We start from the raw sequence: 68,962 nt of genomic DNA on the forward strand, positions 1-68,962 counted from the left end.
GTAATATCTTCAACAGCTTTGAATCGTTAAATTCTCTAAAGCTTTCACTCTAATCTATTGTAATACACCAACATACAATATATAGATATCTTTTAAAAAATTAATATACTATTTGAACTTTTGGTAGAGTAACATAGACATAAATGATAAAATAATCAAAGAATTTTTCTTAGGATAAAAATATTGTTACTATCCGATGGAGAGTATTCAGTTGCTCCGTTGGTATAAATTTGTAATATCAGGAGGTTTACCTCATAGTAGCACTCTCTTGTATTTGTCTTACATAAGAAAGCCTAGCTAGATTTTGATGTATAATTTATGAGGTCAGATATATTTAACCAAAACATGAAAATAAAGTCTCTTATCCAGATTCACCATTCATGATCCATATCAAAGACAATGAAGCACAAATTTATTATCCATCCCTAAAAATACTAATAGTATATCATTACATATATAATCTGGACACTGTCAAAATGACATTAGAATTTTTGACCACCAGTGGAATAATAATAATAGTATTGAGATGCGTTAGTAGTATATTACTGTGCCAAATTTTCTCTAATTTTTTCTTGGGTTAAGGTCTATTGTAACCCTATAATATTGGTCATAAACTTTTTAAACTCTTATAATTTACTCGTATTTAGAATAACCCATACATTTTTAAAAATATAACATATAAACCTCTCCCGCCAAATCTGAGTTAATAGATATTAGAGTCTGCTTACATGATACGTGGCATGTTGACTCAAAATAAATCATTAATATAATGACACATGTAATTTAAGTTAAAAAAATGATAATATATTGATTTGAAAACATAGATCAGCTGCCTAATCAACCCTGTGAAGGCGAGCTAGGAGACGCCAATCTTTATGGTGGAGTGCTCCTATGACTTCCACTTTTTCTGTATTATCGCCAACGTCAAGAGCCATGCTACCCTCGCTTGCCCATCTACTCCACCTCTTAGTACCACGCACCCTTTCTTTCTATGTTTTGCTGTCGAGAAGACAATGCACTCACTGTCAAGCAAGGGACGGTAGGAGAGACGAAGAACCAGAACTTGAATAAGAGGACTACTAATGGCGACAACTGAAACATCAACAAAGGTGGGGAATGATAGCTAGGGGAGAACAGAGTAGCTGCAGCCACCGTTGTTGTTGTTGCTGCTAAGGTCTATGATAATGACATGCCATTGTTGTTTGTGTCGAAGTCCAACCAGGGAGGGGGCATGTGGTTCAGTCCTATATGAGAAGCAACCAACAAGAATAAGGATGAGAAAGCTTACGATGATGATAATGAGGAGATAGAGAACGTGAAACGAGAGGATAAGTTCCATGGGCTCCTTATGGCCTCTCGCGCTTGATTTGCTAGTTGCATTTACGGAGGAGTCCTTCGTCGGCCGACACTGAAGTTCAAGGCTGGTGGCATCCTTGTGACAGTGATGTCATAAGCAGCCCTGTTCTCGAAAGAGTGGAGTTACTGAAGCTATGTGGTGGCTCTCAAGTTGAAAGCACCATCGATAGGATTCTTCGCCCCTCTTCGCGCCTCGATTGATTTGGTGACTGTGCTAGATGTGAGCCAAGGCATGATAGGGGAGAAGCTCCGGATGCTAAAGCACGCAATGCGGCTAGTGGTCTCCTCTTTGGGTCCGAGGGATCGGATCGTGGCCTTCTCGATCGTTGCAGGTGCTAAGAGGCTCTTTCCTATATGACAGATGTCGAGGCAAGGCTAGTGCGCCACTCGCCAGATCGTGAAAATGCTCGTTTTAAAAAAAATTGATTAGGTAGCCGATCTACGTTTTTAAAACCATTTATTATTATTTTTTAAAACTTAAATTATATATATCATTATATTAATGATTTATTACGAGACAACATACCACGTAAGCTGATTCTAACGTCTATTAACTCAAACTTGACTAGAGGAGCTTATATGTTATGTTTTTAAAAATATAGGGATTATTTTAGACACGAGTAGACTATAAGGACTTAAGAGATTTATAGCCAAAACTACATGAGCTAAAATTGACCTTAACCCTTTATTATGAGTTAGCATACAACTTAAGGTTTATACGACGGAAATCACATGCGTTAAAATTAACCTAACCCTTCCTTCTTAGTTTTACTAGATCTATAACAAGAACAAATTTTCAAATATCTATATTGTAAATTGTTGTGATTCAAGGGGGCGTTAATCAACGACAGGAAAAAAAGTATTCTTTGTCGGGCTATTTAAGCCATTTTCTAACTCAGATGCCCGGACACTTGCATGCCCTAATTATCGTCTCCGCGCCCTCGATTTCTCTCGCAGTCTATCTTTCCCTTCTTTTTTTTTCTCTGAGCAGCGGAAACAAAAGCCCTGATTAATGTCAGGTTCCTACGGCTACGGCGGACCCGACGATCGCGCGCCGCCTCCCCGCGGCGGCGGATATGGCCGAGGCCGCGGCGGCTACTGTGGAAACCCCGGGAATCGAGGTTTCCGATTCTTCCTCTTTTTGTCCCTTCGAAGTTGTCGTTGATTTTTCGTCTCCTTGCTCTAGGTTTAGGCTTTAACCTGTCGTTTCTTGTAGGTGGCGGCGGTGGGTACGGGGATGGTGGGCACCAAGGTGGCGATCGTGGTAACCGTGGAGGTGGCGGAGGGCGCCGAGGTGGTGGCCGCGGCGGCGGTTTTGGACGGGAGGGGGATTGGCGATGCCCCAACCCCAGGTCCTCTTATTACCCCTCCAGGGTTTTACTCTTCCACCTGGATTATGATTATAGTCTGTCTATATTCTTTCCGGGCAATCAAGTAGTGTTATTGGTGCAGTTGTGGAAACCTGAACTTTGCAAGAAGAACCGAGTGTAACAAGTGTGGTGCTCCATGCCCTGGTGGTGCTGCTGGTGGTGGGGGAGACTCCAGTGACAATAACAGAGGTGGTGGTGATTATAATGGTGGTCGTGGTGGTTATAATATCGGTGGAGGGGGATATGGTGGCAACCGAGCCGGATATGGTGGGAATCTTGGTGGAAGGAGTAGTGGTTATGGGGGAAGAGGTGGTGATTATGGTGGAAGAGGTGGATCTTACAATATCAATAATCACGAAAGAGAGGATGGTGGTTATGGTCAAGTTTCTCCAACGCCTCCATCTGCATATGGTGGTCCTATTGGAAATTATCCTCCTGCTCCAGGGACCTATGGTTCAAATGATGCTTATGGTGTTGATTCTATTCCACGTCCTAGTACCTATGGTGATCCCAATTCTTACCCTCCTTCATATGGTGCTCCCCCTCCAAATACATATGGCAGTGAAGGTCATGTGGCTCGCAGTGGTCCACCATCTGGCTATAGTGCTCCACCGTCTGGATATGGTGGTGGATATGGTGACCGCACGAACCCTGTCCACGACATTGGTGTTCCACCTCGCCATAGTGGTGGTGCCTTTGGTGCTCCTCCTGTTGCAGTTAAACAGTGTGATGAGAATTGTGGAGAATCCTGTGATAACACGAGGATTTACATCTCAAACTTGCCTCCTGATGTGACGACTGAAGATCTGCATGACCTTTTTGGAGGGATTGGACAGGTATCCATCTCTTTCTTCTCTTCAGAGTAATTAATTGTAGCATGTAAGAGGAGAATGTTGCTTCCTTTGGGAATAAAATATTGTTGCACTTGTAGTAGTAAACTTTTTAGGATTATATATTCATCATGGATGGGTGAAAAAGAGAACAGAAAAAAGAACAGTGCCTTTTCTTTGACATGGTGTTTGTCATGGTTATAGACAAATAGGATCGATGAAGCATTGTCATCTGGTTGAAGTATAGATGATATTTGGTGATTAATTACATGCATGATGTGTTTTGGCAATAGAAAAACTATATGTGGTAATATTTGATTTTTTTTCTTTTTGAAAATATCCGATCTTCTTATTAAGTCTTAAACAACATCCTATCTAGCTGAATTGGAAGATGCATCGTTTTGTAGCATTCTACTTTATGCATAGAACTAATGTTATGATCATTGAGAACTTTAAGCGTTCATCCTAGAACTTGTTGAATTAGTATGATTGTCAGCAAAATTATCTTAAAAAGGAGCTTTTCAATTTTCTGAGAACTCAAGGCCAAGAATCAATCAATTGTTTTTATTATGGTTCCATAATATCCTTCATATTTATGTGACCCTGGGTCTTAGTGTGATGCTTCATCATGCCATATGCTGGTAGTTGCACTCTTTTTAATGTCTCTCTTGTTGGGAAGATCGCTATTGTCAATCACGATGAGAATCTTTATTTCATATCAAACTGAAATACATAAACAGCATAGTAATTTGGTATGCATGTGAGAATAGGCAAAGAGAAAGATAGTAAACTTGCCAAAATGACTAGAAAGTTAAAATTACATTTCATACAAACTCATTTTCCTACTTGACTTTTTACAATGGAGGATTGAAAGATAAAGTTTATACCAATGCTGATTTAATTCTAAAGGCCAAACAGCCATGAACTACATCTGTTTTGTTAAATTGAATGATTTAAGTACCATTGCCTTTTACAAGCTCATCTATTGTAATATGGGCTTATGCTTGTTTCCATAATGTTCGCATATATCTTGGTCCATTATCATAATTCATAAGAACAGTGTCAGGCCTAGGATCAGTTATGAATGCTACAGTTAGGTTGGCTGGATCAGTTTAATCGGATAGCAGGATCGCTTGGTAAAAACATATTTAAACTAGAAAAATACTAAATGTAAAATAGCATACTGTCAGTGAAGTATACAATAAAATTTAAGTACATAAAAAATATATTGAAAGTTTCTTATACCTTTATATTTTTGAGGTTATCTAACATTGCAAAAGAAACTTATGAAATTGAAATATAAAATTGAAAAATGGAAAAAAAATGATGAATAATTCATTAAAAGAATACCTATTCTATGCTTATCAATATAAAAACATATTTCGTAAAAAAAATTTTATTACTGTAGTAAATAACTATTATGTATATGTTTTATAAAAGAACAAAAACTTATCTGCTTGCAATTTTATAGATAGTGATTGACCCTATTGTAACTCCAATTATTCTCTAACTCATGCTGGTTAAGTGTGGGTAACGCAAAGACCAATATAAGAAGTTTCTTGAAGATGGCACTTACTAGAATTTAGATTGATTTTGAATTCCTTGATATCTCTTTCTTTGTGAAAGGATTCTTTTTCCTAGTGTTGTCAAAGGTGCTAGGCACTTAAAGGCATCAATGTTCTAAAATATATGAGGCGCTAGGTGCTCTACGTCGTCATAAAGAAACAATCTAGAAAGCAAAGGGGCTGAGGGGTTGCACTATCGTCATAGGGAAGACGGAGGAATGGGGGGCTACTCATCATCGAGAAGAGGGAGAGAGAAAGTGATCAGATGGAGGGGATGTGCCTTCGGGTGAGGAGAGAGAGAGCAATTGATGGGAGGATCTAGAAGAGCTAAGAGAGAGGGAGGGTTGTGTTATCATTCGCGAGAGGGGAGACACCATTGTGTTGGTGGTCGACTACCTTGCCAATCATCAATTGCTTGTTGACACCGTCACACTCTATCGTTCATTGTGGCTTGGGCCTCTGCGCATGCCTAGGCGATGATTGAGTGAAATTGCTCACATAGGATGTAACAGTGGTGCTCGAGCCTTAGCTCGCGTTGCCTGGGTGCCTAGGTGAGCGCTTAGTGATAACACTACTTTTTCTTAAGGGACATATTTCATTCATTTGTTTTCTTTTCCTATATTTTCTCGGTCGTACATGGTGGTGGATAATAAACTCTACAACAATAATGAAAAATAACAAATATGATAGTTGCAACAAGCAAATGTAATAATAATATTATCTCATATTCTGTTTGATTGTCATATTTGAATGTCTTTTTACCCCTCTTTTTGCCTTCCCATCTTTACTTCTCATTGTCCTGCTTCTCATTCTGTCTTCTTCTTCTTCTTCTAAAACTGTCAATTTGGTTATAATTGGTGAAGTTTGGCCAACTTTAGAGTTCGGTTGATTCTGACGAATCGTGTTGATTTTTTGTTATGAGTTTGAGAAATTGGTTCAAATTAAATTGATATTGGTTAATACTAATATGGATTAGATGTATGTAGGAATTGGCTTCTACCACTAAATATGGCATTATTTCTTGCTCGGATCAAGAGGTATAACTACTAAACCCATCATGGGGTTAAAATGGGTTCACTTATGGCTTTTTCTGAAAAGTCTTGTTAATTGTCATTTTGCATTGATCAATGCATTTTTTTTTCTGCAGAAGCTACTAAAATATGAAGGATGAAATCATAGATTATTCTTGAATGTGTTATTGCAATTCTCCCCCCAGTAGCATGGATTTGATTAATATGTTATATTTCATTGGTGTTTGCAGATTTGGGTTCTTAGTTTGCACTATTCTTGATGAAATTGTAGATTGTATATTTATATGGTCTTGTTTAGCATTTTGGAGCATGTCATGTTTGAAAACGTTTGGATCCTATTTTATTTTTTAGTGCTGCATTTTGTTCAAGAAAGTTAACACTTTTACTACTGCTTTACAATGAGCATAATATTGCTCCGTTTCTCACTGTCAGTAAATAATCTTATATGATGGTTATATCCTCACTGTAAATCTGTCATTAGTAAGCATGTTTGTTCCAGCCTGCCTGCTAGTTGTCAATTCTTGAATATAGGTTATTTATTGTAAGCCTTTTTCTTCTTGTGTAAGCAAACATGAGTTAGAATGTTAAATTTTATAGTATCTTACAAATTAAATTCTGTTGGTCCTTTAGAATGCAATATGATTATGATATGTCAAATGCTTGAATGACATTGTTCTGTTTCGTGGTTGTGATCTTTTTCCTCCCTGTAAAGAAGTGGCTTGGTGACTTAGTCATTTACAGGAAGGAAAAATTCTGAATTCTGTATTCTGATTGTTGAAAGATTGTCATTAATTTATCTTAAATCACAAGAAAATTTGTGTTCTTGGTGCTCTATGTTTCAATTGTGTCATTCACCTTGAGGTTAAGTAACTAGGAATTTGACAAGCCTTTGCTTGTAGTCTGCTTTTTTTCATGCATTTATATGTTTAAATTTGTAATGCTGTCTGTGACACTCAGAATTTGCTTTGCTTTGAAAGGTATATTCATGCTTTGCTCCCTTATCACCACCACTTCAATTTGCAATTTTCTTAAAACAAAATGTAGAATAACCTTCATATATGCATTACTCTCTTTATTGTGGTATTGCCCTTGTTTTTTGTTGGGTTTTAATCCCATGGAATCTTCAGAATGCTTTTAGTTTATTGCAGAGACTGCATTATCTTTATCTATTTATCAAAAACTCACATGTCAAGTACCTGAAAGTTTGACAAATCACATATTTACACTTTGAGATAAATTTATTTGGATTTTGAGATATTTGGTGTGGAACATATTATCATTATGATGCTTGTAGATGTTGGGATGGGAAACACAATAGTGCAGTATTAAAACTGAGTGCAACTCACTATCTCTCTCTCTCTCTCTCTCTCCATATATATATATATATATATATATATATATATATATATATATCTTGCGTGTACGCACGTGTAATATTATTATATTTTTTAGGTTGGCAGAATCAAACAAAAACGTGGTTACAAGGACCAATGGCCGTGGAATATCAAGATATACACTGATGAATATGGGAACAATAAAGGGGATGCTGTACTGTCATATGAAGACCCTGCTGCTGCACATTCTGCCGGGGGCTTCTACAACAGTAAGTTCTGTGGTGTTCTAATTATCTTGTTTGTGCGTCCCCTTGAATTTCAAGTATACATTTATGTCAAACTTTTGTTTTAGAGTACGACATGAGGGGATACAAGATCAATGTTGCAATGGCAGAGAAGACTGCACTTAAACCTCCACCTGCATTTGGTCGTGGGTATCATATTTCTTTGACTTAAAATTGCTAGAAATCCTTTCATGTTTGTTATATTGCCTTTGTATTTTCGTCTTATTTACTCAATGTGTCCTCTTGTTTGTTTTTCTTTATGTTTGACTCTTCTGTCATATCTGCTATATCTCAGCAGTTTAATTTAGTGACCATGTCTATATATTTCAATGGCCCTTGTTTTGGTCATGTAAATATTACATTTAGCCCTTGTTTTGATCATGTAAATACTATGTTTAACATGAGTGCCTGAAATTGTTCTTGGTCTCAGGCAGATCTAGTGGATAGCCATATTGGATTTTCATCTTCATGTGAAAGTGTCAAAGGTCTTATTTTCATATTGAGATTTTTTTAATGTGATAGCAGATTGTTGTGTTAGGAAGCAGATACCCGTAGATTGTGAAGAAACCTTGTAGTGCTAGCAAAGACTAATGTGCTGCTATGGAGCAATGTTGTCAAAGGTGTTGGGGATTCCAAGGCACCAAGGTTATCCTGAGTTAAACCAGGCTCTCACCAATGTAAAAATTACAAAATATAAAATTAAGGAATGAAACTGGTGTTCCAGCAGTTTGTGTTTGGGTGTTTATGTATCATAAATTGTGGGGTTTTTATGCCAAAAACCACTGTTTGTATTTTGTAAATGATGCTTGCTAATATCAACTCTTGTCCAGTATTCGCATTGTTAAAATTCGGAATAGTATTTGCATTAACCAGTTGCAAAGACTCGGTATTGGCCATATCAACTGGATGGACCAAAAAATAATTTGAATTCCTATGAAAAGCAAAAAAGAAAAGTAGAAAGTGTTTATGATTGAGTTTATTTTTTGTGTAATATGTAACATGTAAGTTTAAATCAAGCATATACACATTTAATCTACATCAAATTATAATTATGAATTGAAATTAACTTATGTATTAAACTATTTACTATTTGATGTAATTATGGCTTCTTGTTGTTGTGTCATATAGAATATACAAGTTCAATTTGAAAGTGCAAGTTATAGTTTTTAAGTTATAATTTAGAATTTCTAATATATATATATATATATATATATATATATATATATATATATATATATATATATATATATATATGTGATAATGTTAAGTAAGAAAAAATCGTAACTATATACATATACATTCAATTGCTTAATATAATTTACATAATGTCTTTTAAGTTATATTATACCCTTTAAAGTATATAATTTGACATAGTCACATGAAGACAATTATGCAAAAAAAAAAAAAAGGGTTAAGCGAAACGCTCAAGTAGTATTTCTATTTATTTGCTAAAATTTTAAGTGTTTTTGTTGTAAAATATTTTTTACATGCTAGATCAGATGTACGTTTTGTATATTGTATGAGAAGCTGCTAAATATATAAGAGATTTTTCAGCCATCACAAAGTTTTGTTTATTTTACTAAGTATGTCCTTGATACCACCTTATTTCAGCAATCACAAAGTTATATTTGTTTTGAAATAATCTGAGTTGAATACTTGTATGTCCATAACCCCACCTTAATTTACATTCATGCTTTATGGTATTATGTTTTCTGCATATTTTTTACCTTGCCTGCAGCTATTGTATTGCAAAGTCTTTCTAAATGTATATTGTTAGGTTTCTTCATAAATTTTTACATGTAATATCTTTTCCTCTAAATGCCTGACATATATGTAGCTCTAAGTGTGTCTTTTCTTTTTTTCTACTTTTATGCAAGCAGTGGTGGAAGAGGGGGCTATGGTGGTGGAGAGCGACGAAGAGATAATTATCACTATGGTGGGGCATCGGGACCAGATAGGCATCATTATGGTGGTCATCGATCACAACCATACTGAAGGCTTGTGTGTTGAGAATGTCATTTTAGAGTTATTTGTAGTTATTGTCACCTAAGTTGTACTCGAAAATGAAGCATAAGGTAGGTCATTCTAATCCTCTTAATAGGGAACTTCATTTCAAGAATTGGATGGGCTTTAAAATTGTTGATCCTAAAGTTTATTTGTACTGTGTTAATCTTTTTATAGAGGCATGTGGAACTAATCTCCAAACTGCTGCTAGATTTGAAAATTACAGGTGAGTGCTGCTGCTTCATTAAAATGCTACATTCTGTTTATGTCTCTTATGATGATGTACTGATACATTTCTGTGTTGATGAATGGGCTCACATCAGCATGGCAGCAATGTGACCCAAGCTCATTTGCATATGAAATATAGGTCACAGATTTTGATCACTCGAGGATTTCAGATCAGCACACAACACTTGGGTTTCAAACCTTCCTCATCTGGCAATTTTTAGATTTTGTTTCTTGCATCAGATGGCACGTTTTGAAATTGTCTTCGTTTTGCATTCGTAACCTTGTTGGTAGTTCCTTTAATCCTTTTTCCCTTCCATTTCTTGACAATCTCATTACCAGCCATAAGTCTGTAGCTTCATAAACAAACTTTAACACAGAAAATTGCATTGTTTGTAGTTACCATGTCAGAATATGTAGCAGTAGCTCTTGGTGTGAAGGGAACTTTCCATCTTCTAGTCAGCACTGTTGTACTCTAGTTTGCTATCGGCTTCTTGGGCCTCTCTATGATATTTAGTATAAAATGTCTTCTGAGCCTTGATAATAATAGCATTTTCTGACCCCAGTCTTCCTTGATATTAAGTTTAAAATGACATGCAACCACTAGGGGATCATGTACATGGTTCTGAATGCAGATCGTTGTGCATTTATTTACATTTAGCATTCTGAATCTATTATTTATGTGTGATAAATCATGCTATCTATGATATGTTTTAATACATATTTGGGCTCATGTCTGAGGTGAGAGGAAACAGAAGACCATATTTTTTTTATTGTACATGTTCCTGAATTATGGTTTAGATTTGGTTAGAGAACCCTGACTCAATCCTTTTTGAGTGGCACACAATCAGCTGGAAATGTAGTGAACTGGAAAGTAATAGACAGACTGCTGGTATTATTGTCTCAAGTGTCGTGAACTTAGCATTATTTTAGGTCCAGCTTGCTTGACTTGCATCTATGCTAGAAAAAAGTTCTATTAAGAGCATCCGATGTACCTACAAGAGGTGAGTTTTAGCGTTTTTTCATGGTTGTCATGTCTTTTATTATTACTTGTGCATTTAATTATATTTATATATATATATATATATAGTTGTTAGCATACTTGATAGCATTGTTGTATCTGAACTAACGTTCTCTGTTATTTAGAACTTCATTGACCATTCCAGGTTCAGATTTGCAATTGTACGGAGTCATTTTTCAGTATTCAAACTAAAAATGAAAAAAAAAGGTTTTCGGCTCTAAATCATTAACAGGTAGGTATGTCTTAAGCTTTGTCAATAATTTATTGATGACAGTTGTGCACGCAAGAATCATTTAAACATTCGGGTGATTTATGTTATATTATCATGAATTGTTATACCAAAATGGAAGCTGCGGTAGGTAAGCGAGAGGAACCATACTTTTTCATCCCCATGTGAATTGTCTATTTGATATCGACACTTCATTGCCCGATTCTTGGAAACCTGTACATTAGTTCGTTTCACTTTGTTTAAAATAACCGGATATAAATTTCGCAAATTTTATATGCCACCAGAATTCCATATTGTATTTATCTTGTAAAGTCTTTGTGTCTACAAAGACATTGTCGTATCACTTTGGACATCTTAGCGTACTACACTTTGTACCAGACGTGTGCATGTCAGCATCCTAATGTCCGCTTCCCCTATCTTGCATGTACAAATGTTGGGCTCAATGTCTCGGCCGAGTCATATAACAGAAAGAAGACTCATACCATTGGCGGGTACTCTTAGAACTTCAAGGGCCCACGGTGGCCCTACCGAGATAGGCGAACCGTAGCGGCCGTGCAGTACAAATGGAGGATACGAATTCTATGGGCCACAATAAACATAAATATTATCGTTTTACTTCTCTTTCTTCCATAAAAATTGTATTAGATATATTTCCCTTTTTTTCCCTCTTGACTGGTATCGAGTGTGGCCGCGAATCCGTTGCGCCAAGCCACACTAACGGAGACAACGCTAGCTCGATTCCCGTTCTCCCGCAGCCATGGCGATCGCCTCCTTCCACCCGCCGATCCGAATCCTCTCGCCGGCTCCCTCGTTCCCTCGGCCTCCGTCGAAGAGGCTTCGGCCTCTACTCCCCCGTTCCCCAACCCGCCCAAAATCCCAACAGCGGCGGGTATCCCGGAGGCAAGCCAAGCCCCAGCCCTCCGACACCGACCGGTCCCTACTCACCCGGGCCTCGGGCCTCCTCAATCGAATTAGGTACCCGAGTTTGTGGAACGCCTTGCGAACGCTTCGATTCGTGGGTTTCCTCTTTGTTTCTTGGTTCGTCGTGTCGTGAGTTCTGCTTTCTTGGATTAGTAGAACGTATCGAATCGATAGCGTCATTCGTGTAGCTGAGAAATTTTTGATTTGTTCCCCAGAGGCGATGAGATCAGCTTAGAGATACTGAGCATTGCCCTGCCGGCTGTCTTGGCCCTTGCTGCGGACCCCCTCGCTTCGATTGTGGACACCGCCTTCGTGGGACACTTGGGTACTGGATAACTTACCTTCTATGTTTTTTATGTTTTGGGAATGTTAAAAAGAGTTCATCGTTTGATTCTCTGTTAGAAAGCTAGGAACTTTGATGCTGTTGACTTATTAGCTCTTTGGTTTATGTAAGAAGTACTACCAATACGATCTTTAGGGGAACTTCGATGTGGTGTTGCAAATTTACATGTTCGCTACGCCTTGTGTTTCCTCCTCCGGCCATGTAATATTGTATGAAACCTTAACAGGTTCTGTTGAGCTAGCAGCAGTTGGTGTCTCGGTCTCAATATTCAATCTGGTTTCGAAGCTGTTCAATGTTCCTTTGCTCAATGTGACTACATCCTTTGTTGCTGAACAACAGGCACTAGAGTGTAGTCCTGAGAGCAATGATCATGCGATTGAAGCAGGTAGGAATTCTGTTCTTTCAGTTAATCAGCATGTTGATTTCAAGCTTAGGTAAAGTTTATTTACAGGGGGCAAAGTTCCCACTGGAAGATATTTGCAACAAGAGCCGATCAATTATGCTGATGGAGAAAGCAGGAAGTTTCTTCCAGCAGTATCAACATCTCTGGCTTTTGCTGCTGTAGTTGGGATTGCGGAATCAATGGCTTTGATCTTTGGCTTGGGACTGCTAATGGATTTCATGGGTATATCTGTTGTATGTCAAATCATGCTATCATTCATCATAAGTTTCAATAGACATATGATATTCATCACATAGTTGAATTCAACTATCTCATGCATGAACTGAATTGAAACCTTTGGTCATGTTTTCAACTAATGCGTAGCTATGGTCAAGATGGATCATGCATACTAAGTGAAACAAAGCTTATGTTCATTGTCCAGTCTTCTGTTGCAATATAAATTAAATGCCGATATTTGATAACTAGGCTTTTGCCAGACCATACAACATAAACTAATCTGTTGATGCAATTTGACAGTGATTTTTAGACCGTAAAATCTCTTCCAAGTGTGCCAATTTTAGGCTTGCTTGCTCCAGCATAAGATTTTAGGTTCATAAGAGAATTTTGAAATATTGCCTATTACCAAATTTCTAGCCTTCGGAGATTGTCGAAAATTTGAAGCCAAATCCTAAACAGTTATAAAAAGCTAATTATGTTGACAATTATGATTTTATGTACTTGTTGTTCTGTGCTGCAATGTATGTAATAGTTGAATGCTTTCTGGTAGGCTATTGCAGAAAGTAATGCCCATCTTTATGATCAATACAGGATTCACCTATGCGCTTACCAGCTGAGCAATTTCTTACTCTACGTGCATATGGTGCTCCAGCAATTGTACTAGCACTTGCTGCACAAGGCACATTTCGTGGCTTTATGGATACAAAGACACCGCTATATGCTATCGGTAAGTATTTGATTGTATCTTTTCCATTGCAGACTTTTGGCAAGTTGTAATCCTAGTTATTATGAAGTTCAGGAATTTTATATGGTATTTCTATATCTCCTTAGTATACTCCCTTGATTTTTTTTTGGACTTCCTTTAATTATTTTCTAGAGAAAATGTTTTCTTTTATATGAGCCTTGCACTTTTAATTGAAGAAAAATAAAATATAATCAAGTTTGATGCATCAAAGCCGTGAAAAAATGCCTCAAACATTACAAATGTTTTCCAAATTTTGGACATAATGTTTAATGCTAATTGTGGTTGGTGTTCTTATCCAACTGATTAGGTCCTAGTAAGTGCCTGAAAACTCATCTTGAATTGCAAAAAGCAAACAATGCTACATTCGTATGTGTTTGTTTGGTATTAGGAATCTGCTTGTCACAAGCTAATATTCTTTTTATCAAGAAAGCTTAGCTGAATAACCTAACACAGTCTGATCGAAACAATTGACAGTCATATTTTGTCTGTAACTGGTGGGGAACTACAGATAATATTTTTCAAGTTGATCAGTTTTCCTCCATTATTCGTTATTCTTTCATCTGGATTATTTGTGGGTCTGTTGAAAGATCCTAATAATCCTTTAATGTTCATCCTCCAATTTCTATCTGCTGATTACTTTTGTTACAACAAGAAAACAATCAGCCATAGTGACCCAACGACTTGTGATTTTATATATGGATATTTTCTCAATAATGAATCTTTATTTTGGGCAATGCCACTAATGAAACTAAGAGCAGTCAGTTCTCTATTTATTATTTTTAAAAAAATATTCTTAGATTTCCCTCTACCTCTTGTAACACCATACCTCTATAAATATATTAGTATCATAAAAGGAAAAAAGATAAATCATGTATTTGGTATTTTGATGCTAGTTGTTAGAAATTTCCATATGTTGATCCCAAGGATTCGTTATAGCATCACGGAGTAAGTGATTGGATGATGGTTAACATCCATTGTTTCTGTTTGTCTATTGACAAAACAAAATTGACTTGCACTGATTAATTTTCACATCCTAGTCACTATTTAGAGTTAGTAAATAATATCAACATGATCTAAGCAGTGCATGTATCTTATAACCTCTAACCTTCATTATCCCTTGGGAGTGATACAACTAAAATTATCAATTAATACCGCAATACACTTGGGATCTGAGTGGCTAGATTCTTCATTATAATACATATATGATATTATATATTTACACATATTGTCTCTGTCAGGCTCTCACTTAAGATGTGTGTTTTTCTGTAGAAAATTTTTCAAGAAAGTAGATAATTGCAGTCTGCAAGAGTTATGCTTACTAACAATGAATGTAAAACTTCTCTTTGTAATATTAAATTCTGTATAGACTTTGGAAAACTACAAAAATAGCTTTTCAAAATCTCTGAAGCTTATTTTGTTAGGTTATGCCTATCATTGTTGACACTGTCTTCACTACTATTTGCACCACCACCATGACGCCACACCTCCATCTCTCAAGGACATAGTAGAGTGAATTGAGGTGTTGAGCATATGCTAGTTCCTTGAACATGATGCTTATATCTTTCTAATAGTTGTTGGACATGATTTTCTGTCAATATACGTCGTAAATGTTCAATAAATCCATTTTCTCTGCAACTATCTGTATTTTGAAGAAGTTTGGAAGAATCCTAAAATCTTCAATTCAATCTGCTAGCAGATCCAACAAAAGGCTTTCTGTGAATTGATCAATTTCATGAAGTGGTCTTATTAAACTAAGTATGCATTTCAATGTCCATTATCAGAAGAATTCTTTACACATCAGGACACCAGTAGCAGGTGCCTGGAAGCTTAAGAAAAGAGACCTGTTTCAGCTATCATAGTGTTTGCTTAAGAAACTACTTCATTTGAATAAAATTCTGTGCTCTGTTTACAAGGTTGTTGCTTTTCAGAAAGGTTAGTTTCACATATACTGGCACAAAACTAGTCCTCAAGGAATATTGTTGCATTGTGAAACAACATGGAATGAATCATAAGCTATCTAAATTTTTGTGCTAAAATTTTTGTCCTCAAGTAATATAACAGAAAACTTAGTAGTAACTACCAATTTTTGCTTCCATTGTCATGCATCACATTTGATATTCTCTAAAATGGTCACTGTTTCCATTTCATGTTGATAAAAAAAATGCTAAATTTTATGATCAAGCAAAATTTAACTCTCCTCCATTTCAGGTGCTGGAAGCTTACTAAATGCGATATTGGATCCCATTTTAATATTTCTATTTGGTCTAGGTGTAGGCGGTGCTGCAATATCTACCGTAATTTCTGAGTATGTCCTTGCAACCATGTGATTGTTGTAAAAGCAATGTTGTTTACTTAGTTGGACCTTCTGTTTCTTTTCCTGCCTTAATTCAAGTCTAATGTTACAACTCGACTCACTTTTAGGTATATGATTGCTGGTATCCTCCTCTGGAAGCTGAATGAGAAAATAATACTGTCTCCAAATATTAACGGGGAAGGAATGAGTCTATATCTAAAATCTGGTAGGTCATCTTGATGCTTATAAATCTACAGCAAATATGACCATCTAAGATGGACTTTTCTAAGGCTTGTTTGTTTGACAGAAATTATGGATTTGAGAAATTTTGCACAATTCGTAGATGAGAACCTTGTTAGGTGAGAGAATGAGACCTTTCAGAGCCTGCTTGCATAGAATTCATAAACACAATAGGCATCATCTGACTCAAAAACTCAAGCCATTGGTCATGGCTTCATTATTCTTCTCTTCCTTTCTGTCCCTTCATTCCTTCACACTTCAGCAGTTATCTTCCATTTCCTCTTTCTATCTGTTCCAGCATTCCTTGTCTTCCTCCTGCTTTCTTTTCTCCTTTCCTATTCTTTGCAGTCATTTTTCTTCTCTTCTTCCTTGTCAGCACATGCCTAAGGAGGGGCATTGGGAGTGAAGCATCATATGGGGATAATGTAGGCAATAGACCAGAAATTGGACAAGATCTACCCGATCTGGTTTTGATAGAATTCACTGGATCAATATAGTTCATGAAGAACCGGTCGGGTCATCTGTTTTTTCTTTTTTTTTTAATTCCATGTTTGATCTTTAGAAAAATTGGACTTGACGAGTGCCTGGTTCAAAGTTTTGTAGGTCCAAACAGCTGGTTCAGTCTGGAGATGGCAACTATGGTTTAGGTCCTATGAATCATATCATATACATATAATCTGCATCTGCATTAATTTACAATTTCAATTGCTTATAGATGAAAAATATGCAAATAATGTTGTTCTTGACTTCTTGTGCAGTTGGCCTCTTGGTTGGTAGAACTATAGCTGTGCTCATTACAATGACAATATCAACTTCCATGGCAGCACGGGAAGGCCCAGTTGCCATGGCAGGTCACCAGATATGCTTACAAGTTTGGTTGGCGGTCTCTTTGCTCAATGATGCCTTGGCACTTGCTGGTCAGGTTGGATAATATAATCAGTCTGTTCACTGTTAAACATAATTTAAATCATATCACGAATTTTAAACATTATTTCTTGGCCTCTACAGTTTAACTAATTGTGCAAAACCTTTTTACAGGCTTTACTTGCAAGTGAATATACTCGGAAGAACTATGTACAAGCCCGTCTTGTAATATACAGGGTTATACAGGTTGGTTTCATGCTTTGCGCTCGTCACATTTTTGTATAGACACGTGATTACTATGTTTAAAGGTAGCTTTGGGAAACTAAAATGAATTTCTTAGGGTCTTTTATGCTTCTTTTGACTTGCCTATGATCTTTTCACTGTCTGTTAAATCTTTTGCCAGATTGGAGCAGCAACTGGAATTGCATTGGGTGTGTTGTTGTTCTTTGGATTTGAGCCTTTCTCAACTTTATTCACCACTGATTTTGCTGTTCTCCAAATTGCTCAATCTGGCATTCTGGCAAGAATTTTCTTTTCCGTACCCATTGAGTTCAAGACACTGTACTTGTCCTCTGTACTAACTGTTTGAAATTTGCAGTTTGTCACCGTTTCTCAACCGATCAATGCGCTTGCTTTTGTAATCGATGGCCTCTATTATGGTGTCTCCGACTTTTCGTATGCTGCATATTCTATGGTCTGTTCTGTTTCTCATTGAACACGAGTTTGGCTTTCCCTAATATGATAATAACCTATAATGTATACACCACAGATACTCGTGGGGGTAATCTCATCACTGTTCCTACTAATAGCTGCTCCTGTATTTGGACTTGCTGGAGTATGGGCTGGTTTGGTTTTTTTCATGAGTCTGCGAGCAGTTGCTGGGATTTGGAGGTACAACCACCACCCTACTCACTCTCTTCCAAGGTTTTACGTTGCTTATATATTCTCTTTCCAGGTTACAAACCAAAGGTGGACCATGGAAGATACTATTGTCTGATATGGAGATAGGAACCACAAAAGAATGTTGATGGCCATTGATTTAACTGGATGCCGATGTTGGTGATGGAATATACTGCCCTCACAGTTCTACACTTGTACTGCAGCTGTTGTCTTTCAGTAGGCAAGATATTGGATGATCTTAGACATGACTTAGTCAGTAAACAGATACGAGATACAGCATAAGAGAACAAGGAAGAAGATTGGCAAAGACTCAAGGTTAGATTCTAGATGATAATTCATTTCTGAAGATGAACTACTGACACAAAAACTGTCATTCTTCCAAATATGCAGTTGCAAGAACAATAAATTATCCTGCAAAGCATGGAAGAGCTATTAATCCAAAGAACAGGTAGCTACACCATGAATACACCTTCAGACCTGGTTCAAAATTATTCTTTTTTTAAGCTTCTGATTGCATCACATGATTTCCAGTCTAAGTCTAGTATCAGCATAGACATTTGGAGATTAGCCCTTCTCTATGACACATCGGTAAGAGCTAACATGTGAAGGCCTATCTAATGGCATAATGTTGTTGAAATGCAACACCATCCTGGAGGAGCTAATATGTAGGGTGGAAATCTTGCTGATGATAACAAATGATAAACCTTTATGTTTTTAGATTGTTGCTTTTCCAACAGCTTTGATCTTATAGAATAGATTCTAAGGACAGTGTAGTGATTATTGTACTAGCAAGTAGTTTATCCACTTGCAGTATTCTTTTGCAGAGCACAATAGTACCAGTTGTTTCGTAGCACTAAATGGTTGTTGGAAGATGCATATCAGAGGTAAGTCAGATTTCCCTGCATAAATGAAACAAAATGCCTTCCATATTTACATTTATGTTTATAGTATGAGAGCAGGCAGATAAGAATTTAAGGCCAAATGGGTAAGAGAATGTATGGCAAATAATTTGCAATAGCGAAAACCAGCAAGAATTTTTTTTTTTTTTGGTCCTTGAAATCAAAGTTTTATGTATACTCATAGAAATTGCATTGTTGTCCCAATGTTACCTGTCATGGACTTAATTATATTGACTTATTTTTAGAAGTTAGGAGGAATTTGCTTTGCTTATGCAAAATTGTCATTGTGCTATGGTGGGTTAATTACAAATCATTCTTTACGGTTAGCTATCATTAGTATTCCGATCCATATATTTTAAAAAATTATAATGACATCTTTATAGTTGTGAAAGTGAAACATCTAAGTCTATTTACCCTCACGTCGTTGGTTTTATTAATGGAATCACGAAAATAAAAGGTAAAAAAATAATTTTAATATTTTAGTTGGTGGTGCGGATAGTGTCGGTGGTGGAGGATGACGACGTCTTAGGATGGCCACAAGTGATTGTTGTGGATGAGAATAGCATCGACGAGAGATGAGGGTAGATGTAGAGCAAAGAAAGGATCGTTCTGCATTTTCGTCGACACAATTGTCAAGCAACCATTTTGTTGCTCTTCATTTGTATCGACATCGATGTAGTTGTCAAGTGATCTTTTCGTCGCTCTGCACCGACGTCAACATAGTTGTCGAGCGATCCTCACCTGTCGCTTCTATTCTTCTCATCTACAATAGTTATCCGTGATCCCAAGCAGTATCATCATCAATTGAAATTTTAAAATTATCTTTTTTTTTCTTTGTTTTCGTTGATAAAATCTATGATATTATAATAAATGGACTTAAATATTTTATTTTTATAATTATAAAAATATTAATATAATTTTTAAAGTATAAAGATCAAAATATTAAAAGAAACTAACCGGTGGTGGGTAATATGTAGTTAGCTTGCTATGGCCCAACCTCAAACAAAGGAATGAAACAAACTAATCTACTGTATAATATGATTAACCCCTGCAACACTATACAACTACAATAGCTATTTTGCCGTGCTTACTTGACAAACAGTTTCAGAACAGCAGAGACTAGAAAAATATCTCATCTCCTTCTCCCTTTACCTCTGCTTTGCAGAACACGCTCTGTATCTGCCCCTGCTGCTGGGGATCCGTGTAAGAAGTGCTTATTGAACTATCATATCCAGAGCTGAACTCATAGTTTCTTGGGTTCGATGGATTGAAAGGAGACGGGTTTGCCGACCCAGCGGATTTGCCGCTGAAGCTGGAGTTGGTGATGAGCATCTGATTCTGATGGCTGCTCGTCGTCGCCGTCGGTCTTATCGCCATGGCGAAGCTACTGCTGCCTTGTCCACCACTTCCACGGGCCGCGGGGACATCATGGTTGTGCTTGCCCTCGTACGTGGTGATCACCGCCCTGAGATCATGACAAGCCCTCTCCACATGCTTCCTCACCGAGCAACCCACGGTGGTGCACTTGTAGTAGCTCCTGCAGTTCGACGATGACAACAGGTGACATGAGATATATGCATACTCTTCAGGTCATCGATGCATTTGCAGAAGCAATTTGCTCGCCTTGGATTGGGATTCCCCTTCACCACCTTCTGCCCGTACTTCCTCCAGCGATATCCATCGTCGAGGATGTCAATGTCACTCGTGGTCTGAACCACCACCCTGGGCTCCCTCACCGTCCTGCTACCAGCACCTTCTCCTTCTTGCTTCCCCTTCCTGCAAAAACATGGACGGCAGACATGAGTCCATCTCATCCCTCAACTATGGCAGCCAATCGCTTGTTCTTCGACCAACTCCGATAACATCTTACCATCGCTTAGCATCAGGTTCCTCCTCCTCGAATTCATCGACTCCTGACTTGCTCACCTGAGACCCCAAATCGAGATCATCATCGCCGAAGGAGACGGAGGAATTGTCAGGTGTGGCAACCGACTCCAACATCAAAGATCGAGTTGCTTTCGCGCAAGCTAAGTTCCTCGTGGTGAACTGAGGCTTGGGATGGTTGTGCGTGCCTTTGTATACGATTTCGGTAATCTGTCCATCTAAAGATCTCTCGATCTTCTTCTTCGTGGGGCAACTCGGGTACGTGCACTTGTAGTAGCTGCGCGGGTTCTCGCTTCCTTTCACTTGCTTTTGCCCGTACTTCCTCCAGTTGTATCCGTCATCTGACCTCCTCTGCAGAGTCTGAACAGCTTGAGCATGGTGAGCTGAACCAGATGGGTGGCGGCTGTTGCTATCTCTGGGGGCTGTGGATTCAGATTTCGTAGTGGGAGTGGTGGTGCTGTAATGTTGTTGGTGCATCCATGATGGTTGGTGTTCGTCCTGTATGACCACATTAAAGGATTCGTCATCGGGAAGAAATGGCATCAAGACACGAAGGTCTTCTGAACTGCAACCTGTAGGAAAGGAAGAAGAGCAGGAAGGAGCAATTGGTACCGATGGAATTGAGGCGGAAGAAGGGTGAAAACAAGATGCTTGCTTGGTTCCATTTTGGAAAGAGAATTCACCCAAGCACTCGTCTCCATCCCTGATGCCTTGCTGATAACCGAAAGCTTGAGGAGATCGAAACATCTGTCCAAGGGGATGCTTCATATAAGCTTATCATGATTTGGATGGCAATCACAAGTGAGTAACATATGCATAGAATCGCACTAGAATATACTAAATCACAGAAACAGAGAAGACAAATGCTGCTTTTCTCATGTTGTATAGCAGATTCACAGCTGACTCCATGCACTTACACCAGAAGAGAGGAGAACGGGCGAGTCGAGGAGCGCAGCTGGGCTGAACCCCGCCGGAATGGCAAAGTAGGAGGAGGAAGGAGAGATGGGCAGTGACGGCGGAGCGATGAACTTGAACTCGGGAAGGTCAGTTCCATCACCCGCGACACCGTCCGAGAACTCTCGGGCGTCGGCCGCGGCTCCGGAGAGCAGCTCAGTGAAGGAACCGGTCGAGAAGGCGAACGCGTCGGCGTGCCAGGAGCTCGCGGCGGAGGACGCCATGCAGGAGGAAAGAGGAAGGGAGGAGGAATCGGACGGCAGATCGAGGAGAGGTTGTTCGTGTCTCGTTGCTGGTCTAAGAGATTGGGATCGGTTGATCATTGGTGAGTGTGATGATTAAGAAGAATAGGAGACAGGGAGAAGGCTCGAGCACCATAGCACGCGAATGCGGAGGCTTCTTCTGAGAAGAAGAGGGCAGGGGGTGGGAATTTTGACCGTTGACTGGTCAAACTTCGTGGGTTTGACTGGAGGCCAAGTCTGGCCTCACCGTTTCCACTGCTACCCGCCTTGCTTACCCGACCGAAGGTGAAGGGCCCCACATCATGTTTTTGTGGTCTCCAGTTAGTATTCACCAATCAAATTGTTGGGTGGTCAAGGACGGGTATGAACGAATCGCCCCCTTTTTCTCGTTGCATGGCTCTCTGACTTCATTTGTGCTTGTGATGCTATTGCTACATTAAGACCCTCCTCTAGAATCATAACTTGGTGTTGCAAGCTTAAGTTCCTATTATATGATTACTGTATGTTGTTTCTGGCATGTTTAGTTAGAATGGCAGATATGGAGAAATAAAGTTCAATGCCAAAACAGCAGTAAACAGAATCAGAAGTAGAAGATTGTTACTGTTTTTATACTTTCGTCTTACGTCACATCCTGGATTATATATATATATATATATATATATATATATATATATATATATATATATATATATATATATATATCTTTCCACACAAGCCAAATAGATAAACATCACTTTATTCATCATCTATAACCATTTATTACAATTCATTTATTCATCAAATTACAAATAGAAAAGTAAACATAGTAATGTTAACTTCAAGAGTCATCCAAGTGGCTCTACCTAGCGGTAGAGGAAGGTCCGCTCTCCACTGGAATCCAATTTAGTACTAGAGGGAGGCTGCTCTGAAAATAAAAAACAAAGAAAATTCAGCAACGCTGAGTAGGAACCCCAAAAGTCAAATCAAGATGAATACATGATCAAAATTCAATCAATCATCCTATTGGCGTATATCAAGTACCCGAAGGAGCACTCCCCCAACAACGGATGGAGAGGCTTTATCTTACGGGATGAGTTTGTGTTCTCCCAACAGCGGATGGAGGCAAACTCATATCATACTCCCAACAGCGGATGGAGTGGTGTCCCACACCCGCCAAAGTGGGGACACGTTCCTCCCAATAGCGGATGGAGGAACCGTCCAGCCGCCACGTCTGACGGCCAGCTAATCCCCGAAGGGAATCGCCCTACCTGCCCTTGGCAGGGAAATAACATAATCTCACACTAGTCATGTCCATATAGGGATGAAATAACACATTTAAACATTTCTTTCAAATATCATCAATACCAAATAATACAAATTAGCCCTCAATTGACTTGAACTCTAGTTCAATTGATCCAATTGAACTCAATTTACTAGGACCTAACTGAACCGATCTCTAATCCTTATTTAACTGGTCTGGAACCACCCTAGACTAGTATAATTTGGATTAGATTATGTTCAATTTAGGTTAAACTAACTTGAATAAGTAAATCAATTTGGAATCACCCTGAATTGATTTAGACTAATCAAGCCTAGTTTAGTTCAATCAATACTTGGGCTCAAATCCAACAATAATATTGAGCTAGATTAAGCCAGCTCATCTACTAGTCATTTGCATTATATATGACTGGGCATGCATCACACAAAGCTAGCCCAGCCTTGGCCCATGGACTGGTCATGTGCATCGCATGTGACCGCCCATGATGGTTAGGCTGGGTTAGCCTACGGGCCAAGGCCTGATCCGTGGGTTGGGCCTGGCCTACGGGCTGGGCCTGGTCTACTGATTAGGCCTAGCCAATAGGCTGTGGCCTGACCTATGGGTTGGGCCTGGCCTGTGAGCAATTTCAATCCAAATAATATATAATTTTATACCGCAACATATATTCATTAGCAATATAAACAAAAAACATAATAACACATTGAATGATAGACAAGGAGATAAGCTTTAAAACAAGGAAATAACATTCTAATTTAAATGGAAATCATAATACATTAAAAGACATAAACTTTAATATAATGAAATAACCTTCTAAATTCACATAAAAATCATGCTTTCAATACATATAAAATTTCAACATATTCTAGTCAAATTCTAAATCATTCAGAATAGCATATTTTAAATTTCAAATTAATGAATATCACAAAAGATTTTAGATAATATATTTTAATCTAATAATATTTTAATCCAGATAAGATTAAAGATAAACATTAATATCAGGAAATATCAGATAAAACATATAAATTTTTAACATCTTTAAATCTATAATAAAAACTTAATCATGGGTCAACATTATACAAGTGATTACTTTAATGTTAATAATAAAAAAATTAACATTTAAAGAATTGATAAACATTTTTTCAAAGTACAAGCTTTCAACATTCAAAGAATAATAAAATAAAACTAAAACTTTAAAATTTAAGAAAGGCAGGGAAACCTACCTCTTGTCAACAGGGTGTAACTCCTCGTTCTCTTGTTAACAGGGTATAACTCCTCGTTCCTCCCGCTGCCAGGCTCGACTAGGTGAGGAACGAAAGAGAGAAATCCCTCCCTTTAAATAGGAGGAGGTGAGCCTCTATTAAGGGAAATAAATTTTAATTTCCGTATTTATTTAATATAAATTATTTTCATTTAATATACTAACAAATATGATATCATCATATTTGGAATACTTACTAGTTATTTCCTTAATTCATATCAACAAACAAGGAAGTAGATTAAGATTTCCTTAAATTATAATAACAAGTAAGGAAAGAAAATCAATTCCTAACTTAAATATTTGATGTGATTAATCTTATGTGTAAGTATGTTGCTAAAATGAAATCTATAAAATCTGGAGTAATTTTTAGGACTTCACCATTTACTCAAATATATTACATTATCTTATATCTTCGTAATATGTTCCATTGAGTATTTTAATTTTTTACTTTATTGACGCTCATAACATCTATCGTCAAATTATTATTCGGATTCAATAGACTGATCCGCCTATAATCAAGTTAATTGAAATATATTTTTTTCCAAAAGAAACACAAGTTGAATAAATATCAATTATTCAGGAAAAATACATCAATCAAAATGTTGATACCAAACAAATATATTTTATTTTTTTTATTTATCGTAATTAGTTTAAGGTTTCAAGTTGCAAATGATATTCTTATGAAGATAATAAATTATTGAATATCAAAATATTTTTTACTTTATTAAAATAGTTTTTTCTTCATATACTGTTAATCGGGCTAATTACAAATTCTCCACTATAGTATTCCCCACTATAGTTAGAGTATTTTGATTTATGAACTTAAAAAATTATATTTAAATCTCTATTTTTATAAAAGTAAAACATCTTATTTCATTTATCTTCACGTCGTTAGTTTTATCGACAAAAATACGAAAACAATCGGTAAAAAATTATTTTTAACGTTGTCGTTGGAAGCCATAGGTGACTTAAAAAGAGTGACGGTGAGAGATAAGAGATGCTCGATAATTGTATCAGCATCAACATAGTCACCTCTCGTCGTCACTCTTCTCATCCACAATAGTCGCCCATGAACTCTCAACAGCATCATCGTCCACTGAAATGTTAAAAATACCTTTTTACTAAAGAACCCCTAATGCATGAGTAGGTGATTGACCGATGGCTTGCAATGGTGGCATTTGATGACCGGAAGAAAAATGCTTATAAAAGATTTGGATAAAGATAATAAATTCAAGGTGAAAATGAATTTTGGTTCCTAAATATTCCATCTCGTCCAACAATAGCTTTGAGTTTTTTAGATTAATGATCCCTCAGTTAAAAAAGAAATCATAATAAATCATATAATATATGCAAATCTTATATTCTAACAATGTGATATCAGAATAAAAGGAAAGGAAAACTTGAAGTATTTCTTCCTCATATTTTAACAATAACAAAATGAATGGACTAATATAACATTTCTGAGGTAAGCATCCGATAACATATTCACAACGTTTCTAATGCATGTAGAAATCACCTTATGGTTTCCTAATAATAGTTTTCTCTACATCAGTAGTGCAATGAATGAATTCTACAGACTTGGAATCCCTATGAGAAACCTGAAGAGGAACAGAGCATGACCATGGCCATTCATGATCTTCTTCTTGCCTTACGGTGTTCTTAGCTGAACCAGTGGCTGAAGTGGTGGTGTCATGGAATCGTCTTTCTCACCTCCACATGCTGCCTCATCTATGTTGATTCTGACACAATTCGTTGCTGTTCCATTAGAATGAGGTTTACTGTTTGATTTGCCTGTGTGTGGGTTGGAGTGGCTGTGTGCCAAAGAGCTGGATTCCATTAATGGCCCCATTCCACCTTCTCGCGGCAGAGGGTGCACCTTTGAGCTCTCGTCTTCTCCTCCTTTCTGATGGAAGCTGTCCTCCTCGATGTCGTACAAGTTCCCGGTGCGCACCTCCTGCGCCAACGAGCACGACCAGCAAAACAGCCACTGCATGAAGTCCGTCATGGCCGGATAGCCACAGCAGAAAGGATTCGCCGGAAGCTTGAATCTTTTCCTCATCTGAATCCGCCAAAAGCCTCCATAAAGCAGTCCGCAGAAGCAGAGCAGGATGCCGGTGATCCCCGTCATGTATCTGGCAATATCGTCGTCGATGTTGATCGCCGTCACGCTGAACACCAGTAGAGGCGCAACGCAGAGGAGCAGGAACGTGACGATGTGCACGTACATGTTGCCGAATCCGAGCCTCTCCATGTTCCACCCAAACACGCACAACGTGCAGAAGACTGAGAGAGAGGCCACCGTGAGGTCGTCCCAGCAGTCGAAGAGTCCGCCGACCCATTCGGGCTTCGTGATCACCACCCTTTTGTTGCATGTCTTCAGCAGATCGGTGTCCGGTGCAGCAGCCACGGCCATTTGACGCGATTCTACGTCGGTTTCGGACTCCTGCTTCTTTCCCAAGGGACCGTAAACGACGTAGATGCCGGCGGCAACTGGCGCTGCGATTCCAAGGACGATGAAGAGGATCTGCGGCCATGTCGGTCGACTGTCGCTCGAGTAACCCCAGTAGAGTCCGCACAAACCATACTGAGAGAAGCAGGTGGTGTGGAGGAGGAGCACCACGAGCATCATGTGAGCCCACTCGTTGGGCCGCGGGGCTCCGTTCTTGGAGTACACCTTCCGCAGCTCGGCGACGTCGGTCGATGTCCACCTACATAGGAGCACCAAGTGGTGGAACAGCTTGGGGTGTTGGTAGATGCACATGATGGTGAAGAGCGCGTTCACGATCTGGTTGGTGATCTCAGTCCATCGCTTCCTCTGCGAACTCTTGGGTATGGTGTGGTCCAGGAGTCCGGTCATGAAGAGGAAGAGGACGAAGAGGCCTACGGCGACGAAGAAGAGCCAGACCAGCAGAGCCATGTTCATGGGGTGTTTTACCCAGTTCTTGCAGTACATGATCAGGCCTTCCCAGTTGATCCTTCTTACAAATGGCACGCGAAGAGGTCGGCAGCCATGAACAGGAGCACAGTCCGGTGGCGAAGAGCCGCCTCTTTGGCTTCCGATTCTCTTCACGAAGGTGAAAGGAGATGATCTGCCGACAGAGCCGAATCTGAGGAACCAATCTTTGGACGGTTGAGCCTTCAAGAAATCTAGGAACCTTCTCACATGTCGTGTCCGATCGAAGAATTGTTCTTCCTTTTTTCGGATGCAGCAGGAGAGCTTCGTTGTCATACTTCTTTCACTCTTCTCGATTGCTGCTTCGGTGTCCTCTGTACTCTGACGGCTTCCATTCGATTCCATTCCTCAAGCTTTGCAGAGTAATAAGCTATTATCTGTGTGTCAAAGGAATCAAGATATATAAACACCTCAAAAGCTAATAAATGAACTGCGTACAGATCTCTAATATAATTTACCCAACAAAAAAAAGAAAAGGAACTTCTTTAAGTTCAAAGCCGATCATCATTTTGCATAACTCGATATCACTTATGACAATAAGAGTATAAACACTTGAGAGGAAAATATGAGTAAGAATGGATATGCTTAAATAACATTAAAGATGATGAATTTGTCATCTACTCAAGATGGAAGGGAGAGAAATAAGACAACAGAGATAAAGGCTGCTGCCTGCTACCTTCTTGTTTTATGGAGGAGAAGATTCAGCGTTCCCAAGCTCTAATCTCACTCTCTCCCTTGCTCGGCTGGGACACGAAACAAGCAGCTCTTGGAGAAGCAAATAACTGCTGCTCACCTCTTATATATAGATAGATAGATCGAGAGAGGGAGCGAGAGAGAGAGAGTAAACGAAGAGGATGGGAGGGAAAGAGTCAGAGAGGGTCGGCAAGAAGGAGTAGCAGCGTGGACTGCAGTGGGAGAGCGTTGATGCCGGTGCATTAATCCTTTGGTTTACTTGACCGAGGCAAACCTGTCAACGCTGACCTTATCGTATTACTTACTACAAGCTTATTTCTTCGGCCGTGCATGTTGGTGCACGACCGTTGAATCAGGGAGTGTGAGTTGGTGTTGCTGTGCCTTATGATGGTCAAGTTATTGACTTTGAAGCTTTTTTATTTTATTTATTTATTTTTCAGTCATCCAAAGAGGGCTGATTCTTAAAAAAATCCTCCCTTTTTAGATTTTTTTTTAAAAATACCCTTTGTCTTTTTTTTCATAATACATGAAATATTTTTGACTTGACACCCATTCATTTTTTTTCTTTTTTTCTCTCTATTTATTATGAATTAGTCTATAAGGTGAATCGATCCGATTATAGTATTTTTACATTTGTGTTATAGCATTTTTAGTAATATAAAAAATATATTGCTTTTATATAAATTTTATAAACATATTATGTTTATGATATTTTAAATAATATAAAAATATTAGAGTATTTCTAAAAATATTTTAATGTGTATATAAAAATATTGTAACTAATGAAAGAAGATAGGTAGTTTGGAGGTATTAGGTAAAAAAAAAATTATTATTAGATAATTCTGAAAATTAAGACATTTCTTGAAGAAAAAAAAATAAAAAATAATTATTTTTTCCGGAAATTTACCCAGAATAATATCTTGTATTGGCTAGCCTCTCATTTCTTCGCAGGAACCATGACTTTCTAAATGAAACCTGACAAGGATATCTCGCTTTCTTCAACCTCTTCAATGATCTCTTAAGAGATTCATGAAAGATTAATCTTCCACCGGCACACATAGCTGATCGCAGACGTCCCACAACACATTACACAGCTTTATGATCGATGTGATGCTGCCAAATTCTAATAAAACAAGAAAAATCTCAAGTTGCACAGTTCAAGTCGAAGGTGGTGGATGAATAGAGTCATCGTCGCAGACCACCTCTCTTAACTGTATCAATGGTGGAATTGGTGGATTCATCACATCACTGAGAACCAATGCGGCATCTTCTGCAGCTGCGCCATCATTTTCCCCTTCCCTATGCTGCGTCTCAGATGTGGTCATTGCTGTTCCGGAATCATCTTGACAGGGTCGAGGATCCACAGCACTCTCCCCCTCTCCATCCCCACTTTGCATTACCCTCCTCGAGAGGCTGTCATCTTCCACATCGTAGAGGTTCCCGGTGCGCACCTCCTGTGCCAGAGAACACGCCCAGCAGAACAACCACTTGCCGTAGTCCGTAAGCGACGCCGAGCCCAAACAGCATGTGTCGCCGGGGAGTTTGAATCTTTTCCGCATTTGGATCCTCCAAAACCCCCCGTACAGCAGCCCGAACGCGCACAGGACTACTCCGGCGATCCCGATGACATCTCCGATGACGTAGTTGTGGATGTTGAGAGCCGAGATGTTGAAGATCCAGAACGGCGCGACGCAGAGCAGGAGGAAGGTGAAGATGTGGACGTACATGTTACCGAACCCGAGTCTCTCCATGTTCCAACCGAAGACGCAGCAGGTGCAGAAGAAGGAGAGGTAACAGACGGTAATGTCGTCCCTGACGTCGAGAAGTCCTCCAGCCCACTCGGGTTTGCTCGCTGCAGCTCTCGGGCCGTGCTTCCTGCGTTGCTCATCGCAAGCTTTGGGTATCTGAGATTGTGATTCTTCATCCGAATTGGAGCTATATTCCCTTCCAAGAGGACTATACAGTGTGTACAGAGCAGCCAAGACCGGCGCTGCAAGCCCCAAGGCGAAGAAGAAGTCCTCGAGGAACTCCGGTCGGTTCTTCCTGGCGTAGCCCCAGTAGAGACCACACAAGGTGTACTGCGCAAAGCAAGTGATGTGAAGGAGGAGCAGGGCGACCATCATGTGAGCCCACTCGTGAGGTCGATAGGCTCCGTTCTTGCAGTATATCTTTCTGAGCTCGACGATGTCCTCTGAGTTCCACCGGCATAGCATGACGAGGTGGTGAAAGAGCCTGGGGTGCTGGTAGATGCTCATGAGCGTAAAGAGCGCATTGAGGACCTGGTTGTTGATCTCGATCCAGTGGTTTCTCGAGGATTTTGTGGGGAATGCGTTGTTCAGCAATCCGAGGAGGAGGAGGCCCAGCATGGTGGCGGAGACTGCAACGCAGATTAGCCAGATGAGAAGGGCAATGTTCATGGGATTTTTCAGCCAAGCTCTGAAGGTGCCGAAGAAAGAAGACCAGTTGATTCTCCCGAAGAACTGAACATGGAAGCGCCGTTGGATGCCGACGGGAGAAGGGACGGAAAGCGAGATCTCCTCTCTTTGGTTCAGAGTTCGACGGAGAATTCTGAGCGGGGAAGAGAAATTAAGCTTCTTCAACCAATCCAAGAGCCTGCTCCTACCGCTTCTTGGCTCCAGCAGTGTTTCCTGAAGCGATGGGATTTGGATACGGTAGTCCCTGAGCTCAGGAGCATTTGGATCCGAGTTGGATTCTTGTTCACCATCACTGGTACTACAGGAAACCATCCTCCTCTCGGTAACCTACACAAAGAAATCTAAACAAAACCAGTTCTTGCACAATCTCGTCTCGCTGGGGTGAGACTTATCTTTGCACGGAGGAATCCACAATCAATCTTTTCGAGGTTCAACAGAGTTCTTGCAACTCCAGTTCTGATAGAATAAGAATGAAAACTATTACTACTGCAAGATTTTTTGGTCATAAATTTCGGATCAGAGCATCCAGAATAACAAGCTTCATCTATTTCATATCACCAAGTTTATGATTTACCTTTGGAATGGGAGTCGATCGAAGAGAAGTAAAGAATTCAGCTATTTAGCTCATGCAAAGAGGAATGAAGCAGATATATCTTGTGCAAGGAGCCAAAAAAGCAAGACGATCTTCCTGTCGCAGACGGTCGAAGAGCAGAACAAAATAAAGATGAACGAAAGATCGTAGTCTGCCACCTGACGGTCAAACTGCAAAGGGTTCTGCTTTCAGACAGAGGGAAAGTCAAAGTCAACGTGCCTACGGGAGTTACCAAATTGGCCCCACCAGAGGACCAACCTGGAATTGCGGTCCAAACAGGTCTCGCTTGAGAAGAACATCCAACCGTCCAATGACCGCTGCAATCATGAAGCTGTCACCATGTTATTGACTTGGAAACAATCTTACGACTATGACCGATACTAACACATAGTAATAATAATTAGACATAGTAATATTGCATTGCATGCAAGTGCTTATATGCATGAATAGCACTTTGGACATTATATGTTGGGTTAATGGAGTTGTCTTACGCGGATCAGTTTGGAATTTGCATTAGATCTTTTACCGGATATACTACTATTAATAAATTACTTAATTAATCCCCAATGGGACCACCATGGGACCCACGGTGAATGTATGATTCAAATATAAGACCTTCCAATAAATGTAAGAATTCTTATATTTATAATTAATATTTCTTATATATTAGATGATTTTTTTAAACTCTTAAATTTTAATAAATAGATTATTACATTAAAAAAATATTAGATAAGTTTCGTTCCTCAAACGTTGTATCTATACACCACCACCGTGGATGGATTCACCCGACTGAGGAGACGGAGGCACCGAACAGATTTTGGGAACGCTTCTTATTGGTCGATTCCCGCGGTCCCCTGCATAGTGGCTGTCGTGGCACAGGCCGAGTGGATGACAGAATTCTGCGGGGGTTCAAGACATCAGGGCATTCAAGCGGGCCGCCGTTCCCTGCTTGGTGCCTTGTCCCGAACACGGGAATCGCACCCCCGTGGTTGGAATACTTGTATTCACGTTGGATCACCGACAGTGGCAAGTAGCTCTCGGCCGCTCGCCGCCCAACCAAACACAGCTTCGATTTCTGTTTGTCGCATTTCTCGCATTCATTCGCTGGGTCCCCCTCGTCCTTGGATCTCCTCCCACCCAGTCCTTATCAAGAACCCGACCCGGAGAAGCAAGAATTGGTCGGTGGAGCGCCGAGATTGTAATCCCCTTGAAGAAGCTTGTTCTTTCAACTGGTATTTCCCCGATCTGTTTCCTTCTCTTTGATGTTCCACGGAGGGAGATCAACTCTTTTTTTTTTCTTCTTGTCGAATAAGAAATCGATCGAACTTGTACCATCATTTCTTTAGATGCCAGATAAAAATTCGGTCTTGTTGAGTAATTTGCGAAAACAAAAAAGAAAGTAAGTCGCTCGATTCAGTTCGAGATCTTGCTTCCGGTTCCCTTTGATATGGGCGCCTACATAAAACCAAGGGCATCACTAGGTGCTGCGCTTGAATTATGGTATATGAAGTTGTGTTACGCGGATCTTTGCTTTCGGTTGGTTGTTTTGGGGTTTAGTGATGCTTTCGTCGCTGTAATCGAATTCTAAGTGCATTTCAATTGAAATGACTAATTTTGATCCAATCGTTCCAAGTTTTCTCCTTTTCATCACTGGAAAAAGTCGATTAGTTTTGTGTTGTCTAGTAGCCTTAGGGAAATGGAGATTATGTGGTAAAACCATACAGCATAGGATGGCACCTTGTTGCATCTATCCGTTGGTGGCAGATATTTGGAGACCTGAATAACTAAGAACTGGAAGCTAGTTGAAGTTCAGAATAATAGATTAGAAGATTAAAGGGAAAGAAAAACTAAACTAGCAAATATGCGTGGAGATCCCAGATTTAGTTGACTTTTGGATCTAGATAAAGTAAGGAGATGAGTTGTGGCATGTGACTGAACTATCACTTCTTCCAGCTTTAAGGTAGTTTCCGATTCATTTCCTACATATATTTTATGCTACGCTGTCATAAATTAAAGGAAGGGATTTCTTGCTAATTGGAACAAGGCTAAGAGCCTAGGAGTTATAGAAGTACTTCAAGATGTTGCATCTTTCCTTGTATTGTCACCAGTCTACAGGAAATTAAATGTTTCTTGGTAAGGTTTCTGCTTAATTTCCCAAAAAAATTTCTGCTTGTTAGTATTTATATGCCTTCTCTAAGCTTTTTCTATCTTATTTTTATTCAAACCTTAAGATTGTTTATTCAACAAAGGCATCTAGCAATGCTAATCATTAGTCTGTTTGAAATATATCATATTAAATGAGTGTGGATCTTGTGCATGCAGTATCTTAAGCTGAGCCAAGGTGGATCAAGTTCCATAGTTGGGTTTATGTGGCAAGAATTTGCAGAAATTTCTTTATGCAACTTATTTCTCATCAATTAATTAAATCCATTATATGTGGCTTCCTTTTCTCATTTACTTTACCTTTCCTTGGTAGTAACTAACTAGCTCATTCAATTCTTTCTCAAAATGTAGTTTCAATCAGAGACACTTTTTCATGATGTTAAGAGGAGCTCTTCACCTCAAAATTAATGACTAATTACACAAGCATGTGCTAGTACTTGTTGTTTAAGCTGCAACACCATCATTTTTGTCTTTGTACTGCCCAGGCCACTGTAAAGCCTTACACTTCCATGCCTCTCTTGGTTGGCTAATGAACATTTTGACATCTTATTCCATCATACTCATAGTACTTGTGCTTTCATGACTGGAATAATACCTCTTAACTTTCTTAACTTACTATCTTTATTTTCCTTTTTCATAGTCACCACCATTAGTGAGGGGTAGAGGTATAAAGAGGAATTAGGAAGAGGCAAGCATGCATTTGTTAGGATGAAGAGATATATTAGGGCTAGCAAGGAGGGAAACTATGTAGAGGTATAAAGAGGAATTAAGAAGAGACAAGCATGTATTTGTTAGGATGGAGAGATATATGAGGGCTAGCAAGGAGGGAAACTATCTTCTTGTTGGGGATTTTGACCAATCAAGATTGAAAGTATTTTCTGTTAGTCAACACAAGAAATATAGTCAAATAGCCACTTGGTTAAGCTCATGTATCATGTTAGAACATGAGATGAGAACAAATGGTAGTTTCATTTTGTAATTAGATACCACTTTTTGGGTCAAAGATGACTCTAAATATTGCTAGGGGGTTCTATATAGCACAAGTGTTGTACAAATTTTTTGTAGAACACAAATGATGAGAAGAGGGGGCAGCTCAATGCACAAGATTCCTGCTAATGCAAAGTCTAGGATGACTATTTTCACAACCTACCCCTGTAGGCCAAGTTGTTGTGTTTATGACCTGAACTTTGGTCATTCATGGTCTAAAGGACCAAAATTGCTGTGGCAGTAAGGCTCACTTGCTTTTCTTTTCTAGTACTAAATTTGTTCTCTATTTTTAATTAATTAATTGGATGACATTTGTGTGATTTGGCTTATTATGAAGTTAATGTATCGGGTACATTTTTCTATGGAAAAAATATCCTGTTATGATGGTTGCCTTTGTCCTGATCTGTAATTAAATCATTTGAAATTGACAGGGCCGATGGCTTTGAGAGAGGGGTTCTTCCTTCTTATGCTTATTATTACCTGGGCAAGTACTGATGCTAGAAGCTCAGTGAACTTTGATATTATGGGTATGTCATGTACATACATTCCTTTGCTTTTAGTTAACGTTTGCCTTCTTTTTTTCTTTTTATTTCTGCTCTTGATAATTGTTGCTCCATGTGAACAACTTATGTTTATTTTCTTTTAACATGTTATTAATTTTGTCAATGAAGTCAATGAATTAGCATAATTGTTGCATATGCTTAATGTAAAATTAATAATAGTCATCAAGTCATGCCACTCCTGATACTTGTGGAAAGTGGTGGATTTTCTCGGCAGAATCTTTTAATACGGCTTGTTAAATTGCCTTAACCAGAGAACATATGCTAACTTGTCCTGAAGCATTGTAATTAAGAAACCTTATTGCCTCAGTTCTGAATTTATTGTTGTCTTCAAAGTTCAAACAAAACAATTTTTTTGACAGTGTGTCGTATTGATTTTTACAAGAATTGTGACCTAATATTTTTACTCAATCAACTATCCATGGCATCTTCATTCAACAAGCATTTTTTGCAATTGATGTTTTAGGTAATACAAAGACATAATGAACAACTTTTGCAGAGAGTATGCCCATAGAATTTTAGGTTATTAATTAGTTCCATACTGTTTTCCATTTTAAATATGGTAACTATATATTTCCTTAACATTACTCTTGTGTTCCCCTTTTCACTCTTGATTTTATTTTCCTCTACTTTTTACTGGCAGTGGGCAATTGATGAAAAAATTAGTGCAACAATACTTGCAAACGACAACTTCAATGGTGAAAACAAATAACAAATAAAATGCTAGTATCATCTCTTCTGTTTTACTGTTACAATCATTAGCATCGTTTTCATATTTCTTCTGTCTAGGCTTGCCTCTTCTTCTCATCCTCTACTTCCACCTGATTTTCTCTTATTCTTCCTTGAAGGGTTTCAACTGACTAGAATTGGCCAAATCGTCCAAATCAGGTTGAATTTGATCAATTCTACCTTATGGCATTCAATTTCTGACTATAAGGCTGTGAAGTTGGTTAAAATCAGATTTGTATTGGATGTTACCAATATGGATCAGGCATATCATTTTGGAACTGGCCAATACTGCAAACTACAGCTTCCGTGCAAATAATATAGAAGTGTTCTTAATTTGTTGTCATCACTCGTTCTAACTTTTCTAGTGAAGTTGTCTTAACAGTGAATATTTGATCGCATAGCACATATTAGAATTGCACTTAAGCAGACAGGTGGTTATAAATGACAGATTAATAGGTTCACTATGCAGCCTAAGTGATCATGCATAAAGTTCTTCCCAGACAGAATTATAGCCTGAGTGAGGTACCATTGTCTTTCTTGTAGTCTCTGGATGCTTATATACATTGAATTTTATAGTTTATACCACCTAAGGTTTTGGTGTACAATTATTTTATCACATGTTATGTACAGCTTTTACTGAATAAAATTAGGAATAAATTCTTGTATTCAGGAACCTTGTTGAACTGTTTGATTATAAACCTCAGCATACTTCTGCATTCTGGTAGCTACCTACTTCTATAAGCTTATGACTTGTATAGAAGTTATATGGATTATATCTTTAAAACGGAATCATATGTAACAATTATCTTGATGGTTCCAACAACAGAAATTGGCACTGGAACACCTCAAAGCCGAAGTAAAATATCAAAGGCAGTCAAAGGAAATGATCAATTGTGCACATTATGTGAGAACTTTACTGCACAGGCTACACAATATATTGGTGAAAACAAGACTCAAACTGAGTTACTTGAAACCCTTCATCAAGCATGTTCTGAGATGAAGCCTTTCGAGGAGCAGGTAATCCTTTATGTCACGAGTAGAAATAATTTGCTTGTAAGCCTTTCAATGAGCAGTTAGAGTTTTCGATGCATATATGATCCTGACAGTTGATTCCGTTTGAGCTTTCATCTAATCCTCATACAAATTTTGTGGCAGTGCATTCTGTTAGTGGACTTCTATGCATCTCTTTTCTTTGCCGAGATCTCTAAGATACACCCAGAAGAGTTCTGCAAAAAATTTGATCTTTGTGAGGAGATGGATTCTATTAATCTGCGAACAAGTGATGATTCCTGCTCCCTTTGTCATGATGTTGTTGCTAAAGTATTTATCAAACTCAAAGATCCTGACACTCAGGTAACTGTTGTTTCTCTGTGCCAATTTTATTCCAACTTCATTTGTTTCTTCATTTCAAGCTATCCTGTGTCTGTAATATTAGAATAGGAGCTTTTGTTGTTAAATAGTCATTTTTTAGGGCATTTTGCTAGCATCTACTCCAGAAGGATTTTCCATTAATAAATGCATAATCTTCCTTCAAAAACCAATATTGTGTCACCTTATCAAAAGGACTTGGTCATGGATTTGTCATTTATCTTTTAATGGATAACTGAATCTATTTAATAAGGATGCAAAAATGCATCATTCTGCCCTGATAACAATTTTCTTTGTTCAAATTTATGCAACCTGCTGGTACTGATGAGTTCTTTGTCATTTCAATTTTTTACATGTTTTCACCAAAGCCCTCACATACGATGGCACAATCTTATCTAGACTAATAAGCATCTAGACTATGGCTAGATTTTCTTTTTCATTTTTTGCTTGCTTTAGGCCGATACTATTGGCAGGTTCAGTTCTGTGCTATGCTTGACTAACCAATTAACAAGTTGCTTTCTGTTGTCTCCAAATGCTGACCCACTCTTTATACTTCATGAAATTGACAGTTTGAGGTAATTAAGATGCTTCTTAAGGAATGCAATGAGGTGGAGAATTATGTCAAAGAGGTAAGCTCTGAAGCACTAATATTTGCAAGAGAGGTAGATCAATGTACCTGTAGTATAAACCAGCATGTACATTCTCTTGAAATATTAGGTAGAATAGCATGTGTCTCTCATGTTTCTTCACCAGATCATCTTGATGTAGCACTTAAATGTGGTTTTTTCTAGTCATTGGTTGCTGCTTCTGTGTGCATCTTTTTATTTTTTTCCTCTCTGATCAGTGCAAGAAGCTGGTCCTCCAGTATGGCCCTCTGATCCTGGTCAATGGTGAAAAATTCCTGGAGAACACAGATGTTTGTACTGCCATCCATGCATGCAAGACCAGCAAAGTGGAACTCATCAGCACTGTTTTGGTGGCAGAATATTAGTTCATATAATATAAGAAATGATGTATTGCATTAACTCCTATTAACTGACACTGGATGATGATGTGTTGGTAGCATTCACAGGCAGTCTTTATATGCTGTAGCTCATTGCTTGATGAATCATGAACCATGTTGGTTGTTGTCTATTCTATGGAGATATCTATTATCTGTTATGCCAGTATCTTCTCTTCAATTTCTTTGTATTTTACTTAGCCAAAACAAGAAGTGATGTTAATATTTCTGTTGTTCAAGCTGTTATGTAGAAAGAACAAGGCAATTCATATTCCATGCTATTATTTCTTTGGATATGAAACATGCATGATTCAATGGGGGATTTAACTGTGCATATAAATCACGCTAATTTTGTACAATTCTACAAAAATTTTATGATATTATTATTGATAAATATTTTTGCTACATATAAATGCAAAATTATTGTTTTGGTAGAGAAATTTTGTTGACTCACGATGGAAGTCAACGTGCATAGTATATATTCTTCCAAAGTCAATATTGTTTGTATTTATGTAAGTGTAGCATATTTACATCTGTATATATATCCAAAACTGAAAACCTTTGCATTTGCTATCATAATTAATTTTTGTTAGCTGAAACTTTAATATAAATCTCTCCTTTAGAAATTCATGATAACAATAAAAATTTCTCTCTCTCTCTCTCTCTCTCTCTCTATATATATATATATATATATATATATATAGAGAGAGAGAGAGAGAGAGAGAGAGAGAGAGAGAGATCTCACAAATTTTTTCTGGAGGCCGTAATACTGCCAACTCACCCACTCTTCCATAGTACAGTGGACCCCAGTTTGGTGAAGATAGCGCGTGCTGTGGACCACACATCCCATCGTCTCCTCATTAATCCATCTTCTTTTCCTTTTCCATCTCAGTGAAGAGATCTCTGAAGAAAGAAGAGAGTGAGAGAGAGAGAGAAAGAGATGTGTCCTCTGAGAGTGGTGTTGATCTTTCTGTCAGCTACCTTGGCTGGTTTCTTTGTGTTGAGAAACCTTAGGGCCGAGCCAGAGCTCAATGAAGAGCAGCAGGAAGAAGAGTCTCCAAAACCACAGCTTCCCTTCTCCACCAAGGTAACGAATCTCTTCTTCATTCCTTTGTGCCACTTTCTCAAGGCAGTGATCAATTACTGTTGCTGACGGTGTTCTTCCGGTTGGAATCAGGTCGGATCAGCTCTGGGCACCGTGTTCTGGTCTTGCCTCGATATGGCCAGCGGGAGGTACCTGTGGAGTGTTGGGCTGATGGCCCATATTCAGCCCATGTGGGCTTTATCAGCCCACAGCTCACACCCCCTCTTAACCTAACCCTAATTAAGATTAGGGGGTGTGGTGGCTGCGTTTTAGAGGCAGACAAAAGCTATAAAAAGGCAGCAACGAGGCAGATCTTTGTAGCGACGAGATTCCAAAGAGAAGAAGGAGAACAAGGCAGAAGAGGAAGAGAAAGAAAGGGAAGAAGACAAGGACAACGCAGAGAGACTGTTCACAATCATCTAGCAGTGTTCTCATCTCAGGTTAGATCAAATCTACAGTAGGCTCTTGCTGTGATTACTTGGGAGGTTTTAGATATTGTGGGCAGTAACGTGATCCTTGTATCCCAGTTATTCTCTTGTGGTTGTTGCTTGGGTTTTGGGCAAGAGATTGAGATTTGTATATTCATTATTCTCATAGTGGATTATCTCTAGTTTGCCCCGTGGTTTTTACCCTTCACATTGAAGGGGTTTTCCACGTATATCTTGGTGTTCTGTTTGATTGTGTTTCCATTTTATTCCGCTGCGTATTTTGGTCTTCTAGTATTTGTTCCTATACAAAGGTTATTCCTGTTTATATCCCCATCAACTGGTATCAGAGCGGGGTTTTGGTGATTTAATTTTTGTATTTGAACATGGAGGCCAGTAATATTTCTCGCATGATTAGTTTGAATGGAAATAATTGGATGATATGGAAACCAAGAATGGAAGATCTCTTGTATTGCAAAGATTTGTATGGACCTTTGCAAGGGGATAGTGCAAAACCTACAACTATGATAGATGATGAGTGGAAGAGGTTAGATCGAAAAACAATTGGATTTATTAGACAGTGGCTTGATGATAGTGTATTTCACCATGTTTCTACTGAAATTTCTGCATATTCTCTTTGGAAAAAATTGGAAAGTCTCTATGAAAGAAAAACAGCTGGCAACAAAGCTTTTTTGATCAGAAAACTTGTGAACCTAAAATATAGAGAGGGTGCTTCTATTGCTGAGCATTTGAATGAAATGCAGAGTATTACTAACCAGTTATCCTCTATGAGAATGTCTCTTGATGATGAGTTGCAGGCATTGTTACTTCTCAGTTCATTACCAGAAAGTTGGGAGACACTGGTGGTTTCCCTTAGTAATTCTGCGCCAGATGGTATTGTCACTATGAGTCAAGTAACAAGCAGTTTGTTGAATGAGGAGTTGAGAAGAAAGAGTTCGGCAACATCTCAGAATGATTCACAGGCACTTATCTCAGAGAACAGAGGAAGGTCAAAGTCTAGAAGCAGTTCACGTATGGGTAGGAGCAAGTCAAGATCAAGAAAAGATATTGTTTGCTATAACTGTGGTGAGAAAGGACATTACAAGAACCAATGTAAGCAACCTAAGAAGAACAAGAAAAAGGGAAAAGAAGTGGAGTCTACAGAGTCAAAGGATAATACTACAGCTATAGTGCAGGGTGGTGATTATTTGATTTTGTCTCCTTCTGATGATATTTTTTCTTGTGTGTGTCAGGATCTTGAGTGGGTGATTGACACAGGTGCTTCTTATCATGCTACACCACGGAGGGAGTTTTTTGCTACATACAGGTCTGGAAACTTTGGTGTTGTCAAGATGGGCAACTATGGCACAGCAGACATCATTGGCATGGGTGATATCCATTTAAAGACCAACCTTGGCTGTAAGTTGGTACTTAAGGATGTGAGACATATGGTTGACTTGAGGCTAAATTTAATTTCAGTTGGAAGACTAGATGATGAAGAGTATGAAAGCAGATTTCACAGAGGGCAATGGAAGCTCAGTAAGGGTTCTCTTGTTATAGTTAATGGAAAGAAATGTCATACTTTGTACAGGTTGCAGGCTAAAGCTTATGGTGAGCAGTTAAATGCTACAGAGAAAGACTTCAGTATAGAGTTATGGCATAGGCGATTGGGACACATGAGCGAGAAGGGGCTGCAAGCTCTTTCCAAGAGAGAGGTATTACCAGATCTCAAAGGTATACATCTGAACCCTTGTATTGATTGTTTGGCTGGTAAACAACATAGAGTTTCATTTGCTAGTGCTGCTTTGTCTAGAAAAATGCATGCCTTAGACCGTGTTTATACAGATGTATGTGGTCCTTTGAGGACAAAAACTCCTGGTGGATCTGTTGATGTTCTTGGTATAAGTGGTGCACTTTATTTTGTCACTTTTATAGATGATTTTTCCAGGAAAGTTTGGGCTTATGCTTTGAAAACCAAAGATCAGGTTATTAATGTCTTCAAAGAGTTTCATGCTAGGGTTGAAAGGGAGACAGAAAGGAAATTGAAATGCATAAGATCAGATAATGGTGGTGAGTATATGGGATTGTTTAATGACTATTGCAGGTCGCATGAGATCCAACATGAGATGACAGTTCCTGGTACACCTCAGCATAATGCAATTGCAGAGAGGATGAACCGCACCATCATGGAAAAGATCAGATGTATGCTTTCACAGGCCAAGCTACCCAAAAGGTTTTGGGATGAGGCTTTGAGGACTGCAGTTGATGTGATCAACTTATCACCATGTACAGCCCTAGATGGTGATGTTGCAGAGCATGTATGGTCAGGGAAAGATGTTTCCTACAGGCATTTGAGAGTGTTTGGTTGTCGTGCATTTGCACATGTTCCAGATAATGAGAGGTCCAAGCTAGATGGTAAGTCTAAAGAATGTATTTTTCTTGGTTACTCACATGATCAGTTTGGTTACATGCTTTGGGATCCAGAAAAGCAGAAGGTGTTCAGGAGTAGAGATGTGGTCTTCTTTGAGTATCAAACCTTTGAGGATCAAACCTTTGAGGATTTGAAGAAGAAGGCACCAGCCAAGACTTCTGTAGAAGGATTAGCAGATTGTGACCCAGTTATTCCTCCAGTATATCAGGGTGATGGGGGAGATGTGCAGGAAAATAGTGTAGAGCCTGATATTGATTTACCTGCAGGACATGTTGAGCAAGAAGAAGTAGGAGAGCAAGTTCCCGCAGAACCTCAATTGAGAAGATCTTCTAGACAACGTCAACCTTCCAGAAGATACTCTACAGATGAGTATGTGATGCTTACTGATGCAGGTGAACCAGAGAGTTACCAGGAAGCAGTTGAGAGTGAGCAGAAAGAGAAGTGGTTAGTTGCTATGTAGGAAGAGATGGATGCTCTTCAGAAGAACCACACTTATGATTTGGTGCTGCTACCAAATGGAATGAAGGCCTTGAAGAACAAGTGGGTTTTTAGGTTGAAGACTCAAGAATATTGTTCTCAACCAAAGTACAAAGCTAGATTGGTTGTGAAAGGCTTTGGTCAAAAGAAAGGTATTGACTTTGAAGAGATATTTTCTCCTGTTGTTAAAATGTCTTCTATTCGTGTTGCTCTTGGTATTGCTGCTAGCCAGGACTTGGAGGTTGAGCAGTTAGATGTGAAGACAGCTTTCCTTCATGGTGATTTGGAGGAGGAAATTTATATGGAGCAACCAGAAGGCTTCAAAGTCAAAGGTAAAGATAATTTTGTCTGCAAGTTGAAGAAGAGCTTGTATGGGCTAAAGCAAGCTCCAAGACAGTGGTACAGAAAGTTTGATTCATTTATAACAGAAAATGGATACAAAAGAACGGCTTCAGATCATTGTGTGTACATCAAATGGTTTGGTGAGAATTTTATTATTCTCTTACTTTATGTTGATGACATACTTATTCTTGGAAAAGATATGTCTAAAATTGACAGGTTGAAGAAGGAACTGAGTGAGTCTTTTGCAATGAAGGACATGGGGCCAGCAAAGCAAATACTAGGCATGCAGATTTCTCGTGACAGGAAAAACAAGAAGATTTGGTTGTCACAGGAGAAATACATCGAGAAGGTATTGGAAAGATTTAGTATGAGCAATGCTAAGCCAGTTGGTTCTCCTCTTGCAGGTCACTTCAAGTTGTGCTCAGAACAGAGTTCGTCAAGTGATGAGGAGAAGGAGAAAATGCAAAAGGTTCCTTATGCTTCAGCAGTTGGAAGTTTAATGTATGCAATGGTATGTACGAGGCCGGACATCGCATATGCAGTGGGTGTTACTAGCAGATTTCTTGCAAATCCAGGCAAAGAGCACTGGGCAGCAGTGAAGTGGATTTTTAGATATCTCAGAGGGAGCTCTAAGGTTTGTTTAAGCTTTGGAGGTGGACCACCTGCGTTAACAGGTTACACAGATGCAGATATGGCAAGAGATATAGATACGAGGAAGTCTACTTCAGGTTATGTACTTACTTTTGCAGGGGGAGTTGTGTCATGGCAATCCAGGTTACAAAGGTGTATTGCTCTCTCCACCACAGAAGCAGAATATATTGCTGCTACAGAGGTATGCAAAGAAATGTTATGGATGAAAGAATTCTTACAAGAATTGGGGCTGAAACAGGAAAATTATGTGATGCATTGTGACAGCCAGAGTGCTATCCATTTGTGTAAGAACCCAATGTTTCATTCCAAGTCAAAGCATATAGATGTCAGATACCACTGGATTCGAAATGTATTTGAAGAGAAGCAGTTGCAGCTTCAGAAAATTCATACAGATGACAACGGAGCAGACATGTTGACGAAGACCTTAACAAAAGAAAGACAGGAGATATGCCGACAGTTGGTCGGTATGGCTTCACATTGAGGAGTCATGGGACAGCCTCCCTTATGGGCTGAAGGAGGAGGTTGTTGGGCTGATGGCCCATATTCAGCCCATGTGGGCTTTATCAGCCCACAGCTCACACCCCCTCTTAACCTAACCCTAATTAAGATTAGGGGGGTGTGGTGGCTGCGTTTTAGAGGCAGACAAAAGCTATAAAAAGGCAGCAACGAGGCAGATCTTTGTAGCGACGAGATTCCAAAGAGAAGAAGGAGAACAAGGCAGAAGAGGAAGAGAAAGAAAGGGAAGAAGACAAGGACAACGCAGAGAGACTGTTCACAATCATCTAGCAGTGTTCTCATCTCAGGTTAGATCAAATCTACAGTAGGCTCTTGCTGTGATTACTTGGGAGGTTTTAGATATTGTGGGCAGTAACGTGATCCTTGTATCCCAGTTATTCTCTTGTGGTTGTTGCTTGGGTTTTGGGCAAGAGATTGAGATTTGTATATTCATTATTCTCATAGTGGATTATCTCTAGTTTGCCCCGTGGTTTTTACCCTTCACATTGAAGGGGTTTTCCACGTATATCTTGGTGTTCTGTTTGATTGTGTTTCCATTTTATTCCGCTGCGTATTTTGGTCTTCTAGTATTTGTTCCTATACAAAGGTTATTCCTGTTTATATCCCCATTATGGAGGACTCTTATGGCTCCTCCCGCCACCGGAGAGAAGAAGATTTGTTGACGAAATCTGGATAAGAGGAACTCTCTTAATCATTTATCATAAATTATCGGATTTCTTACGTACGATACGATCGATATTATTGATCCATTCTCATCTTCCTTTCTGCTAACAGTGATCTTATGAAAAATAGAAAGAGAATAAAAGATGAATTTATTTCTCTTTGCAAATCGAATGAAAATATTCTGAATGACATCAGAAAAAAATATATTGATAATTGTTAGTGTTCACGTACAGAGATTATATCTGCAGAAAGAAGCACAACTGCAAATTGTGGATTAACTCTGACAATGGATGCATTCTTGTTGTTCTATGCACGATGAAGAACTGTGAGGAATGGCATGTTTACATTAGAATAGCAACACAAGAGAAATACTACATTTGGGTCAGTAATCTTCAAATATCATTAAACAATTTATGTGTTTGCCGGAAAAATAAACATAAATATCGAAACGTGGGAGTATCATTTCTCAAAAGCAAAGGAGGAGAGCTCGTCACAAATGACGAGATGATTTCTTTGCAGAGTTTTCCTAAAGCTTGTCACAAGGAGATCCGATATATACCATTGAGGCACAAAGAACTCATTAGAAGAAAAGATAGAGTTTTTTCTTTTTCTTTTTGAAATCATCCATTTATTTTTGTATATAAAAAGAAAGCTGACTTGTTCTTAGAATTCAGAATGTGACCTCGATGTGGGCCTTTAAGATCGACGCATCGACCCGATGAGTGGCTCGGATTGAGGGAAGACCTTGAGCGCAGGAGTCAAACCGAACCGACGACCTCTTGGTATCAGCGGTAGACCAGCTGGCCTCCCTGGGATTCAACTTCTGGACAAAGCAATCCAATTCAGCGCAATGCCAACACTGTTCTTTTGCCTTTCTGGCAGGGAAGGTGGAGCAATTAAAGCACCGAGCCAACCAAACGCGGCTCACAAGATGAGAGATCACCCCACCAAATTAGGTATTACTTTTATGACGGATTTCGCTTCCTAGTTTCCCATCTCAAGTCAAAGCTTCGCAGCCGCTTAAGTTGTGTCCGACACGCCTTTTGAAGCCTACGCGTCAAGTAGCCAATAGAGCAGATGGTATTGAAAGTCTCCAATGATCCGCTCTCACACTTCTTCTGCTTCCTTTTTCCGAGCGTGGAAAACTTCTCGATGCATATATTTCAACGCATGACGTGCTCGTCGACCTCCACGCCATTATAACTCCTCTCACTTTGCTTCTCTTCCCATAACTAAATCTTGGCACGCATCGTTCCCCTTTTCTCCTCCTCTCCCGCCTCGGAATCCTCAAGCAAATAACTCATCTCATCAATGGCGGCCTCATTCCAAATCCGCTCGCACTTCCTTCTCCTCCTCCTCCTCCTCTTCGTCTTCATCGTCACGCCACAGCTGTCCTCTTGCAGGCCCATAAAAGCCGTGGATCCAAGTAACGACGGTCGAGTACTCGTTCCGTCGCCGGAGTCTCACCCCGGCCGTGCTCCTTGCTCCAACTCGAGAAAGGAGCAACTCGCGGAGAAGTACAAGCCGCTTCTGCTCAACCTCCTCCCCAGGGGGCCTTCGACGCCCTCGGGACCGAGCCCAGGAATCAACAGCAACCACAAGAACTAGCGGGTGATAGAGTTGATGGAGGATAATTATTTTCTCCTTTTTAGGAAATTTTGAAGCTATATACATATATATATATAATTAGATTAGCATCATACTATACTTTTTTTCATTTGATTTGTTGTTGTAGCAGATTGATACTATTCGATCAATATGTAAACTTTTCGTAGGATAATATCAAATGCTTTCTTTCTTTTTCTTCTATGTTAATTCAGCTGTGGTATTTTTCTTTGGAACAATCAGAGACGACACTGTGCACGCCTTCACGGGAAAGGCGATCGATTTGGTCAAACTTTGACTCTTTGACTTCTCCAAGCGCCGGCTTTTCCGAACACGCTCGTGAACCATCCGTCCCTCTTTTCTTATTGATCTCAACCGTCCGTCTATTAAATATCAAGAGATAGATTTGACTTAGTCAGATGGGCGATTGTGATTGGATGAGAAAGCGAAAGACTTCAACAATTATATGCCACGTTGGGTCACTTATTTGGTGTACAAAGGCGAGCTTCTCGTGTCGGGACTTGGCGGTGTGTGTGTGTATGTGTGTGTGTGCACACATGAATTGCATGGAGTGATATGATTAGATCAGGATTTGCGTGGACTGAGACTTCCACGTGAAGTATACATACAATGAATGGATGCCGGAAGGTGTGAAGGACATTTAGGTTCTTTGCATGTGATTCTAATGCTATATTTATTTAAAATTATTTTTAATAATATAATTATTTCCTAATCTCTAACACATCCCAACAGAACTCTTCCTCTATTTTAATTTTTAAAAAATAGAATGTATGAGTTTCTAGAGTGAGGTTTTATAATAATAAATATATTTTCGAATATTTGATTTTTACAAGTATATCATAACTAAATCAATAGGTATCATATTTTTCGAAAAAATTATATACGTTTTTTATTAATTTAAGAAAATTTTGAAAATAATTAGAGAAAGATAAAATAAAAAAATGCTAAGTTATACAATTTAGTCTTTCCAAGGTAGAATTTTTATTTTGAAACTATAAATCAATTTAATTCTATCTCCATTTTCATAAAACAACAAATGAACAGTTCATGTGATGAGGTTATCGTATACAATTGCATAAAGAAATCGTTCGGTCATTCGTAAATGAGTATAATTCGACGCTATAATGCTTATTATAAGGAATTGTGTCAGAGTAACAGCATTTCTGAGTTACACAGTAAACCAGAGAGATTGAGAACTTGGTAAATCTTTACTAACCTTGGAAAACTTTATTCTTAGATTTTGCGATACAAACACTCGAATAAACTCAAACACAGATGACGAGACGAAGAATTCACAGCGGCAGATCGATGACACTTCGCATCGAACATCAGTCTTGAAGTTACTTGTTGGTGAACATTTACGCTGTGATCGAGATGTCAGCACGGTTCGATCCAATTCCGGATGCACAAGGTTGCTAACGCAGAAGCTCAGGTGGAAGATATGGGTATCGGGTCGGGTTGAGCTATGGGCCTCATCGCCTGCTACTTCGTCATTGAGCTCCTGCACTAAGATCGAGATCGGAAGAGAAATTTTTCGATTCGACCCTTCCAAAGCTTAAGTTAGAGTGGGATAGAATAAGAGAGAGTTTGGTGTTAGAAGTCCTTGGTGAGAGGGTTGGCTTTTATACTTACGACAGGACGATTAGTTGTACGCGGTCCTTTAATGACTGTTGACAAGGAGGATGGCTTGTACCCTACATATGAGCACTGACCGACCCATACGGGTCGGGGCCGTGCGGTATCGCTTAGGTTGGCACCATGCGATGTTGCTCAAGTCGATGTCATGCGGTATCATCTTGAGTTTTGCGGAACAACTCTGGGGTGTCTAGCATTACTCAGGTCAGCCTTGTGCGACACCATCCCAAGTTTTGCAAGACAGCTCTGGGGTGTTCGGCGTCGCTTGGGTCGGCGTCATCCCGAGTTTTGCAGAATGGCTCCGGGGTGTCCTGTGTCGACCTGTACAACCCCGAACAATGCGGAGGTCGTGTGGTCGCTCTGTGTCAATCCGAAGGTCCTTTGTTTGCGGCCGCCTGGATAGTGCCAAAATGTGTCGTATCATTACCCGTTACATAGATACAAGAAAATTCGATGAGAATGTTCCTTTGAAGCCTGTTTTATCTTCTTCCCCTCGCATGACCTTGCTGTTGATGCTTCCTACCATCACCTCGAGACGAGGACGACGACGGAGGCCGACGAGAGCCATCAGACGGCATCTGGAAACCGATATGCTCGACGGCACCCACCGTCTTGAACAAGCGCTTCTTGAGCTGGTCAACCAGATTCCGATGAAGCAGCTGACTCCGCATATCCACCAACGAGAGGTTCCTAGTCAACCGGCGGTTCTCTGCCGGCCTGTCGACCCCTTTAGTTCTGCTTCTAGATTTCCTTGAGGGCTCCGGTGACGATACGTTGCACTTCTTCTCCAACTAGTTTGCTAAGGAGGTGTCTTCTCTGTGTCTTCCATCTGCGCAGAACTTAGTGGCGTTGTGGCTGCTTTCGCTGTGGTGGCAACTCATCTCGCTTTCTTGCTCGTTACCTGAGGTGTAAGTCAGAGCAGAATACTTGCCTGAGTGAGTGGAGCTCATGTCATCGTCATCAGAAAACAGGCCACCTGCATCAATGATGATTCAACACAGGAATGACCACAAAACACCTCAACCATTTTGCAAGTGATAGCATCAATTATGTACTGGCTGTGTTACAGGATGCGCACGTCGAAGCCATCCTTCCTGGTGAGAATGCTGCTGCAGACCCAACACACCCACATACTGCCCTACTCCGAAGGCAGAGCACGGGGAGGAAGCAGGGGAGGAAAGATTATAGAATGGGTGATTGCACCCGTCTCCGGCATCATCCGCATAGTTGTAGACATGATGGAGATCACTGTGTCCACCTCTTGCCTTCCAATCCGGCACCGAAACTGCGATCTCCTGAGCTATCATCCCTGCAAACTCCGATGGCTCTCGATCCATGATCTCAAGCTCCTTCACCATCTCATTTGCCGCGTCCATGGGAGTGTCACTCACCACGTCGAACGGAACGTATATGCTCCTCACTTGTCCTAGCCAGAACGATCACAGACTTATCAAGTTAATTTAGTGTTCTGCTCTTTATATGATTTCGGTCAGAGTTGAGCTCTGTACCTTCTCTGTCAGCAATCTGAACTATGAGGAAGATGGTATGGCCCTCCGGACTCATCTTCCTGTGATACTAATGTCAGTTCTATTTTGGAAAAAGATTAGATAACGTACCTCCATCTAGGATGGAACGAAAGCAACGACGTCAAAAGGTTTGATAAGAGTGCATAATAATAGTTCGTGGTCTGAACAAAACATTAGAATATAGAATCATCTTTTGATCTTTAAAGAAGAAAAAGCAATGCCTTTATTACACGACTCGCATGCAATGAAATTGTTGGTGTTATTTCACCGTTACAACATGAAATCAGTTGCAAGTGCTTCATATTTTCTATGAGATTTAGGCACTCAATTTTTAGAAGCAAATTCAATGGGTAATTTTATATTACACTTATGATTAGTTTCTTGATCCTTATATTTTAAATAATATTATTGGGATCTTTACATTTACGAAAGTGAAATATTTAGCTCCAATTCTCCTCATGTCATTAATTTCATCGATAAAAAAATAAATATTAATGAAAAAAATAAAAAAAAATAATTTTATTATTTTTAAATTATTAATTTTATATATACTTCTCACATCGCATAAAGGTCTTAAGAGAAACTGTTTTTCTCACCTCCGATTCCCTCCCCTCCAACTACATTGTGGACGACATACTACTGATGGCATCGATGGCGCACGAGGTCAATGGCGTTCTAGAGGAGATCTCGGTGTCGTCTCTGACTGTGACTAATTTTCTCCTCTCCTTCTCTTTCCAACTGACTCACCTACCACCCCTAAGTTGATCTTGCTCATTCGCCGCACCCACTCGAAGCCTACGATCCACTGCACATATCTCGAGAGGCCATGTAAAGAGTACTCAAGGATGATGTTTATCGATTGGAACTTGGCGGAGATCATGAGGCCGGAGGGCTAGTTGCCATAGATTGGTGACTTCGTGCCGCAGACATTGTTCTATGAAGAGTTCAGAAGTCCTGGTCCTGAAGTTAATGCGATCGCATGAGTGCCATGGAGCAGCCAACTCCCAACGAAGCATTTAGGAGCCTACTTCGTGGAGAACTTTATACAGAGATCAATGGATACCCTTTGATCTATAAAACAACATCTGTTGTCCTCTATTCTAATACATTATGATATGCATAATAAAATCTAGGAATATTATTCTAATACACTATGATATGCACAACATCTATTATCTTCTACTTTGATCACATTAGCTCCAGGTCCAAAGCTTTCGAACTCTCTATAGAACAACGTCTGAGACACGAAGTCACCGATCCATGGCAACCAACCCTTTGACCTCACAATCTCTACCAAGTTGTAACATCGTCCTCAAGTACTCGTTCCATGGTCTCCCGAGGTACGTGTGGTGGATCGTGGGCTTTGAGTGGGTGCAACGAGCGATCGTCTCCGACAAGCGAGCAGGATCAACAGAGGGATGATGAGTGAGCAAGTTGGAAAGAGGAGGGGAGGAGAAAATCGATCACGGTCAGAGGTGGTGCCTGAATCTCCTATGAAATACCATTGGCCTTATGCACTATCGATGCTACCATTGGTCTACCGTCCGCAATGCAACCAGAGGAGAGGGAACCAAAGGAGAGGAAAGCACTTTGTATTAAAGCATCGACACTAGAGCAAAAAGTTTATATGAAATTAATACTTTAAAAGATAATAAAATTATTTTTTATCTTGTTCATTGTGTCTTTTTTGCATACGACAATACATATTATTTTTTTATCGATAAAATTAATAACGTGAGAAGAATTAGGATTAAATATTTTATTTTTATAAATGTAGAGATCCTAAAACTATTTTTTAAAGTATAAAAATCAGAATACTAATCGTAGTTAACTAAGAGGATAATCTGTAATTACTTATAAGAGTGCCTCAAATCTACGTACATAATGAACAAATGGAATCAAAGAATTATTTCAATGAAAGTATAACAGATCGATAACAATTATTGTTGGAGGATAAACACATGACACGCACGAGAAAGCATTGGCATGAACTTTGATACACAAAGGTATACACAAGTGTCATGCCTCTTGTTATCTCTAAAGTCGATCGCATTGTATGGCAGGACGTTGGAAAGGACTCGTCCATGCCTGAGCATGAAGCGGAGGCAAACCAATCCCACCCAATGTACTTAGGCATCAAGTTTTTTAAGGCAACCGAACTCCTAATGACGCTAACGTAGAAAGAAAGAATTGTAAGAAGATTTGAGGAGAGAGAGAGAGAGAGTCGATAATAGTAAAAGATAATTAAAATTATTAATTTTTATTATTTATGGAGGATAAGCAATGATATCATCTACGTAATTTATAAAATCATGATCGATTAAAGGAGAATAAAATAGAATATACTGAGAGTTATAGTTTGTTGATGTGAATTCGAGAGGAGCTTAGACTATAATGATAATAGAGATAAAAATATTTTAAAGAATAAAAAAGTTGGGGATGATATAAGATGAGTGACTAATTGAAGAAGCATTATCAATTATATCGAAAAATACAAAAGAAAAAAACCTGAGGTAGCTTACAAGAAAAAGAGGCTTGCTAGAGCATAAAGTTTAATAAAATTCAACGGAAGTTGTAATGTTAATTTCAATCACGATAAAAGATCAGATACAAAGCAATAATAGCAAAGAGTAATGCTACCTTTAACCGCGATGAAGGATGAGGCATAATGCAACAATAACAAAGAGAGAATTAAAGAATTTTTTTTTTTGAAGCAATTATGGCTTTGATATCATGAGAAATAATAACTAGTTGAGTTTTTATTGATAATGAGTATAAATTTATATACATAAAGAAAAATTACAAAAATATGATAATTCATAATTTTTTAAATTAATAATAAATATAAAATATTTATTAAGTTATTTCCTAATATAAGATATTACGTTAAGATCATAATCTTCATTATTGATAGAATCATAATAATATATTATTATAATTTTTATAATTTAGAATCATGATAACATAGCATCAAAAAATTAAGAGAATTATGATAATTTTATCATGATTTATTTTTTAATAATATCTTTTCTATTAATCAATATCGACAGTCAAACACCTCTTAATGAACGAAAAAAATTCATATATAGTCATTTGTAAATGTACTATAGTTTTGATGGACTCGATATCAAATACCATCAATATATAATCGATCGATCGATCGTGCATCTACTATCTCATAAATGGACGAGAAACTAAGCATCACAGTTGTGGACGTGATCTCGAGCTTCCCTTTTCTTCCTCAACTAGATCTGAGAGTGCCTCATGAGATAAGGTTCCCACCATGAAAACAAGGTCCTTTTCACTCCTCATGGCGAGCACATGAGCAAGGAGGCAGGGACGGAAATGGAAGAAACAGTATAGTAGCACCCACCACCCTTTGAGGACTTCGATCCGAGTGGTAGGACAAGGCCATGGAGTGATGTTGTCATGTCACATCACAAGAAACAGTCATGGAGCAATGCTTCCAAGCCTATCAACATGCAAAAACCCCACCACTCACATGGGTGTTTGTGTAGCTACTGATTGCGAAATCTTAGCATCGAGTTGATCCAACATCCATGGATTTGTTTGGTGGTAGATTTCGACATTGCTTGCTAAGTATTCATGACAAATAGGGATTGGATTTGCATGCAACATGGATTGTTCCACCTTTTGTTCTCTCTATTAATGAGAGGAAGATAGAAAGAAGAGAGAGATTCAGAGATTTAAATGCTACAATAATTGTTGTAATTCGTAATGTATTTAAGCAAACCCGAATTTTGAAATATAATTAAACAATTTAAACATTATATATGATGAGAAATTAACTTAAGATGTTTTTTTTAATATTAATATGGGGATGGGGTTAGTCCATCGCATTAGTTAGAGAGTTTGGATCATGAACTTTAATTGGAGGATCCTAATTAAAAGTTAGATTGAGGAAGATTGATTTTGACAGGGATCCTATTAATTTTAATGTTTTTCCATGGTTCTTATTCATAAAACAATATGAGTAAATTCATGATGATTTATCCTATTAAATTCATGAAAATTAGGATAAATCATCATAGTTTGCTCAAGTTGAAGATAAAATGGGATTAAAAAATAATAAAAAAATGCTCAGAAAAATATCATATTCATGAAGAAAAACACAAATGTACTCCAATTAATATAGAATATGTTGAATTATTCAATTTGAATCAGAATTATCAATTTGAATTTTTTACTTTTTAATGAATTCTAACTAATATTTATCGTGGATTAGAAACGGATTCATAGAAAAAATAAGATACTGATAAAAAAAAATCGATCGACAAATTTCTACCTCCATATCGATATTTGAAATGTTTAAATTTTTTCAAAAGAAATGTTATTTCGACACGAACAATTACTATGAAATTAGGATGAGAAGATCAAAGCAGAGAATAAAAATATGTACAATAATAACACAATAAAAATATGTTCCATCATTCGAAGACTTGTTATATTCTAGTTGAGAGGATCGAGACATAGCATCTTCCAACATCGTAGTCGTCGGTCAATGTCGTATCTAATAACAAAGACAAAGCTCCATCATTTAACGTGGTTGGGAATTGGAATGGCTCCAAAGGAAGATAGCATATAGACCTCACTCTCTGTCATGGGATTTGCCGTAATGCCCGGAATGCCATGTGATCCTCACATGGTGGGTCATGCTTTAGAAAGGATCACAACACCACCAACTATCAACTCATGTTCTAATTGACATACCTACATAAAAATTAGATTATTGGCACCCGATAGACTTAGCATGAATTCAAATTCTAACACTAAAGAGAAATGATGATTGATTTTTTTATTATAATTCACGTCGGATGTTTAATTGTTATCTTAATTTTCTTTTTAGATATGTTCGAGTAATATTTGAAAAATAATGATCAATTTGGAGTGACACGTAATGTATTAGCGACGTATCAGATCCACTTATTAAGAGTTGAGAGGTTAAAACTGTCACGATCCGAATTTGATGAGCTAACTGACCAATAACTCCGTTCGTCCAAACCACTAATCAAAATACTGAAGTCGGAGTTAATGTAGTAAACTCATCAAACCTTTATAAGTCAAACTTAGCCTTAGCCCATTTCCGATTTGAGACTAATTAGGATGTCACATAAATCATATTTTTATCGTTTGACTTTTGTATGAATCAAAATTTGAGATAGATTTGGGATTTCGAAAACAATAAATTCACAAGTACTTTTATCTTATAATTAATTGTAGAGGTGGTGATGCATTCCTATTAGAAGTGGACATGCATGTCTAATGTTTAGCTACCCAATCGCAGTATCCAAGTTGTGGACGCTACATATACGATGATCATCTAATACGAGACATTTTACATCATAATTATATGGATGGAAAAACTAAAGATTTCATGCATTGGACCAAAAGTTCGGCTCTAATTTGCAAGTGGATCACATTGTTTTGAAGCATCCACTATTTGATGATTTGACTAATTTTTAAAGTCATTTTGATTGAAATTTATAAGAGAAATTTGTGACAGAATCCAACTTGTGTTTTGATCTTCGATAGAGGTAAAATTATCCATTCATCATGGAGCATCGAAGATTTAACACATAGATAAGTAAATACTAAAATCAATGCATCATTTAGAAATTCTACTTAAAGAACAAAATACCTTATTTACTTTGAGTATCGATTAAGTTAAACATCGGAGAGACTGAATCAAGAAATATTTATAGTATCTATTTTTTACTTTTAAGTCATGTGTTTATTTCGGTCCAAGACCAAGTCACGTCTTTTAGACTCCACACAAATGATCGACGATAGTTTTATAATTTAAGTAATTTTTAGTTTTATAATATTATATATCGGATGATACTATAATTAAAAAAAAACTTAAATTAGTTAGGATGCAACCAAACACCCATAAATATACGTGTTTTCCCAACAAAGCCAGCCTTATGCCTCGTTCTATCGCCAAGAACAGAGCAGCATTCCTTCTCTTTCCAAGTTCAACCGGTCAAATCCATCAAACACTTCAAGCCAGCAATGTGCATTAAACGAGATTGGGAGTGTCAACTACCTCACGACAGAAGCCAATTCTCACCCTCACTTGTGTCATTCCATCGGTGCATGGGAACTTGTCGTTGCTGTCGCTGGTGATTTGCTTCTCTCGTTCGAGGGGGCAAAAGGCACCAGTAAATTAGATATATTCAATTTAATAATAATAATAATAATAATAATAATAATTATTATTATTATTATTATTACTACTTGACATGGACATGAATGGGTTTGTTGTCGATATGGGGGCAGAGGAGGAACATGACACAGCGTGTGTTGGTGTCGGTGTAAAGGGGCAGTGTGGGGGGACAGGCATCAGCCGTTGCTGTTCCTCACCGCAGCACCTGCATGTGCGCCTCACTTGTACATTTACTGCGGGGCTTGCATGGACGTAGCAACGGCCTCGTCCGTCACCTCCCCTCCCTTCCTCCTATAAATCTGGCCGCCACACGGCTGGGCTTCCAATTCCATCTCATCAAGGAACTAACTGCGATTCCTCTTTTCTTCCCCAATGGCATTCCCTGGCTTCTCCCTCTTCTTCCTCTTCTCTTCCATCGGCCTTCTCGTCGCTGGCACTTCCGGGGACTCCGGCTGGCAGAACGCGCATGCCACCTTCTACGGCGGCGGGGATGCCTCCGGCACCATGGGTGAGTCCTTGTTCGCATGTGAATTGCAGGAGGTGCGGATATAGCTGATGACGGATGTGAATTGCAGGAGGGGCGTGTGGATACGGCGACCTCTACAGCCAGGGGTACGGCACCAACACCGCCGCCCTCAGCACGGCGCTGTTCGGCGACGGGGCCAGCTGCGGGGCCTGCTACGAGCTGAGGTGCGACGACGACCCGCAGTGGTGCCTCTCGGGGTCGATCGTCGTCACCGCCACCAACTTCTGCCCGCCCAACAACGCGCTCCCCAACGACAACGGCGGATGGTGCAACCTCCCTCTCCAGCACTTCGACATGGCCGAGCCGGCCTTCCTTCAGATCGCTCAGTACCGTGCCGGGATCGTGCCGGTGGCCTTCAGAAGGTGAGCTCGGCTAGCTGCAACATGCAAACGAACTGCGCGCTACTCGATGGATCGATCGCTCATCGTGTGTGGGGTGCAGGGTGCCGTGCGTGAAGAAGGGCGGGATCAGGTTCACCATCAACGGCCACTCCTACTTCAACCTGGTGCTGATCACCAACGTGGGGGGCGCCGGCGACGTGCATGCGGTGGCCATCAAGGGCTCAAGCACGGGATGGCAGACGATGTCGCGGAACTGGGGGCAGAACTGGCAGAGCAACGCGTACCTCAATGGCCAGTCTCTCTCTTTCCAGGTCACCACCAGCGACGGCCGGACCGTCATCAGTAACGACGTCGCGCCGGCCGGGTGGCAGTTTGGCCAAACCTTCGAGGGAGGCCAATTCTAGTTAACCTCATCAACCCTACTCATCAAGGAGGGAGAGGCTTTATGCCAAAGCTGAGGTTGCTTGCGTAGCACCCGCTCATGCCTCTCTTGGAAAATATAGGTATATATTTAAGATTGGATTGGTTATGCGTGATGTTACATGGATTATTTGCCTTGTGGAGGGATGGCAAGGCTTGAGATGCATGGTGGACAAGACAGAGTGAAGCATATATGTGTACTTTTGTGGGGAATAGGGTGTTGTACTTGTGGGATGTGGGCAAATGTATTTGTTGTGGCCTCATATTTATAACAAGTATATTATTTGGCACTTCACTGTCTCTTTGGAAATCAATGGGACCCATTGTCAGATTTGTGTTCTTGAATGGACGAGTATCAATGCGTCTCTCAATTCTTCCCATCATTGGATCCAATTCTTCTTTCTTCTTCTTCTCCTCTTGGACAGCCATTTCAACTTCATAGACTGCTTCCATATCCTAATTCTTCTTTCTCCTCTTTGCACTCTATCATTGTATCCTATTTTATTTGGTTCATTCATGAGTATTTTATGTTCTTGGAATATGATGATTTACGTCCTAATTTTCAAACATAATTACCATTCAGTGATTAATATTTGTTAGCCAAACCGGTATATTCTTTATAACATTTCATACTAATTATTTAATAAATGAGATTGTATTGAAAACATCCCCTTTTTAGAATTATAAATAGTCTCTCGAATAATTATAATATTATATCCTAATTTTTGTATTGACTTTATGCCAGGGGTTTGGGCCAAACAAAATTGACAGATCATTTAACCCATTAAGCTTGAGTTATGATATTTGGTATATGAGTCAATCTAATATGGTAATAGGACTCGAAAAATCTACTCAATGGAGTTAGATGACTCATCATAGCGTTGAGTCATCACTAAGTTATGTCACACATGCATCATGTTAAGATTCGATTTGAGTTATATTGAGATTTGACGAGAATGTCAATCTCTTGAGTGAGGAAAATGATAAAACTCCAATTAGTATCACATCGAAAGTGGACAAAAACTAATATTAATTTATAAAGATATGATTAGTATATCATTATCAACCTTAGGATAAGTATTTTGACTAATGATCTTAATAAGCTTTTTAAGCTCATGATATTTACCCATTATAATAAATAATTTAGTATTAAAGTCATATATATATATAATATACATACCCATTAATGTTTAATATATTTTTTAATTTAAAAATTATATATATATATATATATATATATATATATATATATATATATATATATATATATATATATATATATATAATGACATACATGATGTTCATATGTCAATTCGAACTAGACCTATCATTTATGTGCTAATGTATTAACCAATCCGATATCTCAACTACAATGTTATGTTTAATATGTTAGATAACAGGCCTATGATGATCAAAAAGTATGTTGGCTTTTCATTAGAAAGGTCTTAGCAACATGAATATTCTGTCTTTTATTTGACGTTACTAAAGCCTTCATCCCACTAACATCTCTATCATCACAATGAGCACTTTTATGAAAGGTCATAAAGCCTAACCCACAAGTGATATCAGACTAGCATATATGTTATTGTATTGCATTTCAATACAAATTTGATTCTTTAAACACTATCCTACCCCATTTCTAAGATACAGAAGAACAATAGCTAGATTCTAAGATAAGGAATATTCCTCTTGAAATGCATGTATGCATATGGACAATATAATATCAGGAGGGTTGACATGAAGTAGCATTTTATAACATGCATACGGGGACTTGTGCTATAGTTATGGGCGATACATATCGGTCCGATGGTATATTGGTACGTGGACCGTCCGCTACCGGATGGAACGTGCTACAACATTACAGTAATTGACCGTTTGGAATCCTTTTTCATAGTATTTAAACCCCTTCATAAACTATCTCAAACTTTTTTTTTTCTCATATTTATACTCTCTTAAACTTTACAAAACAATGAATTTTGAATTGAATCAAGACTAATTTGAGAAGATTAAAAGAAAAAACTTTCTAATCAAGAGATATGTTTACATGAGGACAATTCGTAATGGACTGAAATACTTACATAAGATATTCTTCAAAGTCCAAAGATATGTAATACTATTCTTACCTAATTTACATTAATTTTACTAAACTTATGCTATTACTATATTTATTTCTAACTTAAAAATCCTATCTTAACTTCTTTTTTCAGATATTTTTGGAGGGTTTTACACCTAAATTAGGTGTACCGCTTGGTATGTCTTGACGTATCGCTTGATACACAGTATCGTACCTTACGGAATCAACTTCGAAACACCGGTACGATACAATACTGCATAGATTCTAATTATTAGTAAAACCTTGAAAAGAATGTTTTGGAGTATTCTAATATATTTGATCTTGTTTCTGACAACACAAGCAAGTCATAGAAAAAGAGAGTTCATAGTCAAATATTATCTAATGATTGGTTGAAATATGATATGCTGAGTAAGTTGACATCGACTGTTGTAAAAGTTACTTAAAAAAATCTCATGAGGATAAGAGACGAAAAATTTTATTGGGTCTATCTATAGAATTTGGAGGATTGAAAGGTCATGCAGGATGTCTCTCTTATCTGCAAGATTATAGGAAATCTACTCCATGCTTAACAACTCTAATTAGTTGGCTTATCTGATAAAAGTTTTTACTATTAATATTAAGGTCTTAAATTATAATTTAAAGTTTGGTAATGATGAATTCGATTAATACCCTATTTGTTACCATTTTTATGGATGACAAATGATCAATTTTTAGAGACTCTTTAATCATATTCGGGAGTGATTTGAGTAAAAAGATGTGCAATTTAAATCAGTTTCTAATATCAATTCGGATACATAGTTAATCTTTTAATATATATTTTTTTAAAATTGAGTGAGATAGAACAAGATTTGTGAGTGAATAAAATTAATGGAAGGAGTGGCTAATTAAATCTCTTGCTACGACATCAAGTGTTGTACTTCGATATCACTAATTAATAAAAGTAGCTCATAAATAATGTAATACACTAAATGTATAATATGATAATGTCAATATTTGAATAGTTAGTTATCACAAGAATTTATAACAAGTAAATATTCTACTTATGTCATCACCCGGGATTGATAGTGGAGTTTAGGATGGCACCAAATCTACCTAAAATCTCTGTTTTATTCTCATATTATTCTCGATTCGGGTTAATAATAATCCTATATTAATCTACACAAGAAATATAAATTATTATTTATTAACATTAGTTTTGATTGTCTATACAATTAGTATTAGGATAAGGAGATTTAGGCTAATGATACTAAAATAATAATAAGATTCTTTCGATGTTTAAATTAGTTTAGGAATCGAAAGTTTTTTTTCGATTTAAGAATCATTAGTTCTGAATTAAAATCAAAATTATTAATTTTAATGTTATTTTTTTATTTTTTTAAATTACTCTTCCAATTAGTCATTTATTAAAGTGTTGAAAATGACAAATGCATCTCTCAATTCTTCTTCTTCTCCTCTTGGACAGCCATTTCAACTCATAGACTGCTTCCTATCTCCAATTCTTCTCCTCTTTGCACTCTATCATTGTATCTCTTTGAGCTTATTTTTATTTTTATTTTATTTTTTTTGCCTTTCCATTTGGTTCATTCATGAGTATTTTATGTTCTTGGAATATGATGGTTTACATTGCAACCCTAATTTTCAAACATAATTACCATTCACATTCAGTGATTAATATTTGTTAGCCAAATCAGTATATTCCTTATAATATTCCATATTAATTATTTAATAAATGAGATTGTATTGGAAATATCCTCTTTTTATAATTATAAATAGTCTCTCAAATAATTACAATATTACACCCTAGTTTTTGTGTTGACTTTATGCCATGTGTTTCTTCCACTTTATATCTACTAATTGCTTATTAATGGAACATCTCTATTAACCCACTATAACAAATAGTTTAGTACTAAAGTCATACCTTCCTATGTTTAATATATTTTTCATTTAAAAAAAAAAATATATATATATATATATATATTATATTATATGACATACATGATGTTCATATGTATCATTTATATGCTAATGTATTAACCAATCCGATAAGTCAACTAAAACTCTATATTTAATATGTTAGATAACAGTTCTATGATGATCAAAAGGTATGTTGGCTTTTCATTAAAAAGGTCTTAGAAACATGAATATTCTCTCTTTTATTTGACTTTACTTAAGCCTTCATCCCACTAACATCTATATCATCATCATCACTATGAGTACTTTTGTGGAGGCTCATAAAGCCTAACCCACAAGTGATATCAAACTAGCATATATGTTATTGTATTACATTTTAATACAAGTTTGATTCTTTAAACACTATCCTACCTCATTCTAAGGTACAGAAGAACAGTAGCTGACATTATAATATCAGGAGGGTTGACATGAAGGCATTTATAGCATGCTTATGGAGACTTGTGAATGCAAGTGTCTGACATTCTAATAACACTCTAAAACTATTTGTAAAAGTCTTGAAAAGAATGAGTATTCTAATATATTTGATCACATTTCAGACAATACAAACAAGTCTTAAAGAAAAAGAGAGCTCATAGTCAAATCTTATCTAATGATTGGTTGAAATATGATATCCTGAGTAAGTTGACATCAACTCAACTGTTGTAGAAGATATTAAGAAAAAAAATCTCATGAGGATACTAGAAGAATTTTTTTTTTGGGTCTATATGTAGAATTTGGAGGATCGAAAGGTCATCAGAATGATATTGAATTAAATGAAAATATTAGTTGACTTATCTGGTAAAAATTTTGACTATTAATATTAAAGTTTGACTATGATGAATATGATTAATACCCTATTTGTTACCGTTTTTATGTATAGCAAATCTTTGTTTTCCTCATTTGATACCTAAGAATCTTTAATTGAATTTGGGAGTGATTTGAGTAAAAAAAAAGTGTTTAGCATAAATCATTGAAAATTTTTTAAAATTTAGATTTTTTAAATTAATTTTTTTTAAAAAAATTAATTTTTTTTAAATTTAGATTTTTTTAAATTAAATTGTTTTAAAATTTAGATTTTTTTAAAATTAAATTTTTTTAAATTTAGATTTTTTTTAAATTTTAATTGGTTCAAAAGGGCAGATTAATCAATGAAATCAGATTCTAATTCAGTTCTGATTTGGACCAAACTAGTGAATGAATAGTAAAGTTTTTTGATGAGTCATTCAAATCGTCACGCATGAACGACGACTTTGTGTGATGACTGTGCATCCTCGTTGACCGGGAGGCATCCTGACTCGATCCTTGTTTACTTTCCCATATCATTCATTATTAACTGTATCCTAATGTAGATAATTCACGAGACTAAACCTATCGATGGCCCATGGCGAAGCCGAAGGGCAGCGAGCGACCCTGTACCCCGCGGCCGCTGCCGACCGGTGTACATGGAGCGTGACAGCTTAAGCACCACCACACCGTGCAAGGACGGCGGGCCAAATGTCTTCCCCACCGGGCGGAGTTCGTCCCATCACTATCCGCCTACAGTGGCCGTGAGAGCGTGCAGTCATACTGATCCCAAACTCTTGGTACCCACCAACTCTGCGTGTGGGATCCACTTCTAAGCTCGCCACGAGCCAATTTGACGCTACACCAAATCGGCAAAAGCTAAGATACGCTTTTGACTGCGATAGCCATACATGGCTTTTGTTGCTTCCACGACAACCTTTAAACTCGAGGAATTAAGAGCAGAGTTTTTCTACGTGGATTAAACTAACTTTGCAAAGCATTGTTGTTATCCAACAGTCATTAAGTTTGAAGTTTAATGTGGCTATGAGGAACTTATAACTTATCCTTTTCCACATTAATGTATCCTTAACACTAGTCTTTCTTGGTGGCAACCCATTCAAAATTCGCCAGCATTAAGACGTACTCGCCGTTGGATTGGTGGACGCCACATGGGTTCGTCATCCTCTTCAATCGAAAGCAGGTATGAGAGCGGGTAGACTGAAGGGGGAATAAAACCCATTAATTGGACCAAAATAAAGAAGAGCCACGAACCTAACACTTGTCCTTCCGACGCCGTCATATACGTATGGATTTTGACCCATTCGGTCACCACCCGACAGCGGCGACAAACAAGGTCGTGGGCCCCAGCCGTAAATGCCGTCTTGCTCCGTCCTGCCCCCGAGGCCACGTTGCTGCGCTACGCCTCCCTCCTCCTCCTACTCGATGCTTGCCCACAGCAACCTCTCCTCTCCCGTTCTATTTCCACACGCTTATACTCTTCGTGCCCTCTGTTGCTTCCTCCTCCTTCGCACCGAGTCTCTCTCTCATGGTTGTCAAACCGCGAGAGTATTTGGTGCTGCGGATACGTGACGGGGCAGAAAGTGTCGCCACCAACACAACCACATGCAGCCACCACAAGCACAACACCCCGCTGGAAAATTCTCCACGACTCATCCATCCCTCCGTCCGAGTCTCCTACTCGACCTTGTTCTCCTCGCGAGGGGTTAACGTCAATGATTGTGAGTTGCTTCCGCCCCTTGCGTGTCGCAGTCGTCGACACGGCCTGCAATATTATGCTCCGGGTGGACTACCATGGTCTCCCGTGGCTCCTATTCCGCGTTTTCTCCTATGACAACCACCGAGGGAGGCCACGGGTGTAACGGGAGCTCCTTTCGACGCCGCCCCTCCGGGGAGCTCTGTTTCCCCTCTTCTCCTGGTGTTTGAGGTGCGAGGCGATCGGTTTCTGCAGGGCCGGCGTCGGCATGTATGAGACACGCCACCGGGAGCGCAGCGCCGAGAGGGCTCTCACCGTGGGCAATGGTTACGTGGAGATCGATCCCACCTGTCGGTATGGACGTGTAAGCTCTCTGCCGATCACCCATCAATCCATCCATCCTTTGTTTATGCTTTCAAACAAGAAAATTAATTGATCTCTACTTCTTTCCTCCTGTTCTGAGACGGCTGCTGCAACAACTGTGTGCCATCATGCTTACTAACTGGGTTCTCTGCATGCTTCTTGACTGGTTTAGGCTCTCTTTCAGTGAGTAGCTTAGCGATTCTTTGATGGCAAGAATACCGCTTGTTTGCCTTGTGTGGTCTTTGGAAGGATCATCTCTTGATGTTTCTCCTCCATCTGATCAAGTTGATGCACAAATCTATTTGAAGATCCATGGCAAGCTCCTGGTAAAGATAAGAAATAACAATTAGATCACACCAACCCTCACGATCGCCTCTCTAGTTTAATCATTCACGGTCTCTGATCCCAATACTTTACGTTTCTTATGTCATCCCATCTGTGGCACTAAGCCATGCTATAACTTATTAATGAAACTGATGCATCTTGATATTTCCATACCAACTGCATGAACTAAGATCTAAGGGTAAAAGATCAGCAGTGTCATAACAGGTGGAGATTAAATATATGCTATACAATTCAGAAATATTTAGATTTGGTCTGCTTCAATAATAGAGGGATGGATTCTGACTATCAATAATTGCAGCTAAAATTCTTTGTTTCTGTTGTCTGCAATGGAGATTCCTCATGAGGATAAGAACACATTGAAAGACTACAGAGATGCCTTTACCAAAAAGAAGGAATATTTTTGGCAATAGAAGCCTGCCCCATGTTGCTATGTGGAGAGTGACCTGCACCCTTGTGGTGTTGATGAGCACTTTGAATCGGTGACCATGATCTCAGCCCTTTGTATAAGACCCACCACCATTGTTTGTCACCCATCCTGTGATGATGAGGTGAATGATATGGATGTGATGTGTCCTGTCAGTGAGAAATTGTGTGTATCTAACATAATTTATGGGATTGGATTGGGTAGGTTATCGGTCATACTTTTTCTTTACTTGTGGTCTAAATCAATTGCTTCATAGAATTAATGGCTTCCTCCAAACATAGCCCGCTATTTCTTGACCTCATGTTTGGAGGAAGTCAGATATGGTATATGATATTCTGAAAGTATGAATTTTTTTTTGACTTTTTAGCTTCTAAGAAGAAAAAGTTTAGTGGTTTCAGATGAGTTCTAGCATTCACAGGAGAAGACAATTTAGTCAATGAACTAAAAATGACAAGCATAGATCATATTTCTCCATCTTCATCAACACATGTTTCACATATAGATAAGAAAATGGTGATTGTTATGCACATCTCTCTCTCTCTCTCTCTCTCTCTCTCTGTGTGTAGTGAATGATAAGCTCACTTGCTGCAGAGCATTATTCTGTTCCAGTTTATGCTGTTAATAATGCAGAATTCTCACTCTTTCTCTTTCACATGCAATGACAGTTTGATGAAGTGCTTGGCAAAGGAGCCACCAAAACAGTGTATCCTCCACAAATAAGTTGTCATCGATCATGCTATTTAATAACTATTCTTAATTTAAAACAATTGAAAATGTCATCGAACATGGATTTGAAAGTGTATGTCTCAGATTTTGTGACATGAGTTCCTTAACAAAGGGATTCTTCAGATACAAGGCGTTTGATGAGCTAAATGGCACCGAGGTTGCATGGAACCAGGCAAAGATCTGCAACGTGCTGCAATCGCCCGATGTGCTGCAGCGGATGTACTCAGAGGTGCACCTCCTCAGCTCCCTCCACCATGAATCCCTTATCCGATTCCATACCTCATGGATCGACGTCGAGAACAGGACATTCAACTTCATCACCGAGATGTTCAGCTCTGGTACCCTCCGAGAGTATGTTCGATTACCCAATCTTGATGTCACACACCGTACAAGTTTGTTCTCTGAAAGCTTAAGTCACAGTGTTGTTCTTCGTACGAGCGACTAGTTGTTCTGCTACTGATCCATGGAGATGGAATTCAGGTACCGGAAGAAATATCCACGAGTTGATATCAGAGCCATCAAAAGCTGGGCTCGACAGATCCTGAAAGGCCTCGTCTACTTGCACGGCCACGACCCTCCGGTGATACACAGGGACATCAAGTGCGACAACATCTTTGTCAACGGCCATCTTGGGGAGGTCAAGATCGGCGACCTCGGCCTGGCAGCTGTTCTCAAGGGTTCACAGTCTGCACACAGTGTCATTGGTAAGTCTTGATCCTTCCTCTCAGCTGTAATGTGTGCAGAAAGATGATGGTAAGCAGCCTCTTAATGGTTGCTTCTACGAGGCATTGTGCTTCCTAACACTCTACACTGTCATTGTTTTGCTGTAGGCACGCCGGAGTTCATGGCACCGGAACTTTACGAAGAGGAGTACAACGAGCTGGTGGATATATACTCGTTCGGCATGTGTGTGCTCGAGATGCTCACTTCTGAGTACCCCTACAGCGAATGCTTCAATCCAGCTCAAATCTACAAGAAAGTCACTTCGGTAAGAAACTGCAGGGTGTCTAATCTCATGACCTTCGATTTCTCCATTCAATTCCGGCACTGAAACCTTGAGCTGCGGGAATGCTTGTTCGTCCAGGGAAAGCTGCCGGACGCATTCCACCGCATCAAAGATCCCGAGGCCAAGCGATTCATCGGAAGATGCCTCGAAAACGTCGCGAAGAGATCATCGGCCAAGGAGCTCCTTCTCGATCCCTTTCTCGCGTTAGATGATCATCATGTCCCAATGTTGCCCTTGAAGAACATTCCTGTCCATGTAGTTAAGGACATGAGATCACGAGGCCATGATCACCTGCACTTGCTCGAGGCCGGCGACGTTACCTGCACCGCGAGGAGAACTGACATGACTATCACGGGGAAGATGAATCCGGAGGGCGATACCATCTTCCTTAAAGTTCAGATTGCTGACAGAGAAGGTACAGAGCTCAGCTGTGACAGAAATCATATCAGGAGCAGAACACTAAATTAACTTGATATGTCTGTGATCATTCTGGCTAGGGCAAGTGAGGAACATATACTTCCCGTTCGACGTGGTGAGTGACACTCCCATGGACGTGGCAAATGAGATGGTGAAGGAGCTTGAGATAACGGATCGAGAGCCGTCGGAGATTGCAGGGATGATAGCTCAGGAGATCGCAGTTTTGGTGCCGGATTGGAAGGCAAGAGGTGGACACAGTGATCTCCATCATGTCTACAACTACGCGGATGATGCCGAAGACGGGTGCAATCACCCATTCTACAATCTTTCCTCCCCTGCTTCCTCCCCGGGCTCTGCCTTCGGAGCAGGGCAGTATATGGGTGTGTTGGGTCTGCAGCAGCATCCTCATCAGGAAGGATGGCTTCGAGGTGCGCATCCTGCAACACAGCCAGCACATATTCGATGCTATCACTTGCAAAATGGATGAGGTGTTTTGTGGTCATTCCTGTGTTGAATCATCATTGATGCAGGTGGCCTGTTTTCTGATGACGATGACATGAGCTCCACTCACTCAGGCAAGTATTCTGCCCTGAATTACACCTCAGGTAACGAGCAAGAAAGCGAGATGAGCTCCCACCATAGCGAAAGCAGCCACAACGCCACCAAGTTCTGCGCAGATGAAAGACACAGAGAAGACACCTCCTTAGCTAACCAGATGGAGAAGAAGTGCAACGTATCGTCACCGGAGCCCTCAAGGAAATCTAGAAGTAGAACTAAAGGGGTCGAGAGGCCGGCAGAGAACCGCCGGTTGAGTAGGAACCTCTCGATGGTGGATATGCGGAGTCAGCTGCTTCATCGGAATCTGGTCGACCAGCTCAAGAAGCGCTTGTTCAAGACGGTGGGCGCCGTCGAGCATATCGGCTTCCAGATGCCGTCTGATGGCTCTCGTCGGCCTCCGTCGTCGTCCTCGTCTCGATGTGATGGTAGGAAGCATCAACAGCAAGGTCATGCGAGGGGAAGAAGATAAAACAGGCTTCAGAAAGAACATTCTCATCGAATTTTCGTGTATTCATGTAACGGGTAGCTTCGAGACTGGTGTTCGATGCGAAGAGGTCATCGATCTGCCGCTGTGAATTCTTCACCTCGTCGTCATCTGTGTTTTGAGTTTATTCGAGTGTTTGTAATGCAAAATCTAAGAATAAAGTTTTCCAAGGTTACTAAAGATTTACCAAGTTCTCAATCTCTCTGGTTTACTGTGTTACTCTCACACAATTCCTTATAATATGCAATACAGCGTCGAATTATACTCATTTACGAATGACCGAACGATTTCTTTGTGCAAGTGTATACGATAACCTCATCACTCGAAACTGTCCATTTGTTGTTTTATGAAAAATGGAGATAGAATTAAATTGATTTATAGTTTCAAAATAAAAAAAAATCAATCATTCGAAACTTCATTTGATATATTTATTATTAATAAAACTTCACTCTAGAAACTCATACATTCTTTTTTTAATTAAAATAGAGGAAGAGTTTTGTTGGGATGTGTTAGAGATTAGGCAATAATTATTTTATTAAAAATAATTTTAAATAAATATAGCATTAGAATCACATGCAAAGAACCTAAATGTCCTTCACACCTTCCGGCATCCATCCATTGTATGTATACTTCACGTGGAAGTCTCAGTCCCGCAAATCCTGATCTAATCATATCACTCCATGCAATTCATGTGTACACACACACACACACCGCCAAGTCCCGACATGAGAAGATCGCCTTTGTTCACCAAATAAGTGACCCAACGTGGCATATAATGGTTGAAGTCTTTCGCTTTCTCATCCAATCACAATCGCCCATCTGACTAGGTCAAATCTATCTCTCGATATTTAATAGACGGACGGTTGAGATCAATAAGAAAAGAGGGACGGATGGTTCACGAGCGTGATCGGAAAAGCCGGCGCTTGGAGAAGTCAAAGAGTCAAAGTTTGACCAAATCGATCGCCTTTCCCGTGAAGGCGTGCACGGTGTCGTCTCTGATTGTTCCAAAGAAAAATACCACAGCTGAATTAACATAGAAGAAAAAGAAAGAAAGCATTTGATATTATCCTACGAAAAGTTTACATATTGATCGAATAGTATCAATCTGCTACAACAACA

At 38.9% G+C, this 68,962-nt stretch overlaps 8 protein-coding genes across 27 annotated transcripts; 5 read left to right on the forward strand and 3 right to left on the reverse strand.

Moving 5' to 3' along the window:
• The first annotated feature begins 2,252 nt into the window (after positions 1 to 2,252).
• Positions 2,253 to 11,252, forward strand: LOC103971890 (transcription initiation factor TFIID subunit 15b). 10 transcript variants are annotated; one of them, XR_010481302.1, is made up of 9 exons: positions 2,253 to 2,477; positions 2,573 to 2,708; positions 2,809 to 3,562; positions 6,108 to 6,158; positions 7,605 to 7,755; positions 7,839 to 7,916; positions 9,651 to 9,845; positions 9,952 to 10,000; positions 11,146 to 11,252. XR_010481302.1 is itself a non-coding variant. In XM_065090615.1 (8 exons), exons 1-7 carry the CDS (start codon positions 2,369 to 2,371, stop codon positions 9,818 to 9,820), a joined length of 1,449 nt encoding a protein of 482 aa, XP_064946687.1. In that variant the 5' UTR covers positions 2,253 to 2,368; the 3' UTR covers positions 9,821 to 9,845; positions 9,952 to 10,559. The 10 variants fall into 10 exon arrangements, 6 of the variants coding, with proteins under 6 accessions (XP_064946687.1, XP_064946688.1, XP_064946691.1 ...); XR_010481301.1 differs by lacking the exon at positions 11,146 to 11,252 and adding an exon at positions 10,098 to 10,559; XR_010481303.1 differs by lacking the exon at positions 11,146 to 11,252 and having other exon boundaries at positions 7,839 to 7,920; positions 9,952 to 10,559.
• On the forward strand, positions 11,170 to 22,643 carry LOC103971891 (protein DETOXIFICATION 44, chloroplastic). Of its 7 annotated transcripts, none has more exons than XM_065090613.1 (18): positions 11,259 to 12,224; positions 12,386 to 12,495; positions 12,740 to 12,898; positions 12,965 to 13,149; positions 13,724 to 13,859; positions 16,086 to 16,182; positions 16,299 to 16,396; positions 17,169 to 17,332; positions 17,449 to 17,520; positions 17,678 to 17,794; positions 17,873 to 17,968; positions 18,044 to 18,165; positions 18,230 to 18,489; positions 18,565 to 18,622; positions 18,986 to 19,058; positions 20,239 to 21,215; positions 21,315 to 21,758; positions 21,846 to 22,643. In XM_065090613.1, exons 1-13 carry the CDS (start codon positions 12,007 to 12,009, stop codon positions 18,300 to 18,302), a joined length of 1,647 nt encoding a protein of 548 aa, XP_064946685.1. In that variant the 5' UTR covers positions 11,259 to 12,006; the 3' UTR covers positions 18,303 to 18,489; positions 18,565 to 18,622; positions 18,986 to 19,058; positions 20,239 to 21,215; positions 21,315 to 21,758; positions 21,846 to 22,643. The 7 variants fall into 7 exon arrangements, with proteins under 7 accessions (XP_064946681.1, XP_064946685.1, XP_064946680.1 ...); XM_065090608.1 differs by having other exon boundaries at positions 21,849 to 22,643; XM_065090611.1 differs by having other exon boundaries at positions 18,999 to 19,058; positions 21,849 to 22,643.
• On the reverse strand, positions 20,085 to 22,234 carry LOC135597542 (probable WRKY transcription factor 26). 2 transcript variants are annotated; one of them, XM_065090606.1, is made up of 5 exons: positions 21,875 to 22,234; positions 21,570 to 21,704; positions 20,944 to 21,455; positions 20,697 to 20,849; positions 20,085 to 20,610 (listed from the first exon to the last, which is right to left on the reverse strand). In XM_065090606.1, the coding sequence occupies exons 1-5, from the start codon at positions 22,232 to 22,234 to the stop codon at positions 20,193 to 20,195; spliced, it is 1,578 nt and encodes a 525-aa protein (XP_064946678.1). In that variant the 3' UTR covers positions 20,085 to 20,192. The 2 variants fall into 2 exon arrangements, with proteins under 2 accessions (XP_064946678.1, XP_064946677.1); XM_065090605.1 differs by having other exon boundaries at positions 20,944 to 21,704.
• A 3,409-nt stretch (positions 22,644 to 26,052) lies between the features above and the next one.
• LOC103972587 (uncharacterized) lies at positions 26,053 to 28,379 on the reverse strand. The gene is made up of 2 exons (XM_009386940.3): positions 28,299 to 28,379; positions 26,053 to 27,999 (listed from the first exon to the last, which is right to left on the reverse strand). The coding sequence occupies exon 2, from the start codon at positions 27,965 to 27,967 to the stop codon at positions 26,318 to 26,320; it is 1,650 nt and encodes a 549-aa protein (XP_009385215.2). The 5' UTR covers positions 27,968 to 27,999; positions 28,299 to 28,379; the 3' UTR covers positions 26,053 to 26,317.
• A 799-nt stretch (positions 28,380 to 29,178) lies between these two features.
• On the reverse strand, positions 29,179 to 31,445 carry LOC103972588 (uncharacterized). The gene is made up of 2 exons (XM_018820555.2): positions 31,325 to 31,445; positions 29,179 to 31,206 (listed from the first exon to the last, which is right to left on the reverse strand). Exon 2 carries the CDS (start codon positions 31,060 to 31,062, stop codon positions 29,473 to 29,475), a length of 1,590 nt encoding a protein of 529 aa, XP_018676100.2. The 5' UTR covers positions 31,063 to 31,206; positions 31,325 to 31,445; the 3' UTR covers positions 29,179 to 29,472.
• A 957-nt stretch (positions 31,446 to 32,402) lies between these two features.
• On the forward strand, positions 32,403 to 38,315 carry LOC103971893 (uncharacterized). 4 transcript variants are annotated; one of them, XM_009386043.3, is made up of 6 exons: positions 32,403 to 32,574; positions 34,924 to 35,019; positions 36,602 to 36,798; positions 36,937 to 37,134; positions 37,719 to 37,778; positions 37,994 to 38,315. In XM_009386043.3, exons 2-6 carry the CDS (start codon positions 34,929 to 34,931, stop codon positions 38,138 to 38,140), a joined length of 693 nt encoding a protein of 230 aa, XP_009384318.2. In that variant the 5' UTR covers positions 32,403 to 32,574; positions 34,924 to 34,928; the 3' UTR covers positions 38,141 to 38,315. The 4 variants fall into 4 exon arrangements, with proteins under 4 accessions (XP_009384318.2, XP_009384319.2, XP_064946692.1 ...); XM_009386044.3 differs by having other exon boundaries at positions 32,413 to 32,574; positions 36,608 to 36,798; XM_065090620.1 differs by lacking the exon at positions 32,403 to 32,574 and adding an exon at positions 33,451 to 33,475.
• Positions 38,316 to 56,029: 17,714 nt separating this feature from the next.
• On the forward strand, positions 56,030 to 57,289 carry LOC103971894 (expansin-A8-like). Its single transcript, XM_065090622.1, has 3 exons — positions 56,030 to 56,220; positions 56,288 to 56,600; positions 56,680 to 57,289. The coding sequence occupies exons 1-3, from the start codon at positions 56,085 to 56,087 to the stop codon at positions 56,981 to 56,983; spliced, it is 753 nt and encodes a 250-aa protein (XP_064946694.1). The 5' UTR covers positions 56,030 to 56,084; the 3' UTR covers positions 56,984 to 57,289.
• A 5,940-nt stretch (positions 57,290 to 63,229) lies between these two features.
• LOC135597543 (probable serine/threonine-protein kinase WNK5) lies at positions 63,230 to 68,023 on the forward strand. The gene is made up of 8 exons (XM_065090623.1): positions 63,230 to 63,884; positions 65,318 to 65,355; positions 65,502 to 65,729; positions 65,859 to 66,082; positions 66,209 to 66,366; positions 66,463 to 66,799; positions 66,882 to 67,229; positions 67,332 to 68,023. Exons 1-8 carry the CDS (start codon positions 63,789 to 63,791, stop codon positions 67,826 to 67,828), a joined length of 1,926 nt encoding a protein of 641 aa, XP_064946695.1. The 5' UTR covers positions 63,230 to 63,788; the 3' UTR covers positions 67,829 to 68,023.
• The last annotated feature ends 939 nt before the right edge of the window (positions 68,024 to 68,962 follow it).

This window comes from Musa acuminata, chromosome BXJ1-11, assembly GCF_036884655.1.
Source record: "Musa acuminata AAA Group cultivar baxijiao chromosome BXJ1-11, Cavendish_Baxijiao_AAA, whole genome shotgun sequence".
In the NCBI taxonomy this organism is placed as follows: domain Eukaryota; kingdom Viridiplantae; phylum Streptophyta; class Magnoliopsida; order Zingiberales; family Musaceae; genus Musa; species Musa acuminata.

What these genes read in the sequence shown, in the direction of transcription:
- LOC103971890 (XM_065090615.1), top strand. Translation starts at nt 2,369, where the DNA reads ATGTCAGGTTCCTACGGCTACGGCGGACCCGACGATCGCGCGCCGCCT. An exon ending in TGGAAACCCCGGGAATCGAG is followed by an intron (nt 2,478 to 2,572) that starts GTTTCCGATTCT and finishes CGTTTCTTGTAG; the next exon opens with GTGGCGGCGGTGGGTACGGG. An exon ending in TTTCTTGCTCGGATCAAGAG is followed by an intron (nt 6,159 to 7,604) that starts GTATAACTACTA and finishes TATATTTTTTAG; the next exon opens with GTTGGCAGAATCAAACAAAA.
- LOC103971891 (XM_065090609.1), top strand. Translation starts at nt 12,007, where the DNA reads ATGGCGATCGCCTCCTTCCACCCGCCGATCCGAATCCTCTCGCCGGCT. An exon ending in CGCCTTCGTGGGACACTTGG is followed by an intron (nt 12,496 to 12,739) that starts GTACTGGATAAC and finishes AAACCTTAACAG; the next exon opens with GTTCTGTTGAGCTAGCAGCA. An exon ending in CCTTGGCACTTGCTGGTCAG is followed by an intron (nt 17,333 to 17,448) that starts GTTGGATAATAT and finishes ACCTTTTTACAG; the next exon opens with GCTTTACTTGCAAGTGAATA.
- LOC135597542 (XM_065090605.1), bottom strand. Translation starts at nt 22,234, where the DNA reads ATGATCAACCGATCCCAATCTCTTAGACCAGCAACGAGACACGAACAA. An exon ending in CCGTTCTCCTCTCTTCTGGT is followed by an intron (nt 21,705 to 21,874) that starts GTAAGTGCATGG and finishes CCCCTTGGACAG; the next exon opens with ATGTTTCGATCTCCTCAAGC. An exon ending in AAGGGGAATCCCAATCCAAG is followed by an intron (nt 20,611 to 20,696) that starts GCGAGCAAATTG and finishes GTCGAACTGCAG; the next exon opens with GAGCTACTACAAGTGCACCA.
- LOC103972587 (XM_009386940.3), bottom strand. Translation starts at nt 27,967, where the DNA reads ATGGAATCGAATGGAAGCCGTCAGAGTACAGAGGACACCGAAGCAGCA.
- LOC103972588 (XM_018820555.2), bottom strand. Translation starts at nt 31,062, where the DNA reads ATGGTTTCCTGTAGTACCAGTGATGGTGAACAAGAATCCAACTCGGAT.
- LOC103971893 (XM_065090620.1), top strand. An exon ending in TGAAGCCTTTCGAGGAGCAG is followed by an intron (nt 36,799 to 36,936) that starts GTAATCCTTTAT and finishes ATTTTGTGGCAG; the next exon opens with TGCATTCTGTTAGTGGACTT. An exon ending in TGGAGAATTATGTCAAAGAG is followed by an intron (nt 37,779 to 37,993) that starts GTAAGCTCTGAA and finishes CTCTCTGATCAG; the next exon opens with TGCAAGAAGCTGGTCCTCCA.
- LOC103971894 (XM_065090622.1), top strand. Translation starts at nt 56,085, where the DNA reads ATGGCATTCCCTGGCTTCTCCCTCTTCTTCCTCTTCTCTTCCATCGGC. An exon ending in GGATGCCTCCGGCACCATGG is followed by an intron (nt 56,221 to 56,287) that starts GTGAGTCCTTGT and finishes TGTGAATTGCAG; the next exon opens with GAGGGGCGTGTGGATACGGC. An exon ending in GTGCCGGTGGCCTTCAGAAG is followed by an intron (nt 56,601 to 56,679) that starts GTGAGCTCGGCT and finishes TGTGGGGTGCAG; the next exon opens with GGTGCCGTGCGTGAAGAAGG.
- LOC135597543 (XM_065090623.1), top strand. Translation starts at nt 63,789, where the DNA reads ATGTATGAGACACGCCACCGGGAGCGCAGCGCCGAGAGGGCTCTCACC. An exon ending in CCACCTGTCGGTATGGACGT is followed by an intron (nt 63,885 to 65,317) that starts GTAAGCTCTCTG and finishes ATGCAATGACAG; the next exon opens with TTTGATGAAGTGCTTGGCAA. An exon ending in AGCTCTGGTACCCTCCGAGA is followed by an intron (nt 65,730 to 65,858) that starts GTATGTTCGATT and finishes GATGGAATTCAG; the next exon opens with GTACCGGAAGAAATATCCAC.